The following is a 72,089-nucleotide window of genomic DNA, read 5'->3' as shown; positions in this document are numbered from 1 at the left end:
GTGAGTTGATCTTACTCCATCCGTGGAATGGAAAAAATTGTGATTCTCGTCTATAGCTGCCCTAATGAACTCATTACCCGTTCGTCGCAGTAATATCATCGACTTTGAGTCGCTGGTAATGGAGACTTTTCTATCTAACAAAGCGTCTGTTAGTAATCTCCCTTCCTCCTCCCTGCTCTTGCTCCCCTATTCAACTCCGGCCTCCGCGGAATACGCCCGCGGACAACCGCTGCAGTGGATCCGTCTTAATCTGCTCGATCCATTAATCATCGGGAATTTCCGGCCTCCCGTCTCCTAAATCTACCAAACACATTGCACTCCCCCTATGGCTCTCCGCTTGCGTAATAATTCTCCCATCCCCTCTCCTCGTACCTATCCTACGTCTCCCATCTTGTGGTCAGTTTGAGGCATGTTCCGTGTATGAATTACGTAGTAGTAGTAGTTTTTAGGGGAAGCGACCGACAGCATTACTACCCATAAAGAGCGTGGGTGTGATTGCTCGTGCAGATTTGGTATTTTTGTCTCTACGGTTTTTGCATTTTAACTTCAGAGCGGTATCCTTCAAAACCATGACTTCTCTACCGTTTATAGTGCGTATGTTTCGAAGCCTTTAACTCTTGTTGAATACTGTTCTGTTGCAATGATGATACAAGGAGAGTAAAGCTACGAGGTTTGTATGTAAAGTATCGGTAACAATTATTTCCTCACGTGTGCGTGAAGTGCTGAATTCAGACCTTGGGTTAAGTGTGCGCATGATCGCCGATCGTATTGGCATTGATAGTTGATTGGCAATGAACACCATTATCACTGAAAATTTGGCAATGAAAAATATCTGTTTTAAAATCCAAAGAGAAAAATTATTTCAAATTTATTAGTTTAGCAACATATACTTAACTTTAGTGCGAAATATCTTACGCTAAAATCATCAATGTATTCGTGAAGCTTTACAGCGAGGTCTCCCATACATTTACGGCATTGATTTTATTCGAAAGGTTTTCTTAAATGATGTTAAATTTTCCTGTTAGTGTCTGCCTTTAATTTCGAATTTTTTAAAGTTGCCATAGTAATCAAATGATAAAAACTAATCAATCTTCACTCTTTAATTAATTTCGACACGAGTGTCATTATCAAGGCTATCGTTGATAGTGACAATCTGAGTGAAATAATGGGTGGGAAATTAAATCGTGTGAAAATTCTTTTATGATTATATTGTAATATAATTATAATATTAAAAAAATGACACCCAAGGTGCCATCCTATTTTTTGGTCATTTATTTTTTATTGTTGCATAGATGAATTCCAATGCAGAAAAACTTAGCTTCGAGAAAGTTTTTTAACACTAAAAAAACGAAATTTTATTACGCTATGGATTATGAATTACCGTTTAAATTTACAATAGGTCATTATTTTAAGGATTTTAGATAGTAATAACACCCTTAATATCAATGTTTAATTTGTTTTGCGTCTGTATACAGCATTAGTTTTCCACTAACCGAGCTCTCGTTAATCTTGGAGGAATCGCAACCATGCCAATGAGTGACTGTGTTTCGCAAGATTTGAATTATTTTGGAAGAGCACGCCTCCTATGGGTAACCAATTTCTTCCCAAATCGTGGTATTTCGATTAAATCACTGCCATCAAATTTACTTCTACTTGTTCATATTCCTCTTTAAACCTTTATCCTAGTCCCATTCTCCGGGATAAACATCGCCTGCCTTTACGTCGTGCTCTTCATCTTCCGTCTCCCGACGCGAACGGATCCCCTCCTTCCGCAATCCATTTCATTTCGGAGAAAGACGAGAGCTCCAAATGAATGTTGATTGCATTTTCGAATTACTCTGTCGCTCTCTCTTAAGCTGATTAAAATGTGAAATTCACTTCATTGAGTGACGAAAATGTCTAGGATGAAGTGCACCTGTGATTTAGAAATTCAGTTTACGGTTTGCGAGCACAAGGGAATCTAATTCATCGGCCAAAATGAATAAAATCCTGGAATCAAGCATCTGAGATTAATCCTCTTTCCTCGTGCATTTCCCAAAGCATACTGTATCCTGCGAAATCTTATTAATTTATAATGCTTCTCCCGTGAGATTTCCCCCCTAGCTCTTACTATGGAAATATCCCTCTGGCCGCGGTGCTATTCCATCCACGACTTTGAGGCATCGCAGCACGGAAACCAAAATTAGTTCCGCGAATACGGCTTCTGTCGTTAGTTTAAGAGATGATAGGTTTTTTTATGAATAGTGATGCACGAAACGTGAGTTCATATAAACAATTGTTTACTGGCGGCATATTTAGGATAGTTATTAATTTTAATAAATTCATTTATTGCAGTGATAACATTAATGAAATGGTTGCAGTAATTTTCTCGCGACAGTTATGCTATCCACCAAGGAAAGTTCTTTGCTAATTAAAAGGATTAATGGAAATTAGAAAATTAACTTTCTCCTATCCTATTTTTTAACCTGCTCACTAAATTTAGCTCGCCTGCTCCGTGATATCAATCGTTTGGGTGTATTCCGTCACCGTGCATTCTCCACCTTCTCAAAGCAGAGGTGAGGAAACCACTTGTCGCGTGTCTGATTCAGTCGCTGGGCGCTGACCTCGGCCATTTCGTTGTTTCTCTGTCCACCGCAGTCCTGGATTACCGATTGGGCAGATAAGGCGCCGGCGCCTCTGGGCTTTTTGCGGTCCCCGCAGCAACGGATCACATTAACATCGAATTTATGAATGTCTCATGATCATGGACGCTAAAGGTGAACGAAATTTTTCGAAGTTATGGGTATGGAAAATGTTAATTTATTTTCAGTAAAACAAGAACGATTCAACTCAATTGTCTCTGAATACTACAGTAGATAGTTGCTAATGAATTCGACTTCTGGAAAAGACCCACCCTATTATCCAGGATACTCTGAAATATTTCATCAAAAACAATTGGAGGAAAAGGAATGATTTGAGTTCTATGGTTTAATCAAATTGAAAATAATAATAAATGTAATTTATCAGATAATAATAACTGTTGTGTGATGATTATGTGTTATAGTAATCAGTAACTATTTTTAAATTAATGGATATGTTATTGTGTTTAAAAAAATAATCAATTGTGTTTGGTTCGGAGTAGAATACATATTGCATGGTGGTCCCCAGGGAGAAACCCAATTTAGTCCTCAATTTTAATATCTATGAACACGAACGGCGAAGTTCTATTTCGCGGTTCCCATTTCATTTACCTTCGGTTAAAATCTTCGGCGTAAGGAGAAAGTGAAATAAACTCCATGGAGCCAGCCGTTCTGGTTGGTTTCTCATTTCGGTTTATGGCATTTCCAAATCACGTGGCCCTATCGGCGCTTGCCGGTCCCCTCGAAGGACATAGGGACAATGTTCGCCGCAGTCGTTGCTGCGCTGTGTTGCTTCCAGGGTTCTACATCTACATCTACATAATACCCCGCAAGCCGCCGCAAGGGCGTGTGGCGGGGGGTGTTAGGTCACCAACCGTAAAAAGGAAAAATACCGCATGCAAAAGAACAACACGGAAAATTACACCCACAGCAGCGCACACACTCATGCAAAAATCCCTTCATCCAACACTCATGCAAACACATAAGCCGCAAAACAACTAAAAACTGCACCCCAGGATGCAGCACGAAAGCCATCCTACAACACGCAATCCAGGACACAACAAGCAAAAATTTGAAACATCACTACCACATGAAAATGCACCACAAAACACTCTACCCCCCAAAGAGTCTGTAAAAGCCAGAGAATGCGACCCAACGTTGCAGGTAGCAGGAATTCCCCCCCGCGGAGAGGGACGAGGGCTTACCTTACATTTTTCCCCGTGCCAAAACCGATAGTTTTGTAGGAAAGGAGACTTGATGCATTGGAATAAATGTATTAGGATTGTGAAAAAATGGCTAATTGAAACAGTCAATCGGAAAGTTGTGGATGGAGTTTCTTATCATGCGTTCAGTTACTTACGGACTCAGAAAAAATTAAAAGCTTTTGCTTCGGGCTTTTACGACCCTGCTGTAGAATTGGCATTCGCCTGCTTTTGAGCAGTCCAAGAAGCTAATTTACTAATCATAAATTCCACGGCTTTGAATGTTGTAACCATCAGTTACCCTCAATTCATGGATTGGTTTGCGGCAGCAGTTCAGCGTATCCTGTCACGTACCGGCAATCTTTTTCATGCTTTCACAATCCCTAGTTCTATTGCGTCTTTCATCGCCTGCATCTAGTAATTCTCCCTTTCACTCTCTCTTTCATGCCTCACCGATGTGAAGCCTTCAGTTATGATATTGAAAAAATATCCTGTCTAAATTTACTTGTATGTACGATGAGTTGCTCCCATCTGTTTTTAAAGATCCTCCAGACGCTTTTCAATTGAGTTATACAGGAGTTACACGGAGTTACACCTGTAGAATAGTCTGTGGTTGTGTTTGGATGTACTTATTATCAGAAGGGACCTAATTCTTAGGTCATTAGTGATAGAGGTTGGAGATAATAATTGTGTGGGATTTTAGGCATTGAATCAAGAGGAAGGGAAACCTGGCGTTTGTATTGGTGCCCAGTCGGTTCTAGCAAATGAGTCAAGGGGCCAGCCAGGTTCATCGGTCGTCTTATGGTCGAAATTTTACTTGAAGTCTTCCTCTTCAGGGCTTTAAATTTGGGATCGGAATCAATGACCGTAGTCGTCAGTGCGAGGATTTGTTTTGATCCGAGGTTTGCCATTCTTTAATGGAAGATCACTTGTTATTCGGCCAACGTCGGATTTCGTATCTGGATTCCCAGAAACCTTATTAAAACAAAAAACTCAGAAAAATAACGTGAAAAACAAATCTAATTCACACTCTTTGGTCAAATATTATTTTTTTAATTCATCTGAAATTTTGAATTTAGTCTTTAATTACTTCCATAGGAGAGGCGTTTATCTTCGGTAATATTTTAGGGCAAAATATTTTTGTTCTCGCCGAGGTTACGCGAATTTACGGCCCAAGGATCGTTTACGAAATGAAATGCCTGATTACGGTGAGATTACGACCGTTTGGTGCAATTTTTCAGTCCAGAGATGACAAGAGGGGGAAAGGCGTCGCATTAAATGGAGGAAAATTCGCTTGTTCTGGCGTGGACTTATCTCTTATGGTTTCTCCTCTCGCGTCTCCCATCCTCCTACGCCCCCGCCTCGAACACATCCTGATTTACCGATCTTGCTTGGTAACCCCAAACGAGCAGCAACACGACGGTGCAAATATTATATTTTCATGTCAAAAAAAAAAGAACCTTCGACTGTCCTCTGCTAAATAATTTATCGAAGTGAAAAACTTCACGCTGCGAATAATTGGCTTCGTTTTGCGTACCGTAGTCCCGAAAAAAGAAACGGAATCTTCCCTGATAAATAACACCAATCAAACATCCTTGCATGCGTGGATAATTCCGGGTCAAAGAATTATGGAAACACAGCGAATCGGAGAGTCGTAAATGTTGTAAATGATTCATTTTTGGGTTTAATTGCCTTGTCTTCTCGATTTTTGGGAATGTGCGAAATTTTAAATGTATGCGAATACGATAACGAGCTTTCCTTCTCAGTCGATTGTTCGAATCTGCGAAATTTGCACATGCCCCTGATTAATGAGGCATGAAATGATCGGGTGGAGTTTCACTTTATATCTCCCACCCAGCTCTCGCTCATTTTTGTATGCTTGAAAAACAGCTAGAAAAAAGTAAATACATATATGTATTTTTACCTTGTGGGAAAGAAGCTGACAGAATTTTTTAATAGTACTGCTGTTTCAGTAATTGGTATCCGTGGTGTTCACATTTGTAACTAATCTTCGATACAAGATGAATCCAGTCACATTTCTACTTCGAAGTGCTACACTTCGTCAATTTTATTCTTTCAAGGAATATATCGCACAGCTCCAATTTGGTGAATGAATTTTTCGTAAATGCAAAATAATGGTAATTTAATCTGTTTTATAATGCTTTATTTTTAAACTGTTTCCCCTTAAAATTCTCGATATTCTCCATTTGTAAAGGAAATCCATAGCAGAGAGAGTAAAAAAATGATCCCCAAAAATAACATATTGCTACATCTCCACATCCCTGAAATATTCTTCAAATCAAGTTTCAAGAGCACATCTACATTTCCATTTTAATGATGTCATTAAAAATCAAGACTTGATGTTAAATAAAGGTTAAGAAAGTAATTCTTAAAAATTTATTTAGAAATATTTTGCCCGATATTACTCCTGATATGCTAGTAATTCTACTCCGTCATCAATCAAAGAGTAAAGTGTTGTATTGTGTTTTGATGATAAACAGCTTGAAGTTCATAATTTTAATTTTTAACTTATTAGTTATGGTGAAGACATTATCCATTAGTCTTCTTCAATATAAGGGAAAATTCCATCCGTCACTAAGCGCTTCACTGATTAAAAATATTCCATTGGCAGAGATTCTGGCTAAAACGCAGACTTTCTTGTAATTTGGTCTACCTTCCCTAACTCTTAAGTAGTAAAAATGAAGCTTGTCATATTATCAATTATGTCTTAATTGAAAATACCATCTTTTACGCCCCTATGCAGTCTATGGGTTAGAGGGAAGACGGGGCCATTAGGTCTCAATTTCGCCCGAATAAAGACCTCGATCTATATATCTCTTGCAGTTCTCTTTACATTATATAGCAATTTTTGCTGCTGTTTTGTCTCGAGTGTAGTATTGAATACTTGTTCTCACGTATTTTAATGACGACTTAGAATAAAAGTTTATTAAATGAACAGAATTTTGAGTGTTATTTTGATTAATGCCATGATTACATGCGGGTATGTTTGGTTTTCTCCTATGAGAAATGAAAGTTGTTTCCTCTAGCGCAAATGGCATTCGGTAAATTTAAAAATTCTTCTTAAGTAAGCAGATAGGAAATAATTCAATCATATCTCATTTTCTCTATTATTCATTGCATGTTAGTAATTCCGTTTCGTATCTCCAATTTTTAGCGATTTGATTTCTTTTCATTGCTCCTACCTACTTTACTCGCCCTCCCCCGTTTCTCACAACATGGAAATATTGTCCGCTTCCTTATGAGGTCAAATTAACATCTTTTGTGAGTTCCGACTTCCAATTTTTCCCGATGAATTTGACACAGGTTAACTAGAATAAAGAATCCCCGAGAGAGCTACATCAAAGTGGCCAGGGATTATTTCTGTGCTTGTCGAACTTTATTGACGAGTGAGATCATTTTCTCGTGCGAAATACTTTAAATCAGCATCCTTTTATTGCTTTCAGTTTTTTCGGAAAGTGAGAATTGTCGCCACTATTCGTTTTCTGAGGTAGCGAAATCCTCGTTTTTTTCCTCAAAAAATCATCACCTCTCACGTTGCGCATTTGAGGAATTTGATGCTCGGAAGAGGGAGAGAGTCCATTGTCTCTGCTCCCTACGTATTACTCTCTGATAATGGTTTTCATCATCGCATTTAGTTCTCCTCCTCTGCGTCTTCTTTTTCGTAATTTTCTAGCCCTTTCGTTTTCGTCCTAACGATGTTTATTAATGCGTCCTCGAAATAACACTTATTCTTGGGCATCGTTGGAGTGGATTTTTGGACATTTATCCTGTCCTCTCGCCCCCCCCCCACCCCACCCCTCCGACGTCTTTCTCTCCACTTAATCTTCCTAATTGGATTTGAGTGCCCTTAATTCCGCACAGAATGAAACGCTACATCGGTCGCACTTTTAAAATATATTTTGATGTAACCATCTCCTCTCTCTCTCTCTCGTCTCGTTAAGGCGTCTATCACTTTCCCCTATTTTTATCCTTTGCAGATTTTTAGTTTCTTTTTTTTGACCTCCTTCAAATTAGTAAGAAATTCATGGAAAAATTTTAGGTTATCAATTATAAAAAATCCTATTACGGGAGGTGATAACAGACAGATGTTAACTTTGAATGCCAGTATAATGCTTGAGATTGTGATTTTTTAAGATATTCTCCCTTCTTATTTTATAAACTCAGCAGTTGGAAATCTGGAGAGCTCCAGCAAAAGAGAAAGAATAATATCGGACCTACAAAAATGTAGTTAATCTTTTCCCGATATTATTTGTCTCATTTCTCGGTAAAAATTCTTCATCTGCTGAGAAATTATTGTTTTCGGGCATTGATTTATTCCTATAGTTTGTATAAAAACTATCTTCATATGAATGCAACAAAACATTCCACAGTCATAAGACGTAATTCTCTCCCGAATACCTTTGATTCAACTAACTAGATAGAATATTTTAAGGTGGATTTTGTGAAAATGTCCTGGTTTTCTACGAATTACTTTTAATAGATTTTTCAAAGTATAAAGCATTTCTTTTAGTGTCGCCTACTGTGCTACCCTAAATTTATTATTGCTGTGTTTTCGGCAGTCATTTTATCCCTAACACATCTTTATTCATCCCTTAATAAAATTCCATCATTAACTAACCTACTCAAAACTACAAACTCACTGAAACCTGCGGAGTGTAAGAGTATGTGTATTTATTTACGTGTGTAAATATGCATTCATATTTATGCCCAAGTACACATTTGTGAATAAATGACTGGTTCCTTAAAAACCCCCTGCCACACGCCGTTGAGGGGGCATGCATATGTGTACTTGAAAATTATATAAAAATGGTAATCTTCCAAAATATTTTTGATGAAAAACTGATGTCTTCCGAAATGTCATTAAAAATCAAGGAAACATCATTTAATCTTTTACAATGTTTGAGGGAGAAGCAACAGACTTCCGGGAGGCAGCGAAATAAGTGTCCTTCCTCTTGACTTTTTGAGATTTTATTACGAGGTTGAGACCTTCTATGAGGTTCATCGTACCTTTGAGGGGATCCTCCCATGTTCGTTCATTTTTTTCCGGTTCGCCGAAGTGGTTATTTCTCCAGAATCAATATTATTTTCTCACCTGAAAAGACTACGAGATTACTCCGACAGTTTTCTGTGATTACTCTACTGAATGAGACCATTGGGCAAAATAGTATATTGATTAAAGCGTCAATAAAAATGACATCCGTTTCCCTTGAAGTTTATGTTATCTAAATTCTAAGGAGATGGCTACCTTACTCGAAAGGGATACAAAAACAAGTTAAATAGGCGTTGAGTTTATGCAGTAATTCCTAGTGATTTTGTGAGGGGTGAAGTCAGGTTAAGCAATTATTATAATGACTTAAAGTGGCAGGTGGCTTCCTTCCCTAATATGTGTGTTATCCATGTAGTACCTACGTGCTTTGGTCGGAAGGAGGGGCTTTTCCCAATCTGTCAAGTGCTCGATTGAAACGATGATTTGTGAGCTTTTGACCTCTTGGAGTAAGTGAGCCAACTCTAGGCTCTAAGCAATTTTCCACTGGGAATGACTCCTTTTCGGAATGACTGGGAATGACTCCGACTCCTGGGAGTTTTTGGTGTAAAATTCCAACCAAAAAAATGTTTACAAAGCGCGAGATATGTAAAAATTTCATGATGTTCCTTGTTGTTACCTTCAATAATTATGATCATTTAGCAGGTGAAAGTGACCACGTTCCCACTACAAACATGGAAGAGAGCTGTCAAAATGGTAGACACGCTGGAAAATAATTTATTAAAGAATTATTTTCCACAGCTCGGATCTCGAAAAAAAAACACCCCTCACCCCCCGAAACAAGTCACCATTCTGAGGAAGTGAAAGGGGATGCCAACTCCTCAAGAATGATTTCATATGCCAATTTTTTTTTCATTCTTTTTTACGTCGCTGACGTGATATTTTTTTCTCTCAGATGTCGCAGAAAATTCTCGGCTGTCATCTGTTTTAAGCTTTTGTTCCCCTCTCTCCTCACTACGAGATGATTTGTTTCCGAATTTATCAGCGGGCCCCCAATTAGTTCCGTTAATGAACTCCGATTCCCACTCCGCCGCTCCGTCCTTTTTCCCCTCTTCACCTTCCCCCACCCCTCCAGCCTACCTCATCCTCCACCCCCCCTAATCCCGTTCACTCCGTCTCTCCTCCTCCCACCCCCTTACCCCTTTCGCCCTCGTACCCCCCCGATCTCAAATACTGCGTGCGAACATAAAGACGGCCTACCCACTCCCATCCCCCCCCCCAGCCGCGATGAGAGCAGCGGATGTTCCAGGGCCACCAGTCAGTCTGGAATGTCCCGCCGCAGGTCTCCACCCACCACAACATGTTCCTATCCGCCCCCGCGGAACAAATAGCGTAATTAAGCTAGCGAGCGGACGTACGCATTGCGTAACAGCTGAGACGCTTGAAGAGACGCCGATGCCATGTATACCAGCCAACCGTGGTTCGGATTATTCTCCTCACCGCGCTGGGTAGCACCGCATGCGTTAATTATGAATGGTGATCAATGGTGCAGTTCCATTTTTTCCTTATCGGATATTCATTAACGGCAAACATTGGTGTCAGCAAAAGCTATTTAACTGTATAATGTCCAACTGTGCATGAAGGAAAAGACGAATTTTATGTGAAAGTTACCAACGTACATTCATTTACAACTACATCCTACCATGCAAACCGCCGGGTGGACGTGTGGCATGGGGTGTTAAATCACCAGCCGTTAGAGTAACTATTGATTGACTTGTCGTAAATTATCTTTCCCAGAGGCATCTTGAGTAAACATGCCAGGAAAAGCTGGTGAGAGCTTCAATATGGAACTTAGTTTTACTCGTGTATGGTTCAGAGACTTGGTCGGTGAGGAAGGGGAATAAGCGTAGATTGGAGAACTTTTGAGATGTGAATTGTAAAAGAATGGAAATAATAAAGTGGACGAAATGAAAATCAACGATGAAGTTTTATTTATAGTTGGGGGAGAAAGAAAGTTTTTGAGAGAAATTAAAAGGAGACAGGACAAGTGAATGCAGGAGGTCCTGAGAGGCAATGGAATGCTTAAAACAATAATAAGGGAGAATGCTGGGAAAACAAGATAGAGGGAGGAAAATAATAGGCATTCTGTATGACATTAAGGGAGGTTGAAAGTATTCAGAGCTAAAGAATGAGTTATTTTTATAAATATTAACACAGTTAATATGATATCATGGAGATTTTGTGTGATGTCACCTAGGAGTTAGAACTTAATTAGTGTTTAGTCCTAGGGTCCTACAAAAACCTGCTCCAAACCGGTAAGTTAATACTAATTACTGCAGTCGCCATCTATGCGAGGAAAATTTGATTCAATTTAGCAATCGGTTATGCAATCTTGAGATACGTTAAGAGGTAGAAAGCTTGGAAATGGATACGAAAGTGTAACCCTTATTTAAGAAGAGTCATTGTGATCGGACGATTTGAACATGCGGTTTGAAAGAGTGTGATGTGAAATTTTATGTATTGGCGGATCATTATTGTCTATTCATATGAAATAGACATTCTGGTGGCATCGCTTCTGTTTCATAGCTGTGCAATGGGTGAATAACTGCTTGTCATACAAAATCCCAAATGGTCAATTGAGATTATTAGTAATGGCTTCACTCCCTTCTCGTGCTGTTATGCCACATGGCTGTAATTCTTAATCGGTCTTTGTATACAAGTGATATTTGAACTTTTGCCGGTACGGGACAAACCGTCGTTATTGAATGGTACTCCCGAGTTTGAGAACTCCGGAAAGTATTCGTGATCGAGAGGACCTTTTCTTTAAGTATTCTTTCCCATTAGATAGAAGTTATGGAATCTTAGCGAATTCATAGCACCTCTAGTTTATGGAATTTTCCATCTATGATGGCTTACCCAAATGTCGTGTTGTGACTGAGGCACATAACATCGTGCGGAGTAGAATGACGCTTGGAAATTCTCCGTCGCAGAAAGATGTAATGAGGAGGGAGTTGCAGTAAATTTAATAGTCGGTTTCAAAAGTCGGAGAATCGGGCCGAAACATCGGTTATGAGGACAAATGGAGGAAATGCTGTCAACGTTCTAGCCGAAAAATCCTTGATGTTTTAATGATTTTCGGACACTGAAATTAATCCTCGGAAATTCTCGTAGGATGTTGATTTTAAATTCGAGAAGCATAAGAGGATTATTTAGAGCTGTATGGAAATTATTTACAGCTGGTTTTCACATTGAAAACGTATTCAGAAATATTGTGAAAACATTTGACTGGATTCTTATGATCATATGACTGGAGCAATTTCAAAGCAAAACAAAAGCCATACCGCGTGAATCCTATTTTTCGTTGATTATGATACTATCAGTAATGAATGGCCCGCTCCCTCCATTCTTTTTTCTCTCGTTGTCAGTTATTTCTCGTACAACCATTTGCAATAAATTCATCTGCAGTATATTATATCTGTCACTGTCGCTGGATTGTATCAGGGTGCTAGGGCACAAACCTCACAATTTATGTTATTTTGGGAGTAAAGCGTTCGCCAGAGGAATGGCTGAGAACAATGAGGGTTTTCCGTTACAATCATTGGGGTGACTTCGTTCTAATCTCGGAATGAGGCTATCAGTGCTGGAGAGTATTCATCTAATATCATCGGGGCTTAATTGTCTACCTATAGCGCGTGGGGTTCTAAAGATTCATCCTGTAGTGGAACTCCTTGTCTTTCTTTACCTTGGTCTAGCTTCTTTTTTTCTGTTTGGAGGAAGTCCCATATTAGTTTTTCCTGAGATCTCACTCACTCCGGCCAAGTTTTCACAAATCTGTTGGGTTTTATATGAATATTGTCGAATTATTTCATTAACATTCCCTCTTAAGGATCCCAAATAAATTATGCATAACCAAAATATAGCCGAAACGAATACAGTATTACGCTCATTTTAATTTAACATGACACATTCCTATAATCCGTCTAATAAACCCAAGTTGTTTTAGGTTGGCTCCATTTTCGTCCGTGTGGACATTATGGAGGACTAGGTCAGAGTGACTCACAAATGTTTTATTGCTCCCGAATCAATTACTAAATGCAAGTCTAATTTTTATGTAGTGTCATCCTTCTAATTTCCTGTTCTCCGATAGATGACTATTTTGCATTTCGTGAGATTTATTCTCATCCTCATCATTTTAGAGGGTTAATAATTGGTATTAATTAAATCTAAAGACCATCCAGCATTAAATAATTCGTTATTTTCTTGCATATTACTGTCTTCTGAATAAAATCTAATTAAGTTATTACTTAATGTGAGAAATTGAGCCATCAATGTGTAGGTATTAAAAATGGGCAAGATCTTATCACATTTCCTTTTGGGACATCGAATATTAATTCGAATTTCTTATGAATTCATACCGACTTCTTATTTTAATGTACTTTTATTTAAGGTGACCTAAGAAATTTCTAATTATGAAACTTATTTTCTTATTAATAATTAATAAGCATTATAATTTAGCTCAGGCCAAAAACTCTAAGTGTAAATATAAATGTTGTAAAATATGTATTGTGAAACGATAACGATATTTTCAATGTATTTTTTTTATTTATTCTTGTTTATCTTTTTATACCTACAAAATTTCTCTGCAGTTCACGTGTCACCTCAAAACTTTGGGCATGTTTTGCATTTGAATGTAATAAGTTGGCCAGAGTAAAAAAACTTATGATAAATGCAAACCATTTTCCTTCTTTTTAACATTTTCGCAATAGAACAACGTTTATTTAATCTATATTTGTATTTATGATTCCTCTTAATATTTATTCTGACTCTAGAGATATGATCCGATAGCAATTCCTATTTCTTTTAATTATTCCTTTTACATTGAATTTGAAGAGAGGCATTTAACATTCATTTTCACTCACCCTCCCCCTTCCGACGGGGTATTTATTTCCACGTCCGCTCCCTTAACGAGCCGAGAGCACTTAAACTTATGCGAGCATTTATTTTTGCTTAAATTCTTCGGGATGATCCTCGTGCTTCATTTTCAAAATGGTAAAAGGGCGATGCAGATAAATGATTCCCTTTGAAGTTTCTCCCTAAAGCTTGATTTAACGAATGTAATTAATGCAAACCTTTTCCTTCTTTCCAGGTACGAGTCCTATTTGGTATTCCCAGGCTCCTTGAAACGGAACGTGGAAAGATTTTGACGACCCTGTGAGTGTTACAGATCCAAATATGTTCTGGGGCTTCTTCGAAGTTCAGAAGAAAACTCGTCGTTTAAATGACCTTTTTACTTTTGGATGATGGCCTATGCAACCATACTTTACATAGTTTTAAAGGAACTTCTATATTTACTATATTTTATAAATAATTCATATTCTTACTAAAAAAAAGTGTTGTCTTTTGACTCATGCAAATGGTAGAGAAAACTTAATGGTGCTCATGGCAACGATAAAAATCCTCATAAGTATTTGGAAAAAAATAGCAAAAAATATTTTATCCCTTTTTTCTGTTGCATTGAAATCTAAAATTCACATACCAGTTTCCCGTGCACCCAAATTAGTCATCAACGAGTAATTTTTTTTAATATGAGGATTTATCAATTCGCCAATCAATATCAATATTGTCATGCTTAAATATTTTGCGTTGGTTAAATGGGATTTTATTAGAAATGAATATAGAAGGCAAGTGGAAACAAATAATAGTTCTTAAAATTATGGAATGAACAATAAAAACAGCAGAAAGAATAATGAAAGTACCGAAAACATGGTCCTTTTTGAAAATAATGATCGAAAGGTTGTTTCAATATGTTATTTTGCGAACAGTACAGGAAGAAAGAAATTTAATGAAGACTCTGACATAAGGAGGAATAATCTCGTTGGGCGCAATTTGTGATCCGATGTCAACCGTCGTCGTGGGGAAAGTGGGCCGGTGAAGCACGGAGGACGACTCTGGGTGCGGCGCAAGGAACAATTAATTAAAGATGTCAAAGGAAGATAGATTTAGTGACGAAGAGATGGGAGGATTAAGCGAAGATCTGGCACAAACTTATCCTAGGATTGATGACCAGTGATGTTAATGACGGTGGTGGAGAATATAGGAGAACCTCAAAGGACATCTCTCCATACGATCTTAATAATGTGCGAATCTGTAAAACCACTCTGACGGATGATGCCTTTTTTTTGGCTCATCATTAGCTCTTATGAAAATATCAGCGGTTCTATCTCCTCTCTGCTAAATGGACCACTAAGCATCGTCTCTTTAATTAACTTCCAGGTGAACTCAATCCATCTTCAATTATCTATATGCATCAACTATAATAAATCAAATGAATAAGAGGTAGTCGTGCTCCTAGGGGCGGAATTCATGTGTAATATGTCTAAGAAACACCATTCCCCATTCCTGAATTTTCTTAACCACCGCCACTAAGCTAATATTTTACCATTTTCCGTCAACTCGTACATTAACTTCTTGTGAATGCACTTCTAAAATACTGTATGATGTCAGGGAAGCAGTCTGTGTCTATTCTCACCATCTGGTATACGAAGCAACAGTTTGGCACGGGTCCGATTCCAAAATCACTTCTGATATATTACCTATGCAGATTGATATTATTCAATGCTTAAGTAATCTAAATCCTAGAAGTGAGATAGTTGATCATAAACCTCATCTCTTATCGAGAAGAATGGTTCGCCGAAGGAATTCGGGTAAAAGTAAAGAAGCGAATATCTTAATTTATTTGATAGCTTCTAAACGAACTTCTTGTGGTCGATGTTTCTACTATAATTTCTATTAATATTTCGTGTATATTGTGAAAAGGAAGGAAATCCTCTCATATTCGCGATGATACTATTATGCTCAATCTAAAAAATTTAGTCTGCGTTTATCCAAAAATCTTAATTTATTGTAGGTTATCCTTTCTTGATGGTATACCAAAAACAGGTTTTCCTTGGATCAATATATCTGAAGCTTTAGAAAGAACAGCCATTAATCAATTAGGTTCTGTTATCCCTCGAAAGCCTTATTTTTTTGGATTAAAGTAAGATTTCGAACGTGTATAAAATGAACCGAGGAAAATATCATTAGAATTAAAATGATAATTCTTCGGTGTGTGAGTCTCGCTATCTAAAGTTAATATTTATAAGTACTCGTATTTGTTTCCAAATTAAAAGAATTTTTGAATTTATTCTGTCTCAACGGATAAGTTACTATGTATTTTTATGGTAATGCTTTTCCATGGAATAAAATATGGTATGCAAAACCTGTGCCACCATCTTGGTCGGAATGAATGACGTTCTGCGACTTGAAGTGTAAAAAACGTTAAAATAACGTGCAGTTTAAAGTTAATGAGAAGTGTGCATAATTGCATTTCATACTTAATAATTTGTGTGTTGCCGGGAAATGACTGGTGAGCATAGTCAATCGATATCATTTCTTCATTAGCTCCTTTCCTTGCCCTCATGAACGCGGATCTGTTCATCCGCGCTTACGAGCGGTATCGATTTTAGTGCTCTTAAAATCCCATTATCTGCAGACAATGCCCGCTCGGTACACAGGTGCGAGCACTCCGACCGTGACCTTTTCTCTCGAGGTTCGAGAATTTCTCGGTCACTCCAGTGCTCCCTTTAAAATTAGACCGTAAAGAAGTTTGTTAAATTAATTTTTAATTTTTTTCTGATTATCGGAACGATAGTCGTTTAAAATTTTCTATCTCCATCTATATGGCATCCCAAAAAGCACGGCAACCCCTAGGATGTGTGGCAGGGGGTCATTCCACACCAGACAACCAAAACTAAATTTTGCTCACAAGTTAATTACCAATAAGTATGCAAAATATTTCAAATAATGAAATTCATCTACACTAAAACTACATACATTACAGTATCTAATGGAAAAATACTTCTCTTTGCATCCGAGACAATCCGCATGTTACCCAGAAGAACTATTAAAAAGGCTTAGATACAATATTTTAATATTCTAGGTTACGTAGAAGTTGAAAAATATTCCCCCCTAGCGCGGTTATTAGTAGGAGTAGTTATTCTGATCCCTTGCAATTCGCGGTAAAAATGGCATCTTGAAGCTGTCGCTTCTGTGTTTGATATCTATAAGCCTATTTTTATCATCTCCTCCCCCTGTACCGAGATGGGGCTAATTAGACATTTTCGATAACATCGCTGAAAAGATACTCTTCCAATTTATAAATATTTATTATCTATTTAACGTATGCTCCGTAATTTACTCCCAACATAGTTTCTCCAATAACCTGTAGATACGCTATTAAGTTTACCAATGAATAAGCATTCGTTGCAAAGCGGTCTCGCTATGCATTTCTCTATGTATATTTCATCGGAATTAGTTTGCAGTCCTAAGATTCTCTTACCACAGCCCTCAATTCTTTTCTTTTCACTGTAAATGCCATCCCTCCCTGATACTTTTTCCGTTTTGCGTCCTTAATTTGCCCTAAGTACTTTTCTCTTGGTCTCCCTTCCTTCAACCTTCCCTTCAATTATGTTGATAACTAATCCATGATGCCTTAGCGTGTGTCCAATCCATCAAGTTATCCTTTGCCGTAGAGTTCTTCTTATGATCCTTTCCTCTTCTGCTCTTCTGTGTACTTTCTCCTTCATCACTTTGTCTGTCCATTTAATCTCCAACATCTGTGTTCGATTGTCGGTTAATTAATCCAGAACTAAAATCCTGTTCAACACTGCTTGAAAAATCGTCGTGCTCCTCAATTATTTTGACTAGATAATCGACTGAAAATTTTAAACGCGTAATTTCCATTTCCACTAAACCAGCGAAAATATTATCAATTTGCAAATTAAGCATTATAGACAAAGTAATGCAGTTATAATATATTGTAATCGTGTGTCGAACTAGTTGTCTGTAATTTTGTGTGCCACTTGGTTCGTCATGATAATTATTAGTTGTTTCACGTGTGCTATTAGAGCGGTATTATCATTTGTGTCTATGTTTAAAAATTTTAATTTATACCATTCAAGTATGTAGTCCAAAATGCCGATTCAGTTGCTTTCCTCAAATGGTTTCGAGCCATCAACCGATCATTTGCGACCGGCTTCCTTCGAACTCACTTTTTATCACCACCGTCATACCTTACAGCTGCGTAACGACCCAACCTTCCTCTCCACCTGACGCGATTCCGTTCTTTCCTCACGGCTCGTAATTTTCATCCTTTTCCAAATTCATGTCTTAACGTCTCAGTGTAGCTGCGTACTCCTTGCTTCTAACCCACGAATCCAATAACACTTTCCATAATGAATGCAGCAGCAATTACTTCATATTTCCATTGCTTTTATTTTTACTGAAATCACCCCGAGACGTTGCTTCAGAGGATCGATATAATTTGATGCTTTAGCCAACTAAAACCTAGAAGTGAGATAGTTACTTCTAGTGATCATGATTCCGTATTCCCTTATTGTCATTTTTGCCGCTAGCTGATTAAAATCCAACGTAAAAAATAAGCGACTTGCCCTTTACTTCTTCGTTCCTCAGTTTAAATCAATTTCAGTGTTCACTGACTTTGAAATCCAGCGAACGCGGATTTGTTAGCTACAAATCCAACCACCAAGCGCCGGGAAAAAAATCATCAGCAGCGGAAGTTTTCAATTCTAGGATTAGTTTGATACATGTCTGAATGCAAAGCAAATACTTTTTTTAAGTCTGTGGCTACAATGACAACTTTTAATTACCGCGACTTTAATTAAGCTAACGGCACAACCCTTTTCGCTACATCTTAGCATAGTCTTTTGAATTACGCCTTGCATAATGCAGAGGTTATGTAGCAGTAAGAAGGGGGGAGGTAAGACTTAGGAGTAGAGAATCTTTTTAATCATTCTTTTAGTTTTTAATTATTAATATCCATTACTTCCATTGAGTTACGCTTTGATCGGCACTCAACTTTAGTGAATTGTTATTTTTTAACATATTTTTTGTCCATCGCCGAATCTTAACGACATTTCTGCAACGATCTCCTTTAAGCCGTCTACCATTTCGAATCGAATCGAAAGTAATGCGAGGGATATAAAATCAAGGCGAGTTTTTGTTAGTGGTTCTTGTGTAAAATAGGTCGTAAAGCTACCGATTGGAAGAAGAGTAGTTACACGACTAAGCGCGTCACTTACTAATAAATGTTTGAAAAGGGAGCGTAGGGGATCGCCACGTACTTCGCAGGGATCCTGTTAATTGGCTGGCATCATGACCTTCCCCCCCCCTGTTCTCAATCCTAGATTGCTGCTCTCTCTCCCTCTCGACTCATCCCACTCCCCGAGCACTCAAAGCTCTCCCATCCACCCACCCCTTTCCCGTTCTCAGTCACTGCTCGGTTGACCTCCGTCACTTATCCTCTCGAATTGGAATCCCATGGGGGGGTAACAGGAAGTCCTTTCACTCCCTCGGGGAAACATTGGCCGCAGATACGGACAGTGTCTCCACGTCACGTCCAGGGAAAGAGGAGAGGAGGACGGGGAAGACAAGACGGCTCCGCTCACACCCCGTCCATTCTTCTTCGCGCGAGTGTCTACGAAAATCCTCTTTGCCCGCATCTCGTCCCACCCCTTCAACCACACCGCCCCATCCCCCGCCGGCGGGAGCACACCACCCCCTCCCTCCCTCCACCTACCAATACCCTCCTCCCACCCCCTGCAACCCCGACCTTTTGATCCACGTGACCTCCCTTCAGTCCTCTCCTTTTCTTTTCCCCTGTCGGAATCTGTTTTCAAAACAATTTCCTCCCGCTTTCCCTTTACCGGAGAAAGAGGAGTTCAAGGTTGTTTTCCCGTCTCCCTCAATTCCTTTTCCCTTCTGTCCGTTCCACCTCAAGGGTCAGAATCCATTATATTCGGACGAGCCCGACTCTGGGATTTTGTTCTTCTTGCCACCGATCGCACAACGGAAAATGTGAGCTCATAAGCAGATATCCCCGAAGATTCGGATCCCCTTGTGATATTTGATGAATTCTTGCCGCCGCTCTCGGTTTCCCTTGGATGTGGACTCATCGCATGAAATATTATTTTCTCTCGGAGACTATCAGTCCCTTTTCCCCGCAGAGCTACGTCTCTCGGATCCTTATCAAAATGTTCACCAAATATTTTGCGAAGATGTATTATTCCTTGCGCTCTAACTCCTCGTTCTGCGAATGAAAATATTTGTCAGCTGAATGTACTAAACGCTACTTAATAATTTATGCTGCCATTGATGGTGATGTTTTGAAGTGAATTTGTGTGGAGCTCAAGATTTCAGTTTTTAAACCGCAGTGGAAAAAATTATATCTTTCAACTCTCCAAGTTAAATTTGGGGTTCATGACCAGTCAAGGGTCATACATTGTGTAGCGAGCGATATCAGTATCTTGATGGAGTAACAAGGGTCGCGTTGAAGCTATATGCACACAATGATTTTTCTACGAAAGCACAACTCTACGGGTGTGGTTGGAACTAAGGTAAGGAGTATTTTCTAGGGTATGGTATGGTACGAAAGTAAGATATCTATACATGGTTTCCCATGCACAATGCATACCGTTTCGGAACTCACTGTATTTCCTTCAAACTATGAAAATCAAGACTTCGGGATACATTTTTCTTTGCATCCCTGTATACTCAGAAATTTTAATGAGATACACGAGCTGAAATTGATTTGCAGTCTTCCCCGGCATTGACAGTATGAATGGGAGGTTTCTCACATATGAGGAATTTAGAGAACTCATTGACCCTTCCAAATGTAGCACTGTTAGCGAACAGTGTGGTGTTCCGATTATATGCCTCACACTTAATTAGCTTGCATCTTGAAATACAATAATATCTAGCTAAGCTTAACGTACAGTAAAAAGACTTTTCCTCGAAAAATGGAGTACAGATGAGTGTATTGAAAATAAGATACGATATTTTTCGGTACCAGTAAGGTAATCATTTTCAGTTAGAGTGTTTAGTTGTGATATTATTACAATTTTGGTGCTGCGAAACAAAAAAATATCACATATTTCCACCCACGCTCGCTGCTTTAGTTTGTTTACAGTGACTGAATATCATCTGTAGATCAATGGTATGGATATGGTGTTAATCGAACCAACAAACGACGTGTATTACACAATGCGAAAACCCGAGAAATGTATATTAAAGTTAATTAGCTTTCAGCTCCACACATCACCTCCCTCTGTTTCGTCCAATTGGTATTCTTTGCCTCTATTTACCCCCCTTCCCATCATTTCACCCTTTTTCACAGAATTAAACATTTCCTCATCTCTCAATAGCTGTGCAATCTCTTCCGCCTATATTTTTAGAAATTCTCTAAACCATCTTCTCCCTTAATCTATCATGCCTTACACTTATTCAGTCTTCCTTTCCGTCCATTTTTATTTATGCCATTTCCATTAAAACGTACATCTCAAAAGCCTGCTCTCTACACTTCTCCTTTCTCATCAAAGAACAAGTTTCGGAACCGTACAACACTACGCTTCATATAAAATTATCACCACTTTTTTGATTGTCTTGCTATTAAGGGCTTCTATACTCTCATTCGATTAACTCCTTCGCATTTGTAAATGCTTCTTTGGCTAATCGAATTCGTCTCCTTATCAAATTACTATTTGTCCAATTTCATCTAAAATACCTCCTTGGTGGGTGAAGTATTCTACCTAAATTAATGTTTGCCCTCCGGCAGAAATGTTTCATGTAGCCTTCATATTTCTTTCCATAATGGTCACCTTCATTTTTTTGATTTATCTTCATCCCACTTACATGAATTAAGTAAGCATGAGTGCTGATTTCATAAACGCACCCGTAGGACAAGAAGAAGGTGATGACTTTTAAAGTGATACCTCGCTTTTAGAGGAACTGGAAAAGGTTCGTATTGGAATACATATGTTAAAAGGATTCTTTACTTATTATCTTACTCTCTCATGTTTCGACGATAGTTCAACGTGGTAAAAGCTTTCTATTATAAACGGCTTCAAAAGCGTTCACAGCTGGTCCCTCTATCACATTAGCAAAAAAACACTGACCTAAATTCACGCCGTACGTAAAAATCTCATTTGATGAAAACTAAGTAATATCATTTGTACCACATGTGATGATTAGAAATTTTAGAAAAATGTTTTGATTCGTAGGGTCATGGTGTAATAGTGATTCAATTCTAATCAATCGCTGTTTTAATTAGTGCTGGCGCAGTAGCGGTGTTAATAGCGACTTCTCTCTCGGATTCCTATTGCATTGAAAATACCGAAATAGCAAGGGTTCCCTTCTTTTCCTCGGACCTCTTTTATTCCTTCTTTATTTTAACGATATTAACTATATGGTCAATAGTAAAATGCGTTCATTTGCTGAAGATATAGTGATTTACGGAGGGTCAAGCTACTGTAGCAGATGACCTAAACGCTATGCAACGCTGGAGCGACACTTGGCAATTGGAATTAAACTTAAATAAGTGCGTAATGTTGAATATTTGGAAAAAGTGCAGTTCCCTCCCGAACGCATATTGCATTAGGAATAACGAAATAGAAAGTGTGGACTCGATTAAGTACTTAAGCGTTACCCTCACTCACTACCTCTTCTGGGTGAAAAATATATGGGGAATATGTGGACAAGCCAACAAAAAATGAGTATTTGGCAAATGCAACGAAAATGTTAAGAAGCTATGTTATCTTTCGTTGGTTAGGCCTTATTTAGAATATGTTGTTAGTAAACGATATACTCATGAAGTTGGATTGATTGCCAAATTAGACAGTGTGCAGCGAAGAGGATCTGATTTGTAAAACGCTATTATGATGCATTTATTCGCACATGTGGATTAATAGAGGAACTAATATGAGAATCAATTACGGAGCGAAGGTTAAAATACAGAATTAATCTCTTGCATAAATTGGAAGAACGTCTCTTTAGAACTGATAATGAAAATTTGCTATTTCCCCCATCGTCCTAAGTTAGGAGAGATCATGTCAATAAAATTAGCGAAATTAGGTGTAAAACAAATAGATTTAAGATATTATTTTTCCCAAGAAGAATAAGGGATCAAAATAACACTGCTCTAGTGAAACACAATATTTTTAAAATTCTAAATAGACTAGAATTTTATTGTTTTATCTAACCCTGATTTTACTGTCCTTTTAACTGGCAGCTCGCCTCGCGGGCGTAGGGTAAGTATTTTGCGCTCAAATGCCGTAGTGCATGTAGCTTTGGTTAAGAGTATCCCCATTACTTGAAATATTTTACATATTTATTGAAAGCTGACGTTTAATGCAACCATAACTTTGTTTTTGAATGCCTAGCGTGGAATCACCCTCCATCACACCCTAGTGGTCGCTTTCAGGGTACCATGCGGATGTTAATTCTTTTTTATGAGCTCCTATTGTTTAGAAATATTTACGCAGACGAGTTTATACGAATATGTAGACGTATATGCATACATTTTGAACCCATAATGCAAACCATGCCCTGAGCTACGTTAGGCTCGCTAAAAAACGTTATCTGGTGAGGTTATGAATTGTTCGAGGACCATGCAGTCTCCGAATCCAATTATTCTCATCTCTAGTGTACCAGGTTAAAGCAGGTTTCAGATTAACCCAGGCATTTCGCACTTCTGTGCACATAAACACTGGCTAAGAAGACATAAAATATCCTTTAACTCCATTCTATATATATTACTATAGCTCATTATTCAGCTCTTCATACTCAATACCTGCCTTAATTTATTCCAAATTGCCTGTACTTTTATTACCCCTCCTCTTTCCCTTAATTTTCAGCCTCATCTCTTTCCCCAACGTTATTGGAAATTATTCGTTTTTCTTCCTTTCTGTCTATTTTAGTCTTTCCATTCTTTTCCACACCCTCATCTCAAAAAGCAATATATATATATATATATATACTCGTATATATATATATATATATATATATATATATATATATATATAATTGTCTATATCACAATCGTTGCTTTTACCTGAATTCAATTCTAATATAAACACAATCAAAGTAGAGTTGGCAAAAAGGTAGGCTAGACAGATGTCTGTGTATATAGTAATCATCACTCCTCCTATACCAGTATAATTCCAGATGAAATAAAAGCCAACTCTTCTTAGGGTTTATAAAACGTTTCTAAATTCTTTCCCCATGGACACGAAAATTCCACATTTCCCCCAATCTCCACGTAATCTTCGCACTCCCTTGAATAGAGACATCATTCGTAATCAGCGTTAAAATGTCTCTGCCATTCTAACCCAATAAAGCGTGAGTGCGCCCATTCCGCCCGGCGTCTCGGAAGCCCCATCTCGCATCGGGTACTTGGAGCGCGCGCCTACCTGCATCGTCAGATCCACAGCGGAGCGGCCACGATGTAACCGACACCTCTCCCCCTTGGTTTTATGACGCCTGGACGCGCGTGTTGGGGGCCGTAATGCGGTCTCGATACTGCTTAGTCGAAGCCCCGAAAAGGCTTTTCGCCCCCGTCTGGTCGGGCGGGCGGCTCCCGCCTCTCCTCCCTCCCGCCCACTCCGCCCGTCTCCTCCGCAGGGGCCTCCTCCTCCTCCTCGTCGTCGTCTGCAATACCCACGGAGTGGGATGTTTCCTCTTCGCTCGGGAGCTTTTTAATTTTGATGAATGGGGACTCGAATTGGGGTCGACTTGGGAAAGGACATTAGGAGTAGGACGGAGAAGAGATGGAGGAAGAGTCTGGAGAGAGAGAGAGAACGTGGGAGAAGATAAAAGCAGCGAGACGAGAGAGGGGGTTTCAGGGTTGTGACGGAATGGTGGGGAAGGGTTTCAAGGTTATGATGGCGCAGGGAATGGAAGAGTCGGAGGCCACAACAGAGAAGATGGATGGAATCTTGTATATCTCCTGCCGTACCTAATCTAATTCCGTATCATAATGACCATTAATGAATAGGTAGAAGGATAAACGTTTTTATTCGGACGAAATTGAGATGATGAGATACCCTTTTCCATTACACCCATCGGAATGAATTTCGTAAATGACGATATGCGCGAAGGGGTATAACGTAAATAAAACCCCTATTACCTCAGAATAATATAAAAATATACATTTTTAATAGGAAAATAATACGGAAAAAGTCGGAGAGCGTGAGAAAAATTTTTTTAACTAGGATAGAATCTCATTGATATGTTGAGGCTATGATATCAATAATCAAGTAGTTACCAGGGTATTTGTATTCCGTAGAAGTTAAGAAATTATTGCGACACACATCAAATAAATGTGCTTGTTGTTAGTATTATTTCTGCGATGAATTACTTTGGTATAGTCGAGTATAAAAGAAAAGAAATTCAAAGAATAAATAAATATTGTTATTTAATGTATTTTTATTAATCAAAATTATATTGAACTTAAAGAGTTTTTGGTCATAATTGTGGCGTGTGCACTATGTATTTAAATCTGGTGGTGATAATCTAATTTCAACACTATGGGAATAATTCGAATTGATACCTTTAGTATGATTTTTTTTTTAATTGAATTATTTCACGTTTCCTTTCATTTGATGACTCTTATTCATTAACATTTGCAAATGTTATGGCCAAGTGGTTAAATGGAGAAATTAATCTTCATATTTGCAAAACAGCTCGAACGGGAAAAGAAGCGCTCAACAAAATTAGGATAAACCTCCTCTCATAGTCACAATCGCAGAAATGCCTGAAATCTCTACTATCTTCTGCTCCCAACTCTTAAAGTAGTTGTAATTGAATTTCCAAGGGTAAATCTATTATTTGATGAGTAATGTCATTTGGCTTTGATTGCCCGCTCGAAAAGAAGTGTGTTTTAGATCATCCCATTTTAGATACGAGTATGGAAACGGTGACCTTAGCTGGCGAGAGAGTTTCCCAGCGCGGGAGCGGGTCAGGGCGCGTGTAACTTGAGGAATGCTTCAAGTAGAGAAGGGTGTCACGTTGTGTCGTGTCAGGGGAGGCTTGGAAATGTATCGGTGGTTGGTCTGTGCTTGTGTCTATCTAAAACCTACCTTACACGGTAGACTACCGTTGCCTCACTTAACACGAAAGAAGTGAACAAATCGATATTCATTTTCTAATAGTTAACCATCATTATTCAGTAGTAATCAGTCCCTAGACCGGTTTGGACCACCACTCAATGACTTCCCATATCTACATTACCAAATGTTCAAGTTGATCAACGTAGAGGCAAACTACATCGTTTATTCGGTTCAATAACTTTTTGTTACGTCGTTCGACGAATGAATCAGGGACGCCTAAGCTCATCTTTGGCGGCAAAAAGAGAGCTTTGTCGCTTTGATAGGCACGAGAGGATGTGTATCTGATGCTCAAGGAGATAATAATAGCGAGGAAGAGAGAAATTCATTTTTTTCCATTCCATCAATATAAACATACCTATTCTACAAACGCTGCGGAGCCGTTTCCATCCTGTTACCTCTTTTCCCTCCAGATGGTGTAAATCCATTCGCTGATTGATGAAAGTGCTTCCCTCCGTTTTTTGTCCCGAATCGACATTTCAGGCGGCGCATTGTCGTGGGGAGAAAACTCATCACTCCACGAGCGAAAGGACGTGCATTGTCGCTCAGCGATTGGATGTTCAGCCAGACTACCGGATCCTTAGGCTTGATTTCTTATTATTATTCCCCCCCCCCATTTTCCTCTGAAGAAGGTATAGATTAAGCATAGGCTTTATTGTAAGCTATTTTTTTATAATGTTATGATATGAATTGGGTGGAAAATATATTTGTAGGACTAGTGCGGCAATGAATAAATACCCCATCCGCTCTCTCAGATACTTTATGTGTGTGGTTGGTAGAAGGATTTCATTATATATTGAGGACGTGAAAGGTAACGCAATGATTTCGTAAATCATGGTACTATTATCTTATAAGGTAATGACAGACAAAAATTTGAATTTGACGCTGCAATTATGCCTATTAAATTAGCGTCAGAGAATGAAATGATAGAAGTGGTACTTATTTTCGAAAAATAAATACAAGAGGACAGATTAATCAGACACAAATGGAGCAGTGATAAAGAACTCCAAGTGGTAATCTTTAAACGAAAATCGGAAATCAGCGAATACTTCCAAATGAACAACCTTCCTTTTTTCACACTTTATCATACCTCTTATAATTACTCCTTTCCCTATTTTCTTGCCTTGAAATATGCCGTGTAGTTAATTTTTGTCTCTTTTTCCAATTCGTTATATATATATATATACGAGGGTCATCCGGAAAGTAGTACCCGTTCGTGCCGCATGAAGTGCTGACGACGCGAGTAGCCGCTGGACGAGGTCAGATAGCTTCAGTGGCTTGTCTGCCTTCTCTGAGCCAAGTTGCGTGACGCTAGCATTGCCTGTGTTGTTTCTGTGATTGTTTAAAATGTTTAAAAAAATTGAGAACGCCGCCAGTTGTGAAGTGAGGGCAGTGATTAAATTCCTCAATGCAAGAAACGTTCGCCCATGTGATATTCATCGCCAATTAAAGGAGGTGTATGGAGACAATGTAATGGACGAGTCGTCTGTTCGGCGGTGGTGTCGCAACTTCAACATGGGGAGGGGGAACACACACGACGATGAGCGTTCGGGGAGACCGTCTGTCATTACAGACCAACTGGTGAGCTCAGTTGACGAATTCGTGAGGAACGATCGGCGCGTCACAATTGATGACATCTGTGAGCATTTTCCCAATGTTTCTCGAACAATTGTTCATGAAATTGTTAAACACCATCTGCATTATGCAAAAATTTGTGCAAGATGGGTCCCTCGCGTATCTCAATGAGCTGGCGGCGAAGGACTATGCAGCAGGAATACAGAAACTTGTCACACGTTATGACAAATGCCTTAATTTGCTTGGAGATTATGTTGAGAAGTAGTTTAAAGTATCCTCTTTCAAATAAAATTTTTTATGTTTGTTAATATTTACTTTTGTGTCTTTATTTCACGAACGGGTACTACTTTCCGGATGACCCTCGTATATACAAATATATATGCAATGTACACGTATAATGCAGGATATTCATTCTATGGCAGTCATTTGGATTGTGTCAGTGGAAGAACAAGTGATAGAGAGATAAATTATTACTTAGGAATTGGAGCCTTCGGTATGTGTCTGTTAGGAGTGCCGAAGGCGAGATCAATAAGAGAATTATGGAGAAAAAACGTATTTGACAAATCATCAGAGGACACTGAAGGGATAAGAGTTGTATAGTTTGGGCAGATGATGAAAATGGATGAAGAATGGTTCCCCGTAAGGTCGCCCGTGATAATGAAAAGACACCCGGAGTGGTCTCCGGGAAGAGTCTGAGAGAAAGATGGATGGATATGGAAAGACAACATCGAGAAGAATTCGGACAAAATGAAAAGCTGAAATGGCTTGATTCTCGCTCTGCTTGAAATAATGAAAAGGAAATTGAATTTGAAATCAAATAGAAATAATTTCTGTAGTATAGTGCGGTAAGGTTAAATGAATATTACTTTTATTTACAACCAAAAAATGCAGAAGTTGAGTGGACAATAATTCTTTCCTCAAAAAGTATGATACGCTGCATTACATACATGTATAGTACCATGCAAACCACCGCTAGGGTGTATGGTGGGGGATGACCGTACGCCAGACTACTTTTGACGCTAAATACTTCCCCCCCCCTAGTCAGATAAAATTATTCCGATTCCCTAAAATTCGTTTGAAAATGAAATTTTCAATCTATCTCTTCAGCACTTAATCTCTCCAATTATATTTACATTATCTTTCCTATCATAGTAAGATGGGATGGGATGTTTCAATATCATCGCTTAAGAGACTTCACCTCATCATTTGGTGGGAATCTTCGTAAAAAGATTAAGGATCTTTAATTTTGAGGCAACGAATGTGTTGGGGAATGATTGATTCATCGGGTAGTGCAATAAAATGCACACAATAAAACGTATCCTCTTGCCTTTGTTGACTTTTTACCACATATGGCGCACGAAGCACCAAATCTGGAAAACATAATATTGAGTTCCAGTGTGATATAATTATCGTAAGTGTGACTGTCACCAGGTAGGTGTATTCATATTTCTTAAATACTTTTGGGGAAGGGGTTACTTTTCAATTCTCGAAACGTTTGCGAGTGAAACGTACCCCTGTAACTGTCCCCCTTAAACTGTCCGCCGAAACTCGAGATTCCATAATGGGATTGATCTGAAAACCCGATATATTTTGTTGGTGTGACGATCTCTGTTTGGGAGTTGAGTGGAGGGCACTTGAATGGGAGACCACCATCCTGGACGATTGAATGGAATGCCGGACTACTTTCACCGAGAGTGATCCAATGCCCAAATACACGGTTCCCCCTACCTTCAAACTCCCCCTACCGTGGAATTCTTCCCCAGTCCTAATTCCCCTAAAGGCGAACTCAACCTCAGCGCTCACGCGTTTACCTGTTGGCTTGAGCCTGGTGATGAGCTGTTAAATCCAATGAAAATGTCTAGGATTTCTAAGACGGAATCACTTATTAAACGATTATTCAGTTCTCAGAAAAAGTCTAATGACTTCAGCCTCTATTAGAGAAGGACATTTTCTTTTGTAGTTTGGCGTTTAGTTCACCTTTAGTTGATTTGAAAAAAATACTCAATAACTCGGAGATGAATCTCTATCACCATAGTAAATTTTATTTAATTTTCGATTCAACTTAGCAGTGGGATGTTGAAGGTTGTGATTGAGGGAAGAGTTTTAGGCAAACGAGGAAGGATTAGGATAGGGGTTTTGGACGGAATGAATGGGGGAAGGAAGTACACGATAAAGAGGGGCTTGTTGTAGAGTAGGATGTTAGGTTGCGTTTCGTTCACAAAATAATGATTTGGTTGCTGTGTCTATCCAAAACCTACCTTATCCGATAGATTACCAATAGAATGATACAATATGAATCATCCCTCATTATTTTCCGTTCCGTTAGATGGGAATGAGAAGAAAGCTACTAGACAATATATAGTCTGGTTCCTTATTAATGATTGCGTATGAGTAACAACTATTAAAATATTCGACTAAACTCTTTATCTTTATGAACGGAAATACTTATCTACTTAAGTTAGCTCATCTTGTTTACCTTTCATTTCCCTTAAGAGGTTAAACGTGATCAGATGGTACAAATTTTACATTTAGCCCCAATTTTTGCGAGACAAGTCTTAAAGCGATCTTACCACACTCACTTTTTTGGAATAGATGTTCCCAGTCTTTTGGTTTCCTGCTCCGTGTGTGACCGACTCAATGGCACAAACAAAGCAGCGTACGCATCAGCATGGCAATCATCTTACAGTACAATAAATCATTGTTGCGTTAGTGAAAGTTTATTTAACCCCAGAAAGTCTCAGGCCTGAGTGGGTTCATCTCAAATGGATCCTCTTCGTAAAATAAATAAGGTCTTCCCCTCGAGCGTTGCGAGGCAACAAAATGTCTCCTCCGGCGGGCGGGGTGAGGAGTGAGGGTTCGCGTCGACAAAGGGAATTGGGGACGAGTCGATTTTCGGGAATGCGCCGTGGAGTGTGTGTGGCTCCAGTGGATTCCTTCCTCGTTTCCCCTCCAGTATCTCCAGCGAACGGCGCTAGTATTGCTTCGCCGGAGGAGGAGAAGCCCCCCCCCCCGGAAGTTCGAGGAGGAGTCCCGTCCCCCGTGGGAATCGTCTCGGATACGGGAACTAAGTAAATAGGATGATCTCCGGGAGGGAGGCAGTGCGTCCCGTTCCGTTGCATTCGGGTGGATGGGCGTTCTTAGCGCCGAGGGCTCGTCGTCAATTTCTTTCCAACGAAGTGTTGCCCTCAGCCAGGTGTTCTTTGAATTCGCGGCATAGGTCTTTCCCAGCCGTTGGCCATTATGCGAATATTTTCCATCTATGTAAGTCCATAATTTATTTGCTCAGGAATAGAAATAGTATTATTTCGAGAATATAGATCTTCAAAGGTAGCTAACCTTATTCAAGTCAGTGAAGTAGATTGATTTGCATCGCATACATATTCAAGAGCTATCAATGCAACATCTACTTAGTTTTCCTGTCCTCCGGAAAATCAATTATAAATTTAAATGATCCCCGTAAGAATATTAGGTCGCTTATTTCTTTATCAATACTTTTCGTGGGTATTTGTATCATGCCTAGTATTTGGAATTACATTGCTTTTGGTGCTACACGTTGTCCTTAATTTATGTCTGATAGGAGTTTTTAATTTATGTTACAGACTATTCCTAGTCCGTTATTAACAGAGGTGAAATCAAATCAATGTACTTTCTGTTGCTTCAATCAACGTAAAATCCCGTATTATTTCATATTTTTCTGCTAATATCTTAGGGATTCCTGTTTCCTCGCGAATAAATAAATAAATATATATATATATATATATATATATATATATATATATATATATATATAATATATAAATATATAATATATATATAGATATATAAATATATATATATACTTGTATAAAGATATATATATATATATATATATATATATATATATATATATATATATATATAATTATTTATTTATTTATTTATATTCATGTAGAAACAGATATAAGGAAAAGGGATAGGAACACACATAAAGGACAAACACAAGAAGTGGGGAAGGCGGAATCAGGTAGATCACGAGTGAAAAAATATTTTCTAGACCGGGATTTGAACTCCGGATCTTTCCACTTGCCCATGGTCCATTTCATTTAGATCAAATGTCCTATTTTAACGCTGTGTTCTCTATCAAATGAGTGTGATAAAATTTCCCTACCATGGTAGTTGTCTTACTAAAATCCAATATTTCATCCTTTTCCATGAGAGCCTTCTACCATATGCATTAAATGATCAGAAATACCCAGTTCTTTGGGGAAAAACAACCGAAATAGCATGGTTTCATCAGTGAAAAATTAAGAACTTGATAAGTTGCAGAGCAAATGTTGAAAAGTAACTCTACTTAGTTTTGAAGAAACTGTATTCACATGATACATATACTTCGATAAGACCTCTGCGTCAGTGGTTGGTTTCAGCCCAAAGGGTGAAAGAGGAAAGGAATTATATAAAATAATTATTGTGAATTCGTATAATACGACGACGACGACATGCCTTGCCGCTTTTCAGGCGGCTTTATTTTTCAGAGGTCGCCTAATTGGGTTTATGCTCTGCGTCACAATTGTTAATTCCTATTTCTTCCTGGAGCACCACCAGCGTCGTTATATTGCCCTCTTTTTATTTATTTAATTATTTATTTTTCGTGATTTAGGAGTATAACTTTATTTGGTCCTTTGTGTTTATCATAGGGGCCAATTTTATTAATTTTTGTGTATGTCATAGCGCCATTTGTGTTTTCTTTTAAATTATCAAAGTAATTTTTACTCTTTGTCAGTAAAAATTCGGACAGATTTTCTATGTTTGTATTTTGATATACCATCTCATTTTCTTCCAATGGGGGAAGACCAAACGCCAGTCTTAGTGTCTTCCTTTCAGTACTATTTAATTTATCCATCAGGGATCTACTGACTAGTCCCATTCGCGCAGGTGCTGCGTAGGTCAATCAATACTGGTCTTATTACTGTCGAATATATTAATACTTTTATGTCTTGAGGGGTGGCGTTTTGCCTGAGGATTGGTGCCAATTGCGATCTTATAATGGCCGCCTTATCTCGGATCTGTTTAATATGTGTTTTGAAATTCAATCTATCATCTATGACCACTTCTAAATATTTGATGCTATTACTCCATTCAATAGGCTGTTGTCCAATCCTGATACATTCACAAGCTGTTCTAGGTGATTTTGGATGGGTGAAAAGTATTGCTTTGGTTTTTTTTTGTTTTTATGTGCATTTTCCATTTCCTATACCATGATATTATTTCGTCCAATGCGTCTTGCGCTCTTTCTTTAACTAAGTTGATATTTTTTCCTTTTACCAGGATTGCGGCATCGTCAGCGTAGAGGACAGTTATATTTCGCCAGTCATTTCTATGTATTGGGAAGTCTGCTATGTAAATGTTAAAAAGCAGTGGGCCTAATATGGATCCTTGTGGGACACCAGCTTTGGCAGTTGTGCTATTGCTTTTTTATTCTCCCCATTTAACTTTGAATGTCCTTCCGTCTAAGTAAGACTTCGTCCATCTAGGGAAATTCCATGTCTCCATCTTATGAATGCCAGACCCTGTCAAAAGCCTTGGACAGGTCAAGGAAGATGCCAAAAGTTCGTTCCTTTTCATTATAAGCATCACTTACAAAGTCTGTCTCTCTATGAATTTGTTGTTCGGTTGAGTATCCTTGGCGGAATCCGACCTGTTCTTGCGGTAAGACTTCATTTAGCTCCTCGTGTCTCCTGATATGCGGTGCTACAATCCTTTCGAAAATTTTACTCAAGCTGGAGAGGATGGATATTGGTCTCAGATTTTCCTCTTTACTTGTTTCCCCCCCTTTTCTGAGAATGTATTTAATTTAAAACTCCTTTTGATTTTTCGGATAATGTCCAAAATAAACCAGCATGTGAATCCTTATACTCTGATAACCACTAGACTCACGACAGAGTGAAATGAATCGAGTACAGCCCATCTCGTGTCAAAATACTTTAAAGATGACCGATAGAATCTGATTCCCATCTCTCCTAATTCGGTCGCTTATTCATGAATGGCGGATAAGGACTCAGCAGAGGGACATTAACCGCGATATACAGACTATACAGATGTTGACGTTCATACCGCAACACCACCTATCAACTCAGCAAAAAATAGCCAGCACCTCGCGTTAGGGGGTCAACTATTTTTGGTCAAAAGTAGTCTGGTACGTAATCACCCCCTGCCACTCACCTTAGTGGTAGTTTGCAGGATCCTATCTCAATGAAAACAAAATAAATGAGTGGGAGGGATCGTGTACATATACTATATACTACAAGGGGAGAATGAGGATCAATGAAATGGATAAAAATATGCTCACGTGATTTATGAACAATCTTGGTAGTCCAGTGGGTAAAGAGTACTGACTAGAGAGTCCCGGGTTCAAATCCAGGTAACCCCCCTTGGAACACCCATCAAAATTCTCTCACGATTGCAGGAAAAGGAGTTAATTCCATCCGCATTCTATCCGGATTGAGTTGTTGATACCTGCCCTCACCCTTCAATTAAAGACTAGTCGTCCAAGTTTGTTAGTGGTGGATACAACAGAAACTCCAGATAAAGAGCTGACAGTTATTAACAGTATATTTTTCGCGTTTTTATTTTTTTAATTAATTTATGTACCCTGCAAGCCATCGCTAGGGTGCGTGGCAGGGGGTGAATACAAACCAGAATAGTTTTTACCCGAACATGACCGTACCGCGGTCGGAAAATGTTATTATGATCCCCTATCGTTCGTGGAAAAAATGATATCTCTTAAATCTATCAGTTCCACGCTTAATCTCTCTACTGACGTCATTCCATCCTCACCTTTCCCCCTGCAGGTGAAGAGGGCATGCGGTCAGGCGCGGTGGACGACGTCCGACGAGGAAGACCTGGCTGCCCGGACGGCGCATGGCGGGGACGGCGCCAAGAGGCGTCCGGGCAAGAAGGGCGCTAGGGGCGGTAAGGGCGGCGAGTGGTGGGAGGAGGGCGGCGCCAAAGGGGGCCCGAAGGGAGAGCAGCAGAGCGTGACGGAGGGCGTGGTGGGCAAGGTGGCGAACGAGGACACAATCATTGAGGAGAAGTTGGACACGGTGCTGCGGAGGTTCTTGTCAGGCCTGCTGAGGTCGCGCGGCTTCTACGGCACCCTCGCGGAGACGCTGTGCTCGGACGAAGGCTTCGCGGAGACCGGAGAGACGGCGGCTTGCTGGAACGGCCAGCGCGTTGGAGAGTAAGTGGCCTCTTATTGGGGGTGATGCCTCTATTTCAAGGCTCACCGATCGCTTCCTCCGATTAATACATATATTATGAGACATGATTTCCCCTATTGAATGGTAAAAAATTTGTAGGGCCATCGACAACTTAACAAAGGTATTTATGTTTCTGCGAGTTGGAATTTCGCCTCTAATCGCCATGTCGGAATGGCATAACGATGACCATCCTTCATTTTAAAAAGAAATTTTGTCAGAATAATGTTGTTAAAAATTACCATTACCTACATGAGATGTCTTGGTAAACAATCAAATGTTTTCAGATGAAACACATTGTTAAAATTACTCTGCATGGTATTGCCATCTAAAATGGCAACTTGGCAGAAATATAAATGGAACTTTACTAAGCCTAAATTCACTCCTTGCCACTCATGCTGTTCTGTGAATAGAGTATTACGGGGGACACATTTTTTTCCCTTAAAAGATTTAAATTCGTCCTATTTGTTTACATGATAGTGGTGTTGTGGCCTAGCCTAGAGATTATATGGCTGCTGACTGTAGGTTCCCAAGTTCAAATCCTGGAGGGTATCTTTCTTCATCAAACATCCAAGCAGTGTCATTATCTGGAGGCCAGAACTTCTTGGGAGAATCATAAATGACTTAGGGAGAAGAAAAGTGGAAAAGGCAAAGGGAATTGGAATCTTAAACCTTGAATGAGTGAATATCACAAGCTGTCAGGCTTGATACAAGGTGAGCTCCACGCTCACCAATCTAAAACAGCCCTTGGGTCATTTTTCTTGTAATATAATGGTATAACATATTCACACACACCTGCGCATGAAGTAAATTATGGGCCAATATTTTTTTCAATATTAAATCTCTGACTGTTTCATTCATTTGTAAAAAAATTGTGGCCATTGGGATGTGTTACTTATAGTGGGGGATGGGGAATGTTTCCTTAACCTTGAGCCTAAAAAATTTAACCATGCCATAAAATTTTTCACAAAAACATACCAGAATCAAATGAACTTTTTCTTAATACAGAGAATAGTTTTCTATAATGTTACAGAATTAACAATGTACTACTATCAAAGTGCAAGTTTTATAATCTTCAACTATCCTAAATGTCAGAATTTATTGTATTACAATAGGAAAGTTTACTTTCCCTTAATAATACCTTTACTTTATTTTCTACAGGTACACAAAAACTGTAGTTGCTTCCAGCTTAAGTGCACAAAAGTATAATCCTGAAGTTTCATGGACTGCCTTGCATAGGGCTCAAGATCCAGAAATTGCTCGACTCAGTGATCGTCTGCGCCATGTTAGACAGGTACTAACAAATAACTATGTGGTTGTTTTCCTTATAAATTTGCATTGGTTTTCGCATTCATTCACTCAAGTGTGAAGGAAGTATCACATTCAGTCGCAAGCATTAAGTCAATACTTCTTAATCCTTCTTGGGAGTAAGATGTAGTGCTACTGTGTAATGGTATTATTGGGGTTCAGTTTATGATATCAAATGTATACAGCTGCTGATAACATTCAAAGCCCAACTGCGTACTACTGAAGCAATATTATTGCAAAGATCATTCTTGCCATTTTAAAATAAATAAAGATTTATTTAAAGTACGCAAAAAAATGAAAATATTACATCATGATATAAAATTAATGATGTGGGCATGATGACAATAAAACTCTTAATTGCTATTAATTATTCCTTCTATTGATTATTACCCAAAGTAGAAAAATTGTTTTCATGGCTTATTCAAACGTTCATTTTATTGTATCTAAAGGTGTTATTGAGCCAACTGACATCCAATCCAGAGTCTGCTTCATTAGTCCTGGAAGGGCATGGAGGGTCTGGAGGTTCTGGAGGGAGGGATGAGTTGGAAGAGGAAGAGGAGGGCTCTGGTAGTGGTCACCGCCCAATGACTCACTGGAACGATGATGAAGATGCTAACGTTGATGGATGGAACATTCAAGGTTCGGGATCTGGTGAGCCTCCTTATGAAAGGCCAGGTGTTACAAACCCAGACTCAGGTGAGTCACAACATTATCACAAATAGTTGAGATTTCATATCAACTCATATCCCAAATGTACAAAAATTTTGAGTGTAAATATGAAAAGATATAGATTAAGTGCCCATTAATATCTCTAATACTGCTTTTGCCAAATTTTGTCCCCTCTTTACCATTCTGTGGCATTTTCTAAGACCCATTCATCTCCTTTGTCATGTATTTTATCATACCATTGGTATTTTCTTCAGTGTGTGCAGAGTTTCTAAAGTGATATCTTAGGTTCTCCTGAAATCTGTGGATTTTAATGGCTAGTTTTCAATATGTGTTACTATATTCTTGATTCTTTTTGAAACATTAAATTAAATATTAATCACGTTTGGGTTTCAGTCAAGGTAAAGTGTCAAAACAATTCCAAAAGAGTTCAAATAAGGAGTTAATTCTGAGATTTATCAAAAAGGTAAAATTTTGTAGCAAAAGGCAAACCTAAATATCAAACCTGAAATTATTTCGAAGGAAATGTAAAAAAATAAATAGCTGATAATATTTTTCAAAATCAATTTAGATTTAGTAAAATTAGGCTACATATGTCCTAAGTGGAAACACTGGCGAAGGTGTGTGGTGCAGGCAGAATCATACACATTGGATACAATGTGAATGTCATGCAATGTGAAAAGGGAACAGCGAAATGAATATAGTGAGATTCACTTGGCTGCCCAAGGTGGATTAAAAATGGATATGGCTTTATTTTGCTTGAATCGTCTATGCAAAAGGTTAAGACAGAAGCCAGGAATATTTCTTTTTATATACATAATTAGGTGGTAACTTCAGTAACTCACAATAGCTACCAACGACTGCTTTCTACAGGAATCTGGCTATCTTCTAAAGAGAGATACATGATAGCCTAGCCACCTAGCTTTCTTTCTTAAAATCTTAGCAATCAAGTGAGAATAAAGTAATTTTTTTCCTCGTGAAATGTATGCGATTGCATCTGTCTTAGTGAGTGTCTTGTTTACACTTCATGCTGGTATTATTTTTAATAATGAATAAGGTCCTCTTTGCTGTCCTAATTTTCCACATATGTGATGGTTACTCTTACTTGTCTTAAATATTTCTAATTGAATTATTGAAATCCGTTTGTACAATTTGATTTTGGCCTAAAACTACACCAAAACTTTTTTGAAAATAATGAATTAATAATTAATTGTTAGACCACTTTCAGCTTTAATGAAGTTTAAATGTGTTTGCACAACAGTGCGATGATAAGCTCATGGTTAAATGAAGATTAGCTTCTTGTGTTCTTGTATTCTCTACTATGAAACAGATTCATTCTTGTAAATGAATATTTAAAAACCATTATCTACTAAAACTTGTAAGTATGAATCACTTTGTGTGAAGTCTTAAATCCCTCCTTTTCATATTACAGCCAATCCCAAGGAAAAGACAAGTGTCAAGACAACAAGTGGTGCTTCAGTACCATCACTGCTTCCAGTTTTAGTCACATTTGTGGCGTTTACATTGGTCATTTTGCCTAAGCACATCCTGGCACCGGCTGAGTGAGTGTTCCGCTTCCTGGGCAGCAGGGTTACCTGGATATTGGAGGAGAAAGATCACGGACTTTGGAAGCACAAGGTGTTTTCACTGAACCGATTTGGAGTCACGAGGAGCAAATGGTGGATCAAGAGAAAATGAGGATTCAAGTGGCTTAGCGACTGGATTCCTTGATATTCCTGCTTAGATACATGACTGCCCACCCAAAAAAACTTCATCTTCTCCGTTGTTGTTGGAAAAAAATAATGATTTTAATTGGGCTATGCCCAAAAAAGTGGTGTCATTAGAGCCGCAGGGAGAATGGGATCCGCCCGACTAGTGTGAAATGGTTACTGTCCTTTCCTCGTGTGGAGTAATTAGTCAGAAGCTTTTTTTTATTTTTAAGAATAATGTATTTTTTTTATATATTTTTGTCCTCCTCCCTCTGAGCTGAATATATTATTGAGACTGAGAGATGAGGGTCAGTGTGGTGAGGGAGAGTATGGGGTGTGTTTGTTGCGAGAGTGGAATTATGTGCGCACGGAAGGGGTTTGATACCTGCAGATGTATGAACTGTCAGATGCGTGGTGAGCGAGAGGTATGAATGGCATTGCATTTGGTGGCTGTCACTCAAGGAAAATCGAGGGGAACCTGGCTGAATGACCGAATGGAGAATTAGTCATTTTCAAGATTTTAAGCACCAAGACTTGTGAATTGCATTTTAGCTGAGCATATATCTACAAGACTAAGATTCGTTGCATGGATTGCAACGTGGTTATCTGAGATCCTCCTTGGAAAGATTTTGGTGCCATGGATGTGGGTGTGAAATGAGTGTGGTGTAACAACGGCAACATGCTGCAATTTTTTTTAATTAAAGGTTGACAGCTGCATTCTCCCAATGAATTAGTCAGTCATGCTATGCCAAGAAAAAAAAAGGTCATGGCATCATGCAAAACCAGATTATTACTAAAATGATAATCATAGTCACCCAATTCCCGCATTTAATTTGGTGTGGTATTCAGAGCAAATTACTTACATGCTTACAAGCTAAATGTCCCATTTTTAATTCAACTTAGAAACATAAGGTGAAGTAATAATGGCATCTTATTTTTTATTTTTGGTCATTAATTTAATGTTTTCAAATACTTTTTAAGCAAAGTTAAAAGTGTCAGCTAAAACTGTCATATATTAGATGTAAAAAAAAGTCTGTGATTTTTTAATAATCTTAGAAGGATAAGGATGGGACATATTTTTGTAAAGATAATTTTCTTTCTTTTCATAGAAAGTAGAAGATTATAATTATGTGGCCATAAAGTTTGAGTTAACATTTATAACACATTATTAAACCATTATCCACTTAATTTCCTCAACTTCTTATAATCAATGTTCCTTCCTGTTGTTCATCTGATATGCCAATATAATTTTGACTCTCTTATTTTATGCATGTCCCTCTTGCTGTAGAAAAATAATACCTAATTATTTACAATTGTTTTGTAATGTGTCGGAGTACTCTGAATTCACCTATTTCTGATTTAAACAGATTTAGTGTATTTCTTAATATAAATTCACACATAAGTACAACTTCCTTCAAGTTCCAAAAGATTTTTTTTTCATTTTGACAAATTCAGTAAATTTTTAATCCACTTCTGATAGATAGAAAAATAATCAAGTGCAATTATTGTTATTCAAGACAACTAAAGTTATTATTTTGTTGTAAAGCTTTCTGGGCATGAAATAAGGTGTGAGCATTGGTTTAAATGCCTTGCTTCCTCCCTTTCCTACTTACAACTAGTGATGGCATACGATTTAATGTTAAAAATAAATGTGTATTTTGCAGTCAGTGTGCTTTACAAAGCATGGAGTTTTATGTGCAAGTGAAGGACATTAAAATATTCACTCAATTATTCTAGACTTCTAGAATTGTGTGGAGATATTTGGTAAAAGGAAGAAATTTTAAAATGTGCCAAGTTGTATGGACTTGTCTTGACAATCCGATTGCGGTGAATGAATTAAATCCTCCTTTAAATTGGTCTTCATAATGTTGCACGAAAGTACAACTGAGATTTATCTAAGAAATGTAGTAAATATGTTAGCTTGAGTTTCCAAGCAAATTATATTTATGCAATTGCATAAGGTGAAATTTGCAAAATTGACTCTATCCTGTCACTGTTGTTATAGAAAATATACTGATTACAGTATGAAAAATGTTCATTACAGCAATACATATAGTCTAAGTATTATCCTCTCAATTCATAGGCTTATAGTTATATTCCAAGTAACAATGACTAATTTTACTATGATGTTTGCTTGTGCCAAAGGTGCCCTCAGCTTATGATTGCTGTTGAAGTATAAGAGTTGAAATGAAGTGACGCAATATTTGGAATAAATATGATGCGGAAGTCAACCTGGCAATGGTGACCTGAAGTTTCTGAAACCCAATCATTAAATTGTATGAGCATGTACTGGCACTGGTTATTCCTGCATTGATGTTGAAGTAATCATTAGTTGTGGTGTAGCTTAAAGAGAGCTGACTTCAGTGCAAGTAGTTGTGGAAGCGCTGAAGATGAGTTCTCAAATGTCATTTTCGCAGGTGAACCTAATGAGTGCTTATAGCAAATTCTGGGATGCACGTCTTTTGTATATAACCTCATTAACTCTAAGTGTAAGGCTGAGTGTAGAAAAATATTTGATGTGCAAATACGACTCTTCACCTTGTATCATAAGTGAACAACAACTTGATTCACAGAATCGTGATCATGATGGTGATTAAGACTTTGAGAATGATAAAGATATCCTATTTATTTGTGGCTTAATACAATGCTACAGTGCTAGGGGTTTCAGAGGTGATTCATGGTATGGTGATATTCTTTAGGAAAACTGAACACGTTGAGACCTCATGTTCAAAGTTTGAAGTCGAATTCACTTGAAAGTGAAAAATGGAAGATTGTTAATTGTTGGTCCATAGCTGCTTTAGCTTATCCATTCTATCATTTGTAGAAAATCAAAAAATATAATTAACAATATAATATAAAGATTCTGACATTGTTTTTTTATAGTTTTATCTGTGGGTGAGCAAATATTTAACTATACAATTTTGGTATGATGGAATATTAAACAAGAAATTGAACAAAAGGTGCTCTTCATGTTTTCAATTAATTTTAATCTTATGAATTAAAAACTTGTTGAGTTCTTGATTTACATTTTTTTATTTGGCCAGTTGATGACATCTAGTGAAGGTAAAATGTTTTGAAATTGTTTTGCTCTAGGTGCCACAATGAAGCAAGTGATTTAAAAAGGACTTTTAAACTGACAATGACATATTGTTCTGTGGACCATGTTCAGAAGAAACAATAAAGCTAAAGTTAATGCAAAATTTTGAAATTCAAACCTGTCAGATATGTGAAAACAAGAAATGCTGCCTGTGGAATTTGCACACTGCATAATAAAGTTGAACAAAAAATAATATCTTGTTTATATCTTTGATTTCTAGCACCTGTCCTTTCACCTAGTGTTTCATTACAGGGACACTCAATGTTGCATGTCCATTTCATATAGGATGCATTTAGTCGATCAATGAGGTCACCTATGTATCGAAAGCAGAATAAATAGGAAAAAATTTGTAAAAACAATGCAATAACATATTCACCATCTAGTGAAGGCCAATAACACATCTGATAGGAAGGTAGCTGTCATGACATCAGGAAGGAATAGATAAAAAATATATGAATTATGTTCAAATATTTAGCAAAGTATGTTAGCAATAGCAGTTAAAAACATAAATGCTTTCTAATCCAAAAACATTGATCTGATTGTTGACACAGTGGTAGTTGAAAGTGTATATTTTGCACTGATCTGAATATTTTTAATAGAAAAGTGATTCTAGATGGTGAAAAGGTTAAATTTTTTAAAATAAGTTCAGTACATATCTGTTTTTGCTAAGTAATGAGTGGAAAAAACAGACAATAGGAAAAAATATATTAAAGTTAAAGCTGTCAAACTGACAATCTTTAATTCTAATACACTCCTCATCCCAAAACCAACCACCCAGAATACCTTAATGACACCACCACATTCTTCCCTGAGATCCACTACAACATACATATATTACTAGAACTTTACCCCATTAAATAAAAAAGTCGAGTCCACATCACTTCCATTTCCCCATTGAACCTGTCTCATTTAAACACCCGTCGAATTTGGGCGACATTATCAAATCTACGAGATCACTAGCACACCTCCCCCCATATCTTCTCCGCGCCACGCAACCGCCCACGCGGTAAATCTTTTTCGATCCGCCACCTCTCTGACACTAGAATCCCAACCCATAACAGGTGAGAACGTACGAGATAGCTCCATATGGTTCTTTAAACTTTCATACCTCCCGAGTTAATATCGCCTACTAAAGCCATCCAATAGCTGATATCCCCCCACATCTTTACCCCTTCACTCTCTCCCTTACCCCCTACACATATCCTCACCGCACTTTCCCCGTGTGTGCGTGTGCATATAATACATTGATTGCATCTTTTAATAAATTAATTATCTTTTTACGAACATAGGAGTCAAAGAAACAAGATGCTAATACTATGTAAGATAGGAAGGGGTGAGCCGTGTTTGACGGTTCGCACAAGCGGCTTTTGTCGCCGCAAAAGAAGACGAAGGAGGGGGGTGCGCTGGGCTGCCGACCCCCCCCCCCCTTCCTCACTAGCGGTTGCGAGCGTATATAAGGCGGTGAGTGAGGAGGGGTGAGTGAGTGAGGCAGAGTGGGGCCAAGTAAGTTCAACTGCGTCCTTCGTGCGCTGTTGAACTTACTTGGCCCACGGGCGTATTCAAGTATCTTTGATATTAAAAGTGCCAATGTTTTCCCCAACATAAACTAAGGCGCAAATAGTCAACCGTGACTCTTCGAGTGGCCAGTTGAGTGAGAATTGGGGAGAATGGCTAATGAAAATCGTGGATATACACGCTGAAAAATGAAGAGTTGGTTGAAGCCATGAGTGGTCTCAGAGGGTAAGAATTATTCGAAACCTTGGACAGACTGCGGGCGAAGTTTCGGCATTTTAGTGTGGGACCAGGAGTGGCACCTCTGACTGGCAAAGAGCAGTAGTCATTTTCGGAATCGACCCTTGGAGCGGAGAGCGGCCGGGCGGTACAAAGTGAAACATAAGGTAAAAAACATCAGGCTACCTGAAAGGAGCATACTGCTCGATTTATCAATGGCCTCCCGTGGTGCAATGGCTGCAATCTGCATACCATTATGAGTATCCTAATGTAGGGGAAAGGGATAACGTGCTTGTAAATGTTCCCACTTAGGGAAATCATTATAAATATATTGCCAAAGAGTTGGGGCACTCTTAAGGATATATTTGGCCGGATCTTTGAGCTTCGAATCCTGGAGGTGAATTAAAGATTAGTTTTAACTAATTTTCTTCCTTCTAGTTTGCCGAAAGAATAAAAACGGCGGCTGAGGTACAATATTGCATATTGAATTAAGGTTATGTAGCTGGAGGCCATCTCGCGGAAAATCTGCTCAGAAGCGCAGGGAATGAATGTTTTTCATAACAAGCCTGAATTATTTAGCAATCTATTTCAGACTGCGGGAGAATCCAACAACTTTGAAAAAGCAGTGAGCCAGCGGCGCGAAGGGGGAGGCACAGCTACTCGTAAAACTGTATTCGATTTTTCAAAATATCAAATCGCAGAAGACGGCTCAGCGACGTCCTATCAGCATAGGCAGATCGGTAGCTCGAGAAGTTTCTCGGGGAAGGAACTCCGTAGTGGAACGCTATAGGTGCTATGGAAGGGGTGACATTTCTGGAGAGTGCCCGAAGAGGTGGGGGGAGAAGCCAAGTGCGAGAAAACGAGGGAGTTGGAGAAACGACAGCAGCCGTCGGGAATAAAATGCCTTCCTCTGAAAGACGCCATCGCACTAGGTTTGAGATTAGAAGCATCAACCTCCCCTCTGTCCAGGTAATCCTGTATCCCAGAGGGCAAAGGGCTACTGGCGTAATTAGATTCAGGAGCAACGCATCCATTTATTCACATAAAAAGCGCAAGTTGTGTCTCGCAGCATCTATTCTTTCGGAAAACGTCTTTGATTTTTCATCAATAACTCCAGACTATCGAGGTGTCTCACAATCGAACTAGCAATTTTATGTTCCATAACATTGTACTAAATGAATGTGAGGGAAATAGGACTACAATTGCTCGGTTCCTCCTCGACTCCGTTTTTAAATATTGGCGTTACCTCAGGGGTTTTCCAATCACATTATATTTCCAGATACGGTACAATTTCCGACGCTAGTTCCTTTTTACACGAGTGGTTATTTGATCGGGCCCAGAGGATTTATTAGGCTTAATATTTTTCAGTAAATATTCTAGGCAATCATATGAGATTTCAATTTTCGGCATCGGTTTGCGGGAACAAATTGGTAAGCTATCAAAGACATTCGGTGAGACATTGGAGAAGACGCTTTGAAAGAAGGAATTTAATTAGTTGGCCATTTACAAACTGCTAGTTACTCTTTCGCCTTTATCGTTTTTGAATGAATTAACTGTGAACTTACAACAACCTCTATGACGTACGACCAAAATGCTTCCGGATTCTCTATCAAATTTTCCGCTAATCTTTCCCTTTTGAATTCGCTGCACGCATTCCAAAATTCCTTCTTCGTATTCGCCCTAGATATGTTGTGATCATGTGTGATCTCATTCCTTTTGTCGCAAGAGACATCATCCCAAATATTTTTCACCTTGGCGTGACATATCATTCGACGTCGCATTGCTTTTCGAACATCCGCGTTGGACCGTCTAGGTTCCTTGTTATCTTTTATAAATTTACTGGGGCTGAACTTGTTTACAGCTGAGCGCATGATTTGAGATCTATTATTATTTATTGTTTTTAAGCTTTTTTTAGTATTTTTAGTTCACGTAAGCCACCATAGGGCGTGTGGCAGGGGGTGAATACACACTGGACTGATTTTGATCATAAGGGGGAGATATTTTCATTGAGGCAATGACTGAAGGAGATAATAGGCCCTACTTGAGGTGCTTTGTGGAGGGCACTTTGAGTGAGTACGCCGTCCGTCGGATGGGACGTTAAGCCGCGGACCCCTTGGCGCCTTTCGTAAAGAGTAGGCTAATGCCGACGCCGGGTTTCTCTCCACCCTTCATCCTTTCCTGTCCTTCCCCTATGGCGCAAATGACCTTAGCTGTCGGTCGCCTCCCCTCAAAACTACTACTACGATAATAGGCCGGTAGCTGTAAAATGCAGGACAAACTAGGACATTTGTTGTGGTATTTTCCCAGGGTTCTGAAGCGGAAATTAGGAATATGAAGAATGCCACCTGCTCAATCTGAATGAAGGACGCTCCTCAACACGTCTACGGTCACCCCCAAAACTCCACTTTCTTAAGGCATCTTAACGAACTGTTATCAAAAGGAGTTAATTATGAGATCGCAATAAAATTATTCGTCGCCTGACTTTTTATTATGGAAGCGGAAAGGGAGCTGTAGGATGGTCGTTGATTGTTGAAAGTTGAATGAAAAGGTAATTTTTCACCGTTTCCCACTTCCAAATATTGAGAATATTTTTAAGAATTTTAAAGATGCCGCAGTCTTTTCTTTAATCGGGTATATTTTTCATGGTATCAAATCCCGCTGACACAACAATTAAGGCCGTGTATCATATTTACTACACCCTTAGGGCAATAGAACTTCCACAAACTTCCCTTTGGAATATCCGTAGGAGGTCAAACACTCTCGAAAGTCAGGGACGAAATCTTTCATAACATCAAGTCAAATATTTTTATAATTATTTGAATTACCTAGTTAAATAAAGCAAAAACGAAGATGATCATTTGGAGATTTAAAGGAAGTATTTTCTCGAATACGGACGAAAGAATTAATCCTGAAGGGTTGAAGCCGGTACTTGATTTCCCAGTGCCAAGAAGTTTGGAAGAAATGAGAAGAGTTTTAGGGATGTCTAGTTCCCCCACAAGATTTCTTGAAAAATTTTCGGCGATTAGTGCCCTCCACATATACTCTAGAAGAAAGGAGCTAGTTTCGTATGGGATACATTTAATCATAAGAGGGAATGTTTTACGATGTTAAATGTGGATCCTATGCCCCATTCGCCCTATTCCGACTTGCGTGCGGATTCTTCCAATGAAAGAATATGCGCAGTGCTCAATCAAGAGGTCAAGGCGCCTTTAGTACCAACAGCTTTCGCTTCCAGAAGTCTTAATGCAGAAGAGAGGGACTGCACTACCTACGAAAAGTAATGTCTGGGGTGTCTCCTAGGCTGAAAAAATTCCGCGAATATTTAGAACGAACAGAATTCCTACTTGGGACGGATAACGATGCCACTCGAGACAACTAGAGAGGATCGAGCGCTTCTCCTTTAATATTTAGGATAGTAGACATAAAAGGGAGTGAGGATGAGGGGGTCGATGGCCTGCAGTGAATATTTCAAGGCAGGAGGAGGATATTTCGATGTAGCGGCAATACGCATGCTGTATCAAATGCCGGCTTCTTTCGTGTTCGCTGCATTAGCACCCAAGGACTGATCCTGATTTTCAAAAGATCTACGATTATCTTGAGAAAACAGAGCAGGTAGAACTTGACGAGAGGAGTTAAGCGGTGTTCCGGAATTCGATCGCTAAGAAAATGCGTGTGCTTGTGCCCCTCGATCACCGTCCAGTTATAATTAAATACCACAATGGCAGGGTATATGGAGGTCACTTCAGGTCAACTGACTTTTGATGCGGTATCAAGGAACTTTTTCTGGAAGGAATTGCGAGATGATGTCGTAAAATTAGTGAGAGGGGTGTCACGACTACCAGCGGGCTAAACCTAGCTGCAATCAAAATACAGGCATTCAGCTGGAATTGCTACCCCTCCCTGGGGTAAAATTTTTGTTGACTGCATAAGAAAAATAAGGTGGTCAGTGCGGGGGAAAAGCTGTGGACATTTTTCCTTAATTTGTTTTTATAATCTCGGTAAAAATAATCGACGCGAGGACCACCATCGTAGTCCTGAAGCAGAAGTTGGCCGCACACTATGAGATTCCATAGAATATTGTCTCAGGGAATACATCCCTCTTTAGATGAAAATCATTGAAAGATTTAAACTAATGAGAAATTGTTCGAAAGCAGTCAGCATAGTCGGATTCCGCTCTCTTGTGACCGTCGACGTTAAATACCATGTCAGGCAAAATATTTCACCGAGCATATGCATCCGTGAAGATGGGTGAAGAGAAGAAAAAGGAGCAACCGAATTCCGGTTATAGGGTTAAGTTCGTCCTTTTTTCCCCGTTTCTACCATTTATTTTTTTAGGTTCCCAAATCGGGTAGGGGAGAGTACATGCATAATCTGTATCCTCTCCTCCAAGGAACTCTAATAAGTCAATTGAGAAATTACATACATTGCAATACTTAGCTTTCCCGTGAGGAAATTAAGTATAATTATATTAAAAGAAGAGCCAATATCATATTTTTCATCATCATCTAAGATACAGGGGTAGAAATAAGATAGGAATGTTGGACGGAATGTTGGGAGGAAGGTATCATTGAGCCTGTCATCAAATCTCCCCTCCTCGTGAAAACCTCTTTGCCTGACACAATTCTTCTCCTGATGTCTTTGTTAACTTGACCATCTTAGTTCAAAACACTGCAAAGATAGGTAAAATGTTTCAACCTGCTCTAGTTTATGCCCACTATTTTTAATGTTTAAATTAGCCTTCTTTTTCAAAAACCTCATAACTTTTGTTCTCTCAAACATTGATTCTCTCCTTGTACCTATCGCATACATTTTCTCATGTACACACAAAGTGATTTTAACCCCTAGGCTGAATGCACAACTACAGCTTGATTATCTGCAACTATTTTTACAAATTCCTCTCTGACTTTCATTCTTACCTCTCACTATTCCCTCACCTCTTTTACCATTTCCACCACATATACAAATACATTTAAAGCTGACTTTTTAACAACATAACATATCAACCTCTTGCTCATTCAGCTTCAAACTGAAAAACCTGCTTTTTCAGTTTATGATGTCATTAATACTCTTGAGAAATTTGATATTTTCAGAATAAAATGCCCCAGATATAGCAACAAAAGATAAGCTGGATAAACCAAATATTAATCTAATCTAATCTAATTCAAAGGACAAATAGTCCTTTTTATGTATGATAGAGGAGAAAAATCAATTATTGCCAAAAATCTTATAAAAGAAAACCACTCCATAACTCTGCACTTTCATTCTCTTAAAAATCCCTCCCCTAACTATTTCCTTCACCAAGAGTGCTGAAAAGTGCTGGGTCGGAACCACCCTTCCTCAGCGAATTCATGTCACTTTTGAGATTGTGTGTGGAACAAAATTATTTCCAATTTAACTATGATTTCTTCAAACAAGTGGATGGATTAGCCATGGGATCCCCGTTATCACCACTACTTGCTGACTTGTACATGGACGATTTTGAAAGTAAATTATTCAACAACCCCTCAATTTGTACCAAGAATATTCACTGTTGGTTTCGATATGTAGACGATATCTTTGCTATATGGACAGGCACTGATAGACAATTAGATAAGTTTATGAACAACCTGAATTCCCAATGCGAAAGTACCAAGTTCACTTCTGAGAAAGAACAGAATAATCAATTAAATTTTTTAGATATCACAGTGTCGAGAAAGGGACGGGACTTTGATTTTGCAATTTTTCGGAAAAGTACCACCACAGACCACATCATCCCCTCCAACTCCCGTCATCACATATCGCATAAGCATTCCACTTTTCATTTCCTTTTAAACAGACTGTTAGCCATCCCCCTTTCCAAAAGTAATTTTGCTAAAGAACTCAAAACGATTAAGGGTTTAGCAATGAAAAATGGTTACAAAGAAAATTTAGTGGACAAAATGCTACAAAGAAAATGTTCCTCCAAAGCACACAATCTTTTGTTCAAACCTATTAATACGGAGGAAATAGGTTACAAATGGTGCAAACTCCCATATTATGGTTTAATTTCACAGAAGTTAGCCAACCTTTTTCCTAGAGAGAAATTTCGAATAGCTTTTTATTATAGTAATAATTTAAAATCATTCTTGAATAACACTAAAGACAAAATATGTACGCAAATTAAAAGTGGTGTGTATAAGTTAACTTGTGGGGACTGTGCTGCTATATATATAGGTCAAACGGGGAGGTCATTAAAGACACGGGCGGAGGAACACAAACGCTGTTTTAGAACTTGTGACCTAAAACAATCGCACTTCGCTAAACATTTATGGGATGAAAACCATGGGAGTGATTTCAACCCAGAATTGTTACACAAGAGTGAAAAAGGAATGAGGATGGACAAGTGGGAAGAATTTGAAATCAAAAAGAACTTAAAAACGGGTCATGTGGTTAACGATTTATTGTTTGAATACCTCTCCCCAATCCTGGAAGTACCCCTTTCCCTCACAGATAGACCCGACAAACCCCCCCCACCCCACTCTAAACCAACCAAACACCTGTCCTAACACTTAACACCCCTCTTCCCCCTCCCCATCAACGCCAATCGCAACTCCATTTTATTTCGCCTCCTCCTCGTCCCCCCCCCTCTCTCACCCACCCCTCCTCTCCCTTATGATTGGTATATAAGTGAACTGCGAGTGATTTATTTTGTACCTGATGATGACGCTTGAGCGTTGAAACCGGTTGTACGCTAATTAAGTACAGTGGAAAGTTACTTTGTATTCTTAATTTCATTAGCATGAATTTCCACAAGGTTGAGCCAGAAACAATTGAATATGCATCAATTGTTTAAATTCAGGCCCATCTAAATGTTTCCCTCCTTTACAATTAAGCTCATGGATTTAACACACTCTGTCTTCCCTCCATCCCCTCTCCTACCTATCAACTTTGCCCTTCCGCCTAACTTTCCCTGATTTGTTGTGCAGACATTCCAAAATCATACTTTGCCATTTTGTTGGGAAAAGGCATCTTCATCGGTCTTCCTTTCCTTCTCCATATGAGAGAAAAATTTATCTATGTCTATTGTGATGTTGAAACAAGTTTTCACTATTATCAAGCAATTTCTCCAGCAGAGCTCTATTGCTTTATTGTTTTCTCCATATTGTACCTCAGTAAATATGAGTGTAAATTAAACTGCTGAGTCTCAGCTAATTACTGTGCAGGACGAAATCAAAAAATAGATTCCTCATATATACAGAATACGCTGTGAAGTTTTGAGAATATTGATTCATGTAGTATTATTAATGTATGTATAGAGGAAGTACATATTTAACCAAAAAGCATTATATATATTTCATAATATGAACGAAAAAAACTTTTGACTTATGTTATTGCCAACAAGCAGTGGAATGTACAGTAATGTTACTATGCCATAATTTACCCGCTCATAAGTTATCCACACTTTCAAAATGTTATTTCAAATCCCTCTTTTTCACTCTTTCACTTTTCCTTGGATATTTTTTATCCTTCATAATCTACTACCCTTACCTTCCATTACACCACTCCCCTACCTTGGAGACCACCAGTTATCTTGTACCACTTAGGTATAGTGAAAGTTCTACTAATATCTAGCCAGTTCTTGAGGCACCCATTGTCAAGGGATTCTCCAGCAAGCAATCAAGTCCTGTGAAATACCATTCCCCTTTGTAATCCTTACCTTTCCCTCATCTAACTCCTTTTTTTACCCATCACACTCATTAGTTACCAACACTGTATCTACATAATCTTGCTCCCATTTGTCCAAACACACTTTCCTTTTTGCAAGTCCTATTCAAAAGTGCATAAATAGATAATTACATACTAGAGCGAACGATTAAGAAGGAAATAATCAATGTGGATTAAGGAAGGGGAGAGGAACATGTGATCCCATTGTAGAGATGAAAACATTAGTAGAAAGGAACACAGGCTGCAATGAGTTTTTAATCTTTTTTTGTCCTCGAGTTTTACAAAGTTGCATGAAAGAAAGGTCAATGAAACAGTTAAAAGCTAAACTCGTGGTGCATTTAATCACCAGACTCAGATGCACATGTTTTGTGGTTGAAGTCTATGAGATAAAAGTAATAAGAAATAAAGGTGGGGAATTTGGGGAATAATACATAAAAATTTAACAGTGCTTTCATTAAGAGCCTGCCCAGAAAGATGGCAGATAATATTTTCTCTAATCTGCCGTGCATTCTCAAAGTCCATTGGGTGGGGTATCAATGGTCTTCAACTCCAGATGTTCTGTATGTTCATCATCTCTGTCTAACAGTGGAGGCAGCTAAGGTACCATACACATACTGTGGATCACAGACAATGTATTTATAATCTCACACACCTTTTCCTGGTCGTACTTCAGCACATTCTGTCAGAACATGGACCAGAATCTTACCCCTTCATCAACCAAATGCACTGCTGTTTGAGCACTCACATGGTTATCCATGTAGAGTGCTTCACAAAATGCCACCAGGAACTTTCAATATGGGTATCTGCAACCAGGGCTTAAGGGGATAGCAGGAATCACCTGTAAAACTCTTTAATAATATTCATATGGTACCTTTGGTTTGCTAAGAAATTACCATGATTAAAATTTTTCTATGGCATGCAAACAATCTCAGCTTGACTTTGCAGGGACATAGATACACAGTTCAGTTGTAATGTTTACATGTCATGAAATTTTGAATTTTTTATTTTACTCAAGTGACTGAGCAGTCCCAGACAATTCCACATGGAATCATTATTTGAAATGCTGAAAATTCGTGATGAAAAATGTTTGGCTTCAACGTCCCATCTCCAATTAACATTCTCCATATAATTCTCTCTACTCACTCACAACCCTAGCCACTCTTAGTTGGTTTTCCTAACTGATAATTTTACCTTTCCATTCTTTTCCGCACCCACATCTCAAAAAGCCTCCACTTCATGCATGCCATTTTGCTTCAGTGACCCAAGTTTCTGTGTCTTAAAAAAACCATGTCTCATATCAAAGTTTTCAATGATCTTTTCCAAAAATCCTTGCTCAACATCTTTTTAATCAACTCCTTCCTCCTTGCAAAGGCTTCTAGCCTAACATATTTCTTCTTCTTATGTTTATACTACTTCGACCATTGGGTCCTTAATACATCCAAAATAGGTCAACTGTAATAGTTTACCTACTATTAATTTTAGCCCAATAATTTTTTATTTAGCTTTCCTCCCTCTAGAGCATCTCTAACCTTTGTTTTCTTTATAATAATCTTAACCTGACACTAATCACCATGATTTTCTGATGTGCTCAGCAATGATCATAACCTTATGGCTGACTGCTAACTAATGCTTGATCATCTGCAAACCTAAATAATTTTATGAATTGTCCACAGACATTGTTTATATATTCAGTTCTTAAACCATTTCTTCACTCACATGCTGAAAAGCACCAATAACAATTGACACCTCAATCTTATCCCTCTTCCTAACATTGCCCATCCAGACTTTCCATTCTCCACTCGCACTCTCTCCACTGAGCAGTCTTAACACATGTCCAGGTCACACGGAAACAGTTTTAGATAATGTATTGACTAATATCAACCTTGAACTTGTTCGAACAAATCCCAATAATGCTCACCTATCAGATCACTACCCACTAATTTCTAAAATTGCTGTTTCCACATCCAACAAAAGTAAAAATTGCTACAGAAGGTATTTCTCTGATCAGAATTTGATCACCTTTGATGGCTTCTTAAATTCCCATAAGTGGTCCGCTTTGTTTTCCTTAAAGTCCCTTAGCTAAAGCCTTTAATATTTCTATTCCACTTATGTGCATTAATTTGAAATCTGTTTTCTCCTTGTCCTGAAGCATACAAAAAACAATAGCTCATCTGTTAAATACAAGTCAGAGGCTCTCTGATGAAATTCGTTGGCTTTCAAAGAAAATGAAAGATGCAGCTCTTTATTACAAAAGCAAATCAAATCCAGCTGACCATCAGGAATATTCAGTGCTTAAGAAAAGTTATCGCCAAACCTTGCACTAAAAAATCTTTCAACAACCATAGACCTACCAATGCAGACAAGAAATCTAAAGAAATCTGGAATATTATTGACAAATTCAGAGGTACACATAATTTACAGCAAGATCTTCAAATGCATGACTCAGCTGGAAATTCAATTCCAGATTACTTTTAAATGTCCTTCATTCTGGATGATTTCTACCTATCCCATAGTTTCAGTCAATTCTGCTAATTATTCTCATATTCCTAGTACATGTAATTCATTATATCCACTCACCGGTTCAGCTATGGAACTGACTAACATTATTGATAAATTGCCTGACAAATTAATTCTGGATTAGATGGCATCCCGCAGACAGTCATAGAGAGGTCATTTAATACAATTGAAGATCGGCTATTATTCTTAATTAATGAATTCCTAAAAATTGGCATTTTCCCAAGCCCTCTTAAGTCAACCAAAATAGTGCCACTATACGAAGGCAAATGTTGTAAAATGCCCATGAATTCTCATAGGCCAATATCCCTGTTGAACCAGTTGGGAAAAATATTTGAAATAGTTTTCTATCTTCGTCTAGTATTATATCTTGAAACATATAACCTATTATCCACATCTCAACATGGATTTAGAAAAACAAGCTCCACCACAACAGCCACATATCACATGGTGAATCAAATACTTTTAAAATTAGATAATAAAACTGAAACTTAAGGATTATTTTTTGTTTTCACTAAAGATTTTGACTGCATCAATCATCTGCTACTCTTGTATAAACTGAAACATTATGGTATGAAAGGCATATCCTACAAATGGATTGAATCATGTCTTGATTGAGTGAACGGCATCAGCATGCGTAGCTCTCAAGAAATGGCTCCAAATTTGAGTCTCCTAGTCGAGAAGTAACACTGGGTGTTCCTCAGAGTTCTGTACTTGGCCCTATTTTATTTTTAATTCATTTTAATGATCTACCAGATAAGCTTCAGTCCATTAAGGGAATAGGCCCATTACTGTATGCTGATGATACCAATATTATTGTGTCAGCCTCCTCAGTGGACAGTTTGACAGAAAGAGCAACTGAGGTAGCACAGATTTTCAATGAATGGTGTCTTCTTAACTTCCTAAAACCCAATTTAAACAAATCCTGCCTGAGTTATTTCACTAATAAAAACCAAGTTTCCACTGCAATATCAGTAGATGCAGCAGGTGTAAGCATTCCCCAAAATTCCAGTACCCAATTCCTGGGAGTTATCCTGCATAGAAGCATGCCTTGGGAGGAACACATTTTCAAATTATGTAGAAAGTTAAGTTCCCTATGCTTCCTTGTAAGAAATATAAAATATTCTGTAAATTTAGAAGTCCTTCCATCCATTTACTATGGTGAATTTTATTCTCATGTTACTTTTAATATCCTCTTCTGGGGTTCCTCTCTCCATATGGGCATAATCTTCAAATTCCAAAAGAGGATTATAAGAGGTCAGTCCTAGAAGTACCCGAATAGAAACTTTAATGCTTTTATTTCGCCATTTTAATCACGGATTTGTGAGCTGGTACATTGTCTTGATGAAACAACACTTTCTCCTTAGCCAAATTGCTAGGCAAGATTGGGATGATAATCCAAAGGAGGCAGGAAAGGTGAATGGTGAGTAATTTGATTGGAGACAGAGAGTAGAAGATAGTGATACAGGATATCCCTTATACACCTGTGTAGGGGAGATAAGAGACTACTGATGTAGGGGGAAGAAAATAATAAGCATTTTAGTTGAGATGAAGGGATATGGAAAATATGCAGAATTCAAGAAGGAATTAGTGTAGTGTCATGTTGTATCATATTATGCAAGGCTTAAAATTTAATGGATGGTTAATGTGTCCATCCAAAACCTACCTTAAACAGCATTTATGAGCCCAGAAGTATGGGGAGCAAGGCTTCCCTGGTCATCATAAAAATTCTTGCTAAGCCTTGTTGATAGCAGCAGAAAAGAAGACGCAGAAGAGGAACTTAAAATATTAGGACAATGTTGAGGACAGAGAGATAAGAATATGTAAAGTGGATAATAGAGAGAGGAAAAATATTGATATTAAGGCTGTATGAGGTGAGATGATAGGATAGCAGGAGTGATAGTTACATAGTAATATATAGCAGAGGGGAAGAGAGCCAACAAGGGTTTCATAGTAGAATTGAACAATAAATTAAAAAGTTTAGTAAACATACGAGGGTCATCCGGAAAGTAGTACCCGTTCGTGAAATAAAGACACAAAAGTAAATATTAACAAACATAAAAAATTTTATTTGAAAGAGGATACTTTAAACTACTTCTCAACATAATCTCCAAGCAAATTAAGGCATTTGTCATAACGTGTGACAAGTTTCTGTATTCCTGCTGCATAGTCCTTCGCCGCCAGCTCATTGAGATACGCGAGGGACCCATCTTGCACAAATTTTTGCATAATGCAGATGGTGTTTAACAATTTCATGAACAATTGTTCGAGAAACATTGGGAAAATGCTCACAGATGTCATCAATTGTGACGCGCCGATCGTTCCTCACGAATTCGTCAACTGAGCTCACCAGTTGGTCTGTAATGACAGACGGTCTCCCCGAACGCTCATCGTCGTGTGTGTTCCCCCTCCCCATGTTGAAGTTGCGACACCACCGCCGAACAGACGACTCGTCCATTACATTGTCTCCATACACCTCCTTTAATTGGCGATGAATATCACATGGGCGAACGTTTCTTGCATTGAGGAATTTAATCACTGCCCTCACTTCACAACTGGCGGCGTTCTCAATTTTTTTAAACATTGTAAACAATCACAGAAACAACACAGGCAATGCTAGCGTCACGCAACTTGGCTCAGAGAAGGCAGACAAGCCACTGAAGCTATCTGACCTCGTCCAGCGGCTACTCGCGTCGTCAGCACTTCATGCGGCACGAACGGGTACTACTTTCCGGATGACCCTCGTAGTTCAACTGAGGGATAAAATATTACCAGTACCAAAGAACTTTGCTATTATTCAGGCATATATGCCAACAATTAATCATATGGAGGAAGAAATCAAGAGTGCATTATGATGAACAACAGAAAATAATTTCAGGTGTCCATGAAAGAAAATATTTGTAATGGGGGACTGGAACACAGTGGTGGGCGATGGGAGTGAGGTAAGGGATCTGTTTTAGGAAAAAGGAAATAACACTGAATTAAGAATTCTACGGGAGTAATAGCTGAGGAATTTATGAATATGCACAGATATTTGAATGTAAGCTCACAGTAATTAAATGTTACCATATTAATTAAATGCTACTATTTATTTAAGCATGTATGGAAATCACTACAGAATTCAGTGAGATTTCAGATATGCATTATGGTTAAGCATAGATTTGGGAAAAGCTAATTAACCCTTGGAGCAGATATGGATTTATATCATAATTGATTGTCAATGGTGTGTAACATCACATTCAAGCTGGTAAAATAGGAAATGCTGATAAGGAAAATTTAGAAGTGTACTGGGAAGAAGAGCCAGGAGTGAAATTAATAGACCAAAAGAAACATATTGGAAAAATCAGTGCAAGGAAATGGAAAGTTTACAGAAGCAGGGTGAAATTGGTGTGCCATACAGGAAATTAAAAACACTGTCAGGAATTAAAAAGTTTAAAACCATGCACACTATTAAGAATATGATATTTAAAAAATTATTCAACCCAGAAAATATTCAGGACCAATGTAAAGAATATGTTGTGGGTCCATATTTGAAATATATTAGGCCAACAAATTTAGACCGAGAGAAAATGAGCTGTTAATGAGTTTAGCTTAGGCATACGTCATTGCAAGATAGAAAGGGCAAGGCTGTAGGAATCGATTATTTATCTATGAAAATACTTAACTATTTAGGAAAATGTAGAGATAAATCTTATGGGCTAATTGCAAGCATTTAAGAGGAAAGAATTAGCCCTGAAAAACTCTTCAAATCAATATTAATTCCACCCAAAAATGGGAAAGGTAGAGGACTATAGGAATATTGGTTTCACTTTGCTTACAGCATGGGCAGTACCAGGATAATCAACATCATGATCAAGGGTTAGCAACAAAAGAATAGAGAAGAGGACAAATGATTGCTTCGGGGATGATGAATATGCAGGGATAACAGAAAAATAAGCTTGATCTGGCAAATATAGTGCAGAGAGAAATTAAACAACTTACATAATTATGCATCTGGTTGTTTGCATGCACTAGTTCCTGCTATGGGTGAAATGAAGTGATAATTCTACGCTAACCCTTGCAGCCTAGGCAAGAAATAAGAAGTCATAATACAAGGGTAATCCCAAAAGTACCCAACCTAACAAAGAAAACACAAACACTTTGGAAAAAATGTATTTATTTTTCAACATAGTCTCCTTTCCGCTCCATGTACTTTTCCCAGCAATGTTCAATAAGCTCGATACCCTTTTTATAACAAGAGCTGTCTTGCTTCTCAAAATAGCCATTAAATGCCAACATCACTCCTTCACGGTTGGAAAATCTTTGACCACTGAGCCATTTTTTCAAGTTTGTGAACCGAAAATAATCCAAGGGGGCTAAATTTGGTGACTAAGGTGCATGAGGTAGCAATTCAAACTTCCTCTTCTATATTCAGCTTTCTCAAGTCCAAATTTACAGTTAATATACGATGTACCGCACCTTTTGAAATTCCTACTATGTCTGATAGCTCACGCGCTTTCTGTCGATGATTATTCAGTATCACTTTGTGGATTTTCTTTGCCGTTTCTGGAGCCATCACCTTATTCGGTCAACAAATGCAATGCTTGTCTTGACCACTTGTAAGGCTTCATTTAAACTCTGCTACCCAATATTTTACTGCTGTAAACGAAGGAGCAGACTCACCCAAAGTAGAATCCAGTTCAGCTTTTATATTGGCTGGGCTGAGGCCTTTCAAATAAAACTATTGTACTTAATAACAATGACCAATTTTCTCCATTTTTCACAAATTTACAGAAAACGTTCACTATTCATGGCTGCCAAACAAATACTAAACAACCTAGCATGTTCAAAGTTGAAACATATGCTTTATAGATTGCAAACTTTTTAGCACGGTGATATATTTCAAACAACTACCGCCATCTCTAGGTCAGGCGGGGTACTTCAGTACCTTCCCATGTATTCCAACACAAAATTACTTAATACTTTTAATTTCAGTTAACCTTCATGAGATACAATTTTGTCAGCCTAAACATAACTTCAACCATAGCTTTTGTGGTACTGGCAGTGACATGTTTAAATTGTGATAAAATGAAAGCTGGGAGTGTATGGTAAGAGGAGTTGAAACCTAGGAATTTCAGGCAAGATAAACATGGCCCATAGAATATCAAGAGACTATGCAGTAGTTTTCAGATTCTATCCAAATATACGTTTGATCAGTGGATTTTTATTATGCATTGTTTACCTACCTCATTTAATTTTGAAATTTATGATTTAACTTTCAATGTGTATTTTTTCTGACTTAAAAAATCAGACTTTTATTCTTAAACTTCAGCATCCATTTTGTCAGCTGGTCAGATATTGCTTTTCTTAATAGTGCTGGTAGCTGAAGTCGTATGCCCGTGTCTTAGGCATGTACGAATTGGGTTCATGATGCATTGTAACAATTCAAATCAGATGTTATATTTGCTATATACAGGTAGGAATTAAAAAATACAGCTCTCCCTTCAGAGTTGGTATTATACAAACTGCAACTTAATGGTTGGCCAGCGACAATGCATTAAAATACACAGCCAGTGCAAACTGTGCAGGGGTGGGCACATGCCAGAATTAAAGGACCTGTAACTTATGTCAACCATTGAAGCATGCAAGGCAGTTTCCCATGGTACCTGAAACAACAACTCAGATTTGACCTCATAAAATGTTAGGCTGATGAATTTTGCAGGGGCATCTTTTTGGAGAAGATCCAGCACGTTTAAATGAGTGTAGTTGTTTACCAATAAGTGTAATTCCACAATGCTAAACTTCGGCAGATCTATTACCATCTCCATGGTACCCTCTAGTCTACCACAAAAGAATATGGCTGGGGTTTTTATTAATTATCATTAATATGCAGGGGAAGAAACTTGTAAAAGGGGGACATAATAATGTGTTTGTGCATAACTATTTGTGTTAGGATCCCCACAAATTTTATCTTTTTCCTAGGACAATTTTTTTAAGGGGAAAACAAATGTTAATATTTACATTGTTGATGGGTTTACCATGTTAGTGTGGTGTTAAGGTTAATTTTTACATGTTGTATCCTAAAAAGGATACTTGAAAATGATTTTAATTCAGCAATGAGTCTTACAATGCAGCAATATAGCAATGAGCCAATGAGCTCAAGAGGCCCCATCCAAACTTTTTGAAAATTACCTAAAAAAAAAGAGGTTGCATGTATCAGTTTTTGGTTCTGGAAATCAGTTTAGAAAAACTAATATCTCATTCACTGCAAATATTTTCCGCCGGAACTATGCATGATAATAGGATGAACCTATTTGTGATAAAATAATACCTAAATATTGGATTTCCAAACAATAGTGATAATTTTTTACCAGTGACGGAGGAAATATTTGTGCCGACCAGGTCAATAAGATGTGTAAATTATTTGTGCTCCCTTTCATCAATCCATGCTTTTGTGAAAGATGACCTGAAGTGTTGATCACTATTTGTGGTGCTGAAGATTTATTACTTAAATACCTGTAAGTTTTTGTTGTGAATTCTGAAGAATAAAAAAAACTTGGGCATAACTGGGTTTATTGTGATGTATCCCTTCAATATCACATATCAAGCTCATTTATTCAATTGATATTGTCAGACAAAATTATTATTAATGCTAATCTGACAGTTAGGGTAGGTTTTTGAGGGACAGCCTGATCACTGCTCCCCTGATAAGATGTTCCTTTTGAGGCACTAAACATCGTAATGCCCCACGCTGTAATAAACCAGTTTTCAATTCTCACGTAAATTCTTCATCCATTTATTTGGTCATTGTTGTCAATCAGGTGCCCATCAGAATAGCTTACTGAAATTAAAATCTGTTATTTAGTGAGGCTTTTCTATGACTGCAGATTTTTCAGGCCTGAAATTCATGCTGCTCTTTTACTCTTCCAGTTTCTTTTCAGTTGATCAGCCTGAATTACCCAAGCATGCTTTCATCCCTATATTATCCTTGACAGTGACAAGGCATGTCTTGAGTTCCCCATGAAATTTGTGATTGTTTTCCACCTTTTGGTCTTTATAATATTCTATATATCTTGTTAGATATAGTAGAGAATTTGGGAAGGCAGGCTCTAGCATATCAACTTATCTTCCACTCATCTTTAAGCATTCCTTTTGGAGGTATATATTTGGGTGAAATGTGAGGAAACAAATCCTAACTAAATTATATAGAAGCCATAAAATAAAGAAAATTTAAGATGAATTTTGTGTAGATGATAAAAATCTCAAAAAAGACAAAGGAAATATGGCATGCCTTAATTTCATAGTCAATTGTAATCTATCTATTAAGGGTAGATTTTGGGCGATCCCTAATAATGACTATTTTCTATATGCTGTGTGCTCTTCCAAGCTCTTCTTTCTTTGTATTTTAAAAACTGGAAAAACATAAAATCCAAATATTTCACAAAAGTTTGGTCTTCCGCTGAGATTTAAAAAGAGCTTGGAGGCTAAAACTAAACCATTTGATGGATTTAAAATATTTTCTTTAATCAGTTTCAAAACAAAAGTGCAGAGTAGGTACTACATGATTTTGCTGAAAAACATCCAATCTTGGCAGATGCTACCCAGGAATACCATTGGAATAATACACAAGCAATAATTCATCCATTCTCCATCTACTGAAGGAGTAACATAAATTACATGTTAAAATCAGTAGAACTCTAATAATGTTTTGTCATACCCATGGCACTGCAGTTGTTCATAGTTTTCAATGGGTACCCATGCTTCCATCAAGTGGCACTTTGCTGCAACTCAATATACAATAACAGAGGTGTATCTTTGGTAAATCATTTGTCTTTAGCTTTACATTAGGAAGGCTTTGGTGCGTAAGTAGAGCGGTATTTTTTTCACAACATCCCATTGGAAAAGTTTATATTTTATTTAAATTTAAATGGATGGGATTAGTGGCAGATGAGCCTTTGGCATTTTTAAAATGAGCAAATCATAACAATAAGGCAGTTTTATGGGCAAATTGAAGTAAATATGAGCACCATACACTTCATGTACAGCACAACCCAGGAGAAGGAATAATCTCAAAGGTACAGAAGCTGTTTACCAAGGTGATTGAGGGCCTCATAAAACGGCACCCACTTCCTATGATAAAGAACAAAGTGCTCAATAGGCCATATATTTATTCTTAGCGTTATCAGGAATGACCACAAGATGAAGTAGAATTGACTGAAATTGTTGGTTTTCAAGATATTAATATTCTGACTTCCCATGGATGGTGTGCATTCTCAAATCATCTGAAGGTGAGCAGGAAGTCAAAATAACTCTCCTTCATCACCGCTATTCAGATTTGTTATCCACAAACTATGCAGCACCTGATTTGCACCAGGGTGACTTCCACACAAGATTAGATCCATTAAGGAAGAGTTTACATTCTGACAAAGGCTGAGATGAAAATGCAACTGGAAAAAATTTGGCAATGTGGCAGTTGTGCAATTTTGAGCCTTGTTCTTCATACCAAAATTTGTATTAGATAGATATGTATATGTATTTAATTTCATACATATGTTGCTTTAAAATTGGTCTTTTACATGATCCCATTTTGAAACTTTCAGGATTTATTGAAAAATGTAGGATAATACTTTTCAGATAACAAAAGCTGCTTTTTGAAATTTCCAGATAATAGGTTTCTGAAGAACATATAATATCTTTGCATATAGTTCTGTCATGTACCATTAAAGCCCATTTCAAGAACTTCATTATGAGACCATGATGAACTCAACTTGGGTTCAAACCAGAAGCAATTAAAAATTATTTTAATCATTTTTTGACATATTTTTACATTTCTGATGGCTTTAGCTAAAAAATGATGCATAAAAAAATTTGAAAAACTAAGAATCACCTTCTATAAAATTACTATCAGAAAAGAGTTTTGTTTCCCTTGGTAACAATGAATTCCAAACATGTATCCAATAGGTTGATATGGAAGGGGTATCTCTGAAAAGGTGGTTGGGCCTTTGGCAATCCCTGAGTATATGTTGATAGGGAGACTCTATTTCAAATATAGATGAAAACAGGATAATCTTGAATGCATAGTTAAGCATAACTATATTCATGCATGTACAAATCCAAGGGGTTAATGTAAGAGAATGGCTTATTTCATTTTAGTCATAAGAAATAGTGTTATTAAAAGGGCAATGAGAGGTATCAAAGACAAAACAAACCATTATTTGATATTTAAACAAGTTGATCGAGGGAGAGGGAAGAGCATGAAAGATTGAAGGGCACTAGTATATGAGAGAAAAAATGTATTAAATATCATAAGTTACAGCAGTGGCATGGACATGGGGAGGATATTTGTAATGGAATGTGCTCCCTAACTTCCAAAGTCAGAGCACACCCATTGCTGAGAACCATTGACTTTAAGTCTTGACTTAGGCAGTGCCCAGGATGTCTATTTAGTTTTTCAATCAGACGATTTTATCCTACTAACTGTACAGGCAGAAATGCGAGGCTGGTCTTAAAAAGTGTCACCCATATATGTCATTGTCATGCACTTCAGCAACAGGCATGGATATGTATTTCAAGTGAAGTATTGAAATGAGAGTACAAATAGCTGCTGGCATTTTTAAAAATAGTCTACTAATTAGAAAAGTTTTGTCTAGGCACAGAATATATACTGACAAAAATTAAAATCCTCATCAAACATGACACCCAGCATTATAAAAAAAACTATTCTTCAATTCTGCACAAATCAAACTTGTCTTCATTTCATCCAACATGCCCTTTCTCTTTCTCTCCCTTCCTCACTTGGCTAACATTCACCTCTCTATCACAATCTTCAATGTCCATTGCCAATCAAAATGCCCTGCATAGATTTTGCTTGCCTTCAAATTTCTCCCAACAGCAGCTTCTCCCCCCCCCCCCCTCCCCAGTATCTAGTACTTCTTCCTTTATTTTCATTTTCATCAATTTTTTCCACACCAATATCTCAAAAGCTTTCAATCTCTATCTGTCATCATTCTTCAACGCAACAGTTCCATAATGTATAAAACTATGCTTTATATCAAAGTTTTCACTAATCTTTCCTTAACATCCTTAGTCCCTGACAAACTCCCTCCATGACATAAAAGCTTCTTTACCCCATGCATTTCTTCTCCTTTGGTTGCTATTGCTTTGATCATTTCCATGTAAAATACATCAAAGATAAGCAAACCATTCCACTTGCTCTGGTTTTTGTCCTCTAAGATATAAGGTCTAACTTAGCCTTTCTATTTCTCATAAACATTATTAGCTTTGTTTTACGCAGATTGATTCTCATCCCATACTTATCAAACTGATTGCAGTAATTGCAACCTTTTGATTGGTTAACCATCATCAGTAAATACAATTTTATGAATTTCCCATTCATTCTTTTCTCTATCTCTTCCCTTGCTTCCCTTACAATTTCCTCCACATATAAAAAAATGGGTGGAGATGGAAAGACCTGCCTTACTTTTCTGCTGGGAAGCTAATTCTGCCCTTCATGATTCTCCATTTGCCACACATATCTGTGTAGTTTGAGATATTAGGTTTTGGATAAGTTGCCTATCCTCTCTTTCTATTTCTATTTTCCAATAATGTCCATGCTAAATATGGTCATTAATTTCCATAATATTTTTGGTGAACACAAATTCTACATTTCAACCAATCAGAGCAGCAGGAAATGATCGGATGGGTGACTAATATTTCAGATCCGTATAGATTTGGCCAGAAAACTGTCAGTTCAATTTTGGTTCCTCTGCCAAAAAAGGGAAATACAGCAATATGTGAGGACTACAGAACAAAAAGCTTGATTTTGCAAGCAGCTAAAAAGGTTCTTAGATTCATCAATAAGAGGATGGAGAACAGGGCAAGTAAATAAGTGGGGATTATTAGTTAAGGTTCAGGAAGGGGAGAGGTATGCATGGCACCAGGGCAGTAATGAGGTCACTAATACAGAGGAACATAGAAGGGAGTTGAAGAGGGACTTACTGTACTACCCAATTTCAGGTTGTGATTTTTGTCCGGTGAGGAGTGATTTTGTCCACACTTCTTTATTGGTTTTCAATCCTGACCATTTTACTGTTTCCATCCACGTTCACACCCGCATCTTGAAAGGTTCTATTCCGCAAGACCCCTCTTCCCTCGCCGATAAAATTCACCTGCAAAACTACACTTCATTTCAAATTTTTAATTAATATTTTCTTTACGTACACCCAAAAAGCACAGGTGATAGTGATTTTAGTCCTGTCTTACCCCCGCGCATAACATTCACTCCCGACTCAATCCGTTACATGGGCCTGTGCAGTCTGAGATATGTACGGTTTAATCATAGTTTATGTACTATTTCAGTTGATAAACCGTTATGAGTATTTTGGAAACCTCTAAGAGGTCAAATACATTCTAAGGGACTAATCAAATTTTACCCATACTGAGTCGATCTATATATTAATATTTGCTCTACTATATTCCTCTTATTCCACTCCCTATCCCTATTAAATCTGGGATCAGTACTTTCGATAATTTGCACTACAAAAATATTGGCAATATTAGCATTACATCTTTGCATTCCATAACTGATGATTTGGATGGTTTATTGAAAAAATATAAGAAATTTGTTGAAATTTTTTGCTTAAAGATCGTAATTATTTAACCAATGTTTTATTCTATATTATTTCTCTTCCATAGTTATTGTACATTCACTCTTAACGTCACCGAAAACCTTTATTTTCAAATTCCATATGGTTATTATTTTTCAGCTTCAATGGTTTTACAGGGATTTGGTGCATGTTGAAAGACTGAATCATGAGAATCCTTTGTTCACGTGAATACCAGTTTTTTTCTGTTTTTTTTTCATTATATTAATTAATGGTAGCCCCTCCCCGGACTACAACCTTGACGTGGTGGAAGGGCTTGTGCGTTCCGATGACCCCTAGAGCTGTACTGGCGGGAGTAATAATAATTGCTCCTGGTAGGGTCACCCATGCCAGATAGGTCGAAGGTTAGGAGCCAGACGAAAGGTAGTCCACGCAGCGTCTGTTCCTCAGTGAGGCGGCTGCAATGGCGTCTGACCCCAGTGGGGCGGCCAGTAAGTGATGGTGTCACGTTAAAAACACTATTGAGGAAGGCAACGGGAAACCACCTCAATTATCATTCCCTAGAAAAATATGATGGACAATAGAGATATTTTGAGTCCTGGCAACCACGGGGCTCGGCCCAATCGGCCGTGTGTCGTGCCCGGCAGCGGGGGAGGCAAGGCTTCCGCGGTCGTCATCCCACGAAACCCTTGCAAGGGAAAACCAGCAGCAGCAGGACAGAAGACGCAGGAGAAGAAGACCAAATTAGTTAGAATAGGAACGTGGAATGTTAGGACAATGATGAGGACGGGGAAATTGGAGAATGTTAAGCGTGAGATGGAAAGGGGAAATATAGATATTTTAGGTCTATGCGAGGTGAGATGGAAAGATAGCGGGGATTACTGGAGTGATAAGTATAGAATAATATACAGCGGTGGGGACGAGAGCCAACGAGGGGTTGCCATAGTATTAAATGAAGAGGTAGGAAGAAGCGTAGTCAACATAGAGCAGGTAACGGATAGAATACTACTAGTGGAGATAAAAGCAGAACCGACGAACTTAGTTATTATCCAGGTATACATGCCACCGAGCAACCATAAGGAAGAAGAGGTCGATAGGATATACGATCAGTTAGAGGACATGATTGCATGTGTTCCTGCAGGGAAACATTTGATAGTGATGGGGGATTGGAATGCGACAGTAGGCGAAGGAAGAGATGGTGAGGAGGTGGGGGATTACGGTTTAGGCACGAGGAATGACCGCGGGGAGAAAGCAGTTGAGTTCTGCAGGAGACAGGGCTTAGTTATCACCAACACTTGGTTCAGACACCACAAAAGACGCAGGTATACATGGAAAATGCCAGGTGACTCGGGAAGATATCAGCTAGATTATATCCTGGTTAGACACAGGTTTAGGAACAGTGTGATAAATTCCCACAGCTTCCCGGGAGCGGATGCGGACTCAGACCACAATTTAGTCGTTATGAAATGTAGCGTACGTTTTAAAAAGATAAGGCAGGGGCGGCGAGTTAGAAAATGGAATGTAGAAGCATTAAATGGGTTGAAAAGAAAGGAATACAAACAGGCGGTCGAGAAAATCATGGAGGACGGTAAAGAGCTAAGTACTATTGAAGAAAAATGGGAATGTATCAAAAAAGGGTTGTCTAAAGCGGCAAAAGACACTATTGGAACCGTTAACGATAAAAGGACTCGTAAACCATGGATCACGGATGAGATGATTACAAAAATGGATGAGCGGCGAAAATGGAAGAATGTAAATACAGAATTAGGCAAAATGAAGTACAAAGAATTGAACAATAAATTGAGGCGGGCAACAAATAAAGCAAAGGAAGCATGGTGGAAGACGCAGTGCGAGGATATGGAAAGTCTGCAGAGGAAGGGGGAAATCGGTGCGCTTTACAGCATAGTTAAATCTTTATCGGGAAGTAAGAAAGGGAGATCAACGATAGCAGTTAGAGATAAGGCCGGTAAGGTAATAGTTGACGCAGGAAAGATCCAAGAGAGATGGAAGGAGTATGTAGAAGAACTGTATAGTAAAGAACTCAGACCAAGACAGACATTGAAAAAGAAAATGACGTAGAGGAAGACAGCTTAGGTCCAGGCATACTAGACAATGAGATAGAAAGGGCATTAAGGGAGATGAAACTAAATAAGGCCGTAGGGGTAGATAACATTCCCGTGGAACTTTTGAAATGCTTGGGAAAATGTGGGAGGAAGAGGCTATATGGGCTGATCCGTAGTATTTATGAGGAGGGAATCTGGCCGGAAGACTTTGTGAGATCAGTTTTAGTTCCGATTCCGAAAAAGGTAAAGGCCACGTCATGTGAGGACTATAGGACAATTAGTTTGATATCCCACGCAGCTAAGGTTGTTCTCAGGATCATAAACAAAAGGATAGAGAGTAGGGCAAATGATTACTTAGGGGATGATCAGTTTGGGTTTAGGAAGGGCAGAGGTACGCGTGATGCCATTGCAGTAATGAGATTATTAATCGAGAGGAATATAGAACACAACCAGGAGGTATTTGCCTGTTTCGTAGATTTCGAAAAAGCGTTTGATAGAGTAAATTGGGAAAAACTAATGAGTATATTGCAGAAAATAGGAATAGATTGGAGGGAAAGGAGGCTAATCCGCAACCTGTACATGTCTCAGACTGCTCAGGTGAGGGTGGGAAACGGGGAGTCAGGATGGGCAGTGTTAGGAAGGGGTGTAAGGCAGGGTTGCCCATTATCACCGTTGCTGTTCAACCTGTACGCAGAAGAAATGATCAAAGAGGCATGGGAAGAACTCGAGGTAGGAATGAAAGTGGGCGGGGAATTCGTAAAATCAGTTAGGTTTGCTGATGATCAAGCTTTAGTTTGTCAGTCAGCCAAGGGGCTGCAAGCATTGCTTAGTGAATTGGAAATTCAGTGCGACAGGTATGGGATGAGAATCAATATTAATAAAACAAAGGTTATGCGATTTTCTAGAAAGAAAAAGGCCAAGCTTAACATTAAAATAGGAGGGCAAAAGCTAGAGCAGGTAGAACAGTTTACGTATCTCGGTAGTGTTTTGGACCAACACGGTCAAAGTAGTAGGGACGTAAGGAGAAGAATTGCGCTAGGCAAAGAGGCTTTCACAAGGAGGAGGGAGTTGATGACAGGGACTTTGAGTAAGGATGTTAAGAAAAGACTCGTAAAAACTTTGATATGGAGCGTAGCTATGTACGGAGCGGAAACGTGGTCATTGAAGCAGGAGGATAGACGTTGATTGGAGGCTTTTAAAATGTGGGTGTGGAGAAGAATGGAGAAGGTGAAATGGACAGAGAAGAAAACAAATGAGAAAGTACTTGGTATGGTGGGAGAAGAGAGGGGTTTGTTGGGAGCAATCCTATGGAGGCAGGAAAAGTGGATGAAGGGGGTTTTGACCGGCAGTGGGATGTTGAAGACTGTGATAGAGGGTAGAATGTTGGGCAAAAGAGGAAAGGGAAGGAACAGGATAGGGTTGTTGGACGGGATGAAGGGAGGAAGGAAGTACTCAGAGATGAAGAGGGACCTGATATAGAGTAGGATGATTGATTTTGTGTTTTGTTAGGAGTAATAAAATATTTGTTTGGTAGTTGTGTCCGTCCAAAAACCTACCTTAACCGGTAGATTACTTAAAAAAAAAAAAAAATTAATGGTAGACACGGTTGCACCCAAAAGTGGTAGGACTGATTTTTTTACAAGAATTTTATTGATGATATACTTACATCGACTTAATAATCTTCAAAGTGTGCTCCTTGAGCTGCTACACACTTAGTATAACGTGGCTCCCATTCCCCGTACGCCCGCTGGAAATTTTCTTTGGGGATGCCGTTGATGACCCTCGTCGAAGCCTCTTGAACGGCCTTTATCGAGTCAAAACGTCCTCCCTTGAGCTGTCTTTTCATCAGGGGGAAGAAGAAGAAGTCCGGTGGTGCCAGATCGGGAGAATAGGGCGGATGCGGCAACGTGGCAACGCCGTATTTGGCCAGGAGCTGTCTGACGACGAGCGCGCCATGGCACGGCGCGTTGTCATGATGAAGCGCACACCTTGCGCATGGCCAAATCCTGTGAAATAATGCGTTGGACGTTGGATGCAGACAGACCCAACTGGTCTGCAATTTTTTCACTGGTTCAGTCGGTCTGTGTTCAGCAGTGTCCTCACTCTGTCCACATTCGTGTCGGTTCTTGCCGTCGACGGCCGTCCGGAGCGATGGTCTGCTTCAACGAGCTCTCTACCCTCTTCAAACAACTTGTGCCACCCAAATACTGTGGAACAGCTTAAGGCGGTGTCCCCATAAGCCTGCTTGATCATATCGAGGGTCTCAGTTGCCGTCTTCCCGAGTTTTGCACAAAACTTCACGGAATAACGTTGCTCTAAATTCAGATTCATTTTCTTTTTCGATGCGGACAAAAAACTTGCTTCACTAAAAACGGTGCCCTCACTCAACGACAGCCCGTAGGCGACTGAGGTTGGTGTTGGACTGTTGCTAAGAGCCCCCTCCACCTTACCCTGTCAGGCAGACCCCCCTCCACCGCTCCATTCGCGCCAGAGAAAACCAGTCCTACCACTTTTGGGTGCAACCCTGTATGCTTGTACATTTAAGAAATGGTGGGATTCAAACAAACTGCAATTTGAATGCGAGCAATGTTACTGGGACAAAATTGCGAATACCCGATCATCTTCTTACATACACTTTGAGGTTTGCTGATAGAGGTGGAATGGTTACAAAACTGCAGATCTTTCATATTCTTCCGACGTCATGACACACATCCGTGAGGCTTCAGCAATTCCATCTAGAAATGATGAGTGAAAGTATAAGCTCAGTCGTTGGTATCATCTCTATGCCATATGCCATCCCTCTGCCGTAGTGAATGCAGAAGAAGGAGTACAATAGAGACGCATTTGGGTGTGGTCAACAGTGATAGAAATCAAAGGATGGACGATGAGAAGAGGTAATCTCATAATTGAAGCAAATGCAATTCTCAGTGTTCTTCAGTAAACACATGATCTACGGCCGGAAAACACTGAAGGCTTCCTCGGTGAAAATGTTTGCTGATGTTAAAATGGCATGGCTTCTTTTGACAAGTAATATGTAAGCGTAATGAAAATTGAAAGACGGACATTATCTCACTTTGTTACATCATAGAAACGCTTATAAATAGTGATAAGAGCATATTTAGGACCCCTCAGAAAATTAATAATTGAAGAATTATAGTATATCATGTTCAAAATAAGGTTCCCTATATTCGGGGAAAACTGGTTCGTGAGAAAAGGAAGTAACAAGAAAAGGAAACCTTCATGAGACCTACTAAATTCGCGAGGTTTTTTAGAAAGGTAAGGAACAATAAAGAAATAAAACAATTTTCTTTATGATAGGAACTGCGAAAGTTTCAACATTTGACAGACACTCGAATGTACTTCAGAAATAAAGGAAATTACCGTCCATACGATACTACGGGGATATACTGCATGTCGGAGGAGTAGAGCATTTGGATAAGATATACTTATGCGCCAACAGAATTAAATGATGAATTAGCACTACAAAATGCCATACAATATCCTTGCCATACCCTTCTATAAACCATCATAGGATAAAATCGCAACTCAATAGAAATACGCGACTAGGCTGGCATCCCAACACTTACCATACGCCCTGCTTGCAGGATGTGGGATTCGTTTAAAGGGAGAAAGGTTGAGTTGCGTCCTCAAGAAGTCAATGACGATTGATTGGTGAATACGTGTAGGTATATTGCGAAGGTTATTGACTCAACTGTTTCGAAAAGCCTTTACCGATTTTTCTATTCCAACCCTCAGTCACGTGCACAAAGAACGGTACATTTCTTGCAATTGAAAAATCGAAAACATTTCCCAAATTTGTCGATTTTCAGTACATATCCCTAAAACACATACCCTTGCATGATCTCATGGTGGACGAGGGTTAAGTGAAAAACCCTCGGGCAGGAATGCTGGGAGAATAAATGTGGAGTGAAGGGAAAAGTGCACCGACCAATTGGTTCGACGGGTAAGAGGGAGTCTTGGGATGAAAGAGAAGGGAGATGGATACAGTTTCGGGGGGTGGGAAAGGAGAGGGGGATTCGAAGGAGGAAGAGGGCTAACTGGGACACAGTGCAATGCCCAGGGAGAAGAAGCGGGAATGGAAGGGGTTTCGTTCGTCAGCCTGCTTATTTACGGAATATTCGAAAATCAGATGTATTACAATGATTCTGTTTTCTTTGTAATCGTGTGCTACGTAACTGAGGCCCATTTCTCAAAGTTAAAACTCGATATACGAATCCTAGTAGTTACATCTTGCAGGACCTTCTGATGGAAATAAATATTCCAGCACTTATCGCATCTGTGTATGATAGAGAATACGTTGCTTAGAATGATTTATAATACGAAATGCAAGATTTTTACGCTTAGAAATTCTCGTATTTTGGTGCACAATAGCGGATGCCCCGTTTAAGTAAATGTCGCGGCATTTCACATAGTTTTTTCATTTGATTCATAGTAGGTACATTACTAATTTTTTATGAAGACGTAATTGACCGGTTTCTTTGAGAAATGTTTTCGTAATGTGAAATTTTACTCAATAGTAACTATCAACTATCATCCAGACACAGTAGCAGGGCTTTACCATAAGGTCACATACCATTAAGACAAAGTGAATTAACAGAACATTTAGGACGAAAGGAGGCAACCTACAATGCTCATATCAGGTGAGTTAACACCCGAGGCAAGACATTGAGGTCTATTTAAATTATTTGATGGTTTTGAGAAAGGGGGAACGAACCCTCTTCCATACACGGCAGGGCTGAAAAACCTCGGGCCGGCACACTGGAAATCATTTATTTGTAATAATTTTTGACGCATTATACGTATGCTAGCTTGGGTATTTTCGACTGAACGGGCTCTATATTTCAGGTAAGTGTATCAATTATTAAATGTTCCTATTGATTGGTTACTTAAACATTAGGGCTCGGTTTTGTGGAATTTATCCTTCATCGGAAATGAAAACAATTTTTCACTCAGCAGATCTCCTTCCATTCCCCGTGAGGAATCACTCAAAAGTTACGAGAGCCCCACCCCCCCTTTCATAGATCTCCATCGGAAGCACCGGCCATGCCATCCTGCAAACAACACACATTTTTCGGCACGCTACCGG

At 38.6% G+C, this 72,089-nt stretch overlaps 1 protein-coding gene across 1 annotated transcript; it reads left to right on the top strand.

Moving 5' to 3' along the window:
- The first annotated feature begins 32,916 nt into the window (after positions 1 to 32,916).
- LOC139697310 (uncharacterized) lies at positions 32,917 to 41,602 on the top strand. Its single transcript, XM_071595976.1, has 5 exons — positions 32,917 to 32,982; positions 34,225 to 34,613; positions 35,791 to 35,923; positions 36,387 to 36,633; positions 38,036 to 41,602. Exons 1-5 carry the CDS (start codon positions 32,917 to 32,919, stop codon positions 38,167 to 38,169), a joined length of 969 nt encoding a protein of 322 aa, XP_071452077.1. The 3' UTR covers positions 38,170 to 41,602.
- The last annotated feature ends 30,487 nt before the right edge of the window (positions 41,603 to 72,089 follow it).

This window comes from Hetaerina americana, unplaced genomic scaffold, assembly GCF_022747635.1.
Source record: "Hetaerina americana unplaced genomic scaffold, ioHetAmer1.1.p SCAF_72, whole genome shotgun sequence".
In the NCBI taxonomy this organism is placed as follows: Eukaryota; Metazoa; Arthropoda; class Insecta; order Odonata; family Calopterygidae; genus Hetaerina; species Hetaerina americana.
The sequence above is the reverse complement of the archived record's forward strand: the minus strand, read 5'-3'. Positions and strand labels throughout refer to the sequence as shown.

Bases quoted from the DNA above. Each gene is read 5' to 3' on its own strand.
- LOC139697310 (XM_071595976.1), top strand. From the start codon at position 32,917: ATGTCTCCATCTTATGAATGCCAGACCCTGTCAAAAGCCTTGGACAGG. The intron at 34,614-35,790 runs GTAAGTGGCCTC...TATTTTCTACAG, and splicing joins AACGGCCAGCGCGTTGGAGA to GTACACAAAAACTGTAGTTG. The intron at 36,634-38,035 runs GTGAGTCACAAC...TTCATATTACAG, and splicing joins TGTTACAAACCCAGACTCAG to CCAATCCCAAGGAAAAGACA.